At 37.8% G+C, this 72,089-nt stretch overlaps 1 protein-coding gene across 1 annotated transcript; it reads right to left on the bottom strand.

Annotated features, from left to right (window-relative positions):
- Positions 1 to 39,321: 39,321 nt before the first annotated feature.
- LOC149211471 (receptor kinase-like protein Xa21) lies at positions 39,322 to 40,527 on the bottom strand. The gene is made up of 2 exons (XM_089388398.1): positions 39,891 to 40,527; positions 39,322 to 39,782 (listed from the first exon to the last, which is right to left on the bottom strand). The coding sequence occupies exons 1-2, from the start codon at positions 40,525 to 40,527 to the stop codon at positions 39,322 to 39,324; spliced, it is 1,098 nt and encodes a 365-aa protein (XP_089244524.1).
- Positions 40,528 to 72,089: the final 31,562 nt, after the last annotated feature.

The following is a 72,089-nucleotide window of genomic DNA, read 5'->3' on the forward strand; positions in this document are numbered from 1 at the left end:
GATTGCTAGGTTTGCAGGAAAATAAATAAATTACATAGATATAAATACTAATAAAATTTTACGTCAACAAGTATAATCTAAATGGAAAATTCCATTGTATGAATAATTGCATGAATAACTATGGTAATGTAATTTTCATAAACTTAAATGTAGAAGAAATATGGGCATTTGATTCATGTGTATTACTCCTTATTCCATTTGTATTTCTAAGGAAATTAGATATGCTTTGTCTCAATCTCCTAGAAGTAACTACATATCCCCCCCAATTCATTTCTAAAGTTCTCTAATATTTTTACCACATCTTTGATAGTTGTTCATTCATTGGTTTAATGTTTTGAGAAAATCAAACTAACTCATAGCACATAAAGTAATTGTATACATTATTTTCTACAAATCCATCACCATCCACCTTTCTAAAAATACTTAAGAGAAATACTTCCTTCACTATGTTTGGAAACACTAGCTTCACTCACTTGTGCAAGTTTACATCTCCAAAAAAGCATGTCATCTTAAAAACAATTGGTTGCTTCCTAGTAAGCATTTCCACTAAAAAAAATATCATAACTATATATATCTACTTTGGTAAACACTATCTCAATTAATACGTACTCCATATTGAAGTCAACCATCATTATATTTTACTTGACCACTGTGTACAAAAATTGTTGATGAGGAAAAAAAGTAAAATTAATGTTCTAAAATGTCATACTCGAGACAATTTATCCCATGGATTCTTTCAACCAAATGTTGAAGTGAGTTGGTAGGGGTTGCATTTATTAATTTTTTGATATCAAATTCCACGATATGGACCATCATGTCTTCATCCAAAAACACATTATCGGATTTCAAATAAACAATTACCACTTGAACAAAAGAATCATGATGAAAGTACTCCATCGCATGTGCCACATCTATGGCAATATTCAATTGTGTTTTCAATGCCAATTCACATACATCTTCACCATTATTGTCATCCCTACAAATTCTTCTCCAAGCTTTTGTAAGACATATATTGGAACATTAATGCTTTAAAATGGAGGTTGGAACATGAAGTTATGATTCTCACCAGATTTCAATTTTGAACCTTTTGTAGAACACTACATTCTATTAGAACTCTTAAAAACCTTGTCTTTTGCAACTAGAAAACTTATGTAGCCACAACTGTGCCATCGCTAAAATTCCTTTATAAATTAGCCAAAACTCCTCATTACTAACAAGTTGGCTTTAGCAAATCTATTAATTGCTATGTGAAGCTCATCATATGAGATCCTTTTCTAATCTAACCTTTAGACAATATGTTGCAAGGAATCAACATTTTGCATACACTTATTTCCTTTCCAAATGAATCCCAAAAGTAGATAACATAATACAACAACAATAACTACATTCATTAGGAATAATACTCTTTCACAAATGCAAAATGATCTCTTGTTGTTTGAGAGATAGGTAATTGGAATGATTGTGGTTTGAAAAAGCTAGGGTTTCCAGTGAAGGACATGACAATTGTTTTTTTCTGGATTAAAAAAAAAAAACAAAACTAAACAAAACAAAAAAAAACCTCCTTTTGGAATTTCCCCAATGATATTGTTGAAAGATAATTTCAAATACTAAAACATTTTCAAATGCCAGAGTAATTGGAATTGTCCTTAATAGGGAGTTGGAAGAAATATCTAAGTTAATAAGACTATAAATTTCAAATTGAATTTGGAGTAGATCCTAATAAGGTATTCTAAGATAAATTCAATGAACATACCACTTGGAAAATTGTGAAATGAAATCTATGTGATTTAGTTTTGAAATAATAACATATTTATACCATATTAAATAAACCTTTATCCATTTGAAGCTAGAGAGGCCAACTTAGCATAAAACCTTAACTTTCATCACTCGCTACTTTATTAATAGGAGCATAGAATAAAACGTCTTCCATATCCCATTGTTTTGTCAATAAAATTAACTATCAAATTGAAGTATTTACTAGAATATAAGAAGCCCTATTACAAGAAGCCAAATATCTACATGGTCAACAAGAGTCCTTTGAAGAAAAGAAGGGTTGAAAGGGTAGGGAAATCTCTCAGACATGTCTCCAACAATGTATGGGGATATAAAATTTATATATGATATAATTATAATATAACTAAAAAAGGTTCTAAATTGTTAAAAATTATAATAAGTCATAGTTTTGTAACATAAAGTTTCATGTCTTTCAACATGATTTTTAGATCAAAATTGTATACTTAAATATTCATGCATTGTATACAGTTCACCATCAAGTTCCATTAATGGCTCACTAATCTCATTAATAAAAAAAATTTAAAAATCATATTTAAGATTAGAATTTAACTTTTGAATTTTTATTGATAATATAAACAAATTATATATAACTAAAATTTAAATGGATCAAATTATATATTTAAAAGAATAGAATTGTTATTGATGTTTCATCAATTTGATTTACATGAAAATTTAAAAAATCACATCTAAATGGGAATTCAACATTTAAATTATTGTTAATGACATAAACAAATTAGTTATCATTGAATTTAATATATTAATACATTAGTTTTCACTCTAAAGATAATACAATTAGTTTCATATCACCTTTTGTGAGAGAGGTTCTTATTTTGTTGATATGAATATTGACATCATGGATAATAGTAATAAATCACATTAAGATATAATTTTTTCATTTGGTTAATAAAGTGTTATTAAAGCATTTAATTTTCACATTAATAATAATCATAAATAGATTGTAAATATGAACAAAAGTTTGGTCAAATAATTAAAAATAATATCAAAAGTGTAATTAAAATCCAATATAATTCATAAAATCAATTCACTAATCTAAAAAATGTGTTTATAAGTTATAGATGATTGTTATTTTTTAATTATATCCTTTCATTTATAGACAAATAAATAATGGAAATAATTTGAGACAATTAAAAACATTATCATTATGAATGGCCAATAAAATAAACCAATGTATAATTGCAATGTCAAAAAAGCGTGTACTTTTTATTTTGATAATACTGACATATAAATATAAATACTAATAGAAGTTTACTTCAATTATTATAACTCTAAAAAAAACAAGTCCCATTGTATGCACAATGGAAATATTGAAATCTTCTGGTATTGCAATTTTCACAAACTAAAATGAGGAAGAAGTATGGGCATTTGATGCATGTGTATCACTCCTTGTTGCATTTGTATTGCTAAGCAAATTATATATGCTTTGACTTAATCCCCTAGAAGAAATTACAATTGCCCTCAAATCATTTCTAAGGTTCTCCAATACCATTACCACATCTCTCATAGTTGGCCGTTCATTGGGTGAATCTTTCGAACAAACCAAAACAACCTGTATAAGAGAAGATATGCAATTGAATACATTGTTTTCTTCAAATTCATCTCCTTCCACCTTCCTAAGAAGGTTGTTGTCAATTACCTCCTTAACGCTGCTTGGAAAGGCTAGAGTTACCTACTTGTGCAAGTTTAGGTCTCTAGAAAACATATCGTTAGTTGGTCGTTTCCTCGTAAGCATTTCCAATAAAAAAAATTCCATAATTGTAAATATCTCCTTTGGTAGACATTGGCTGACCAAATCCATACTCTGCATTTAAGATAACATTCATCAAATTTTACTCTATTGTTCCATACAAAAATGTTGGTGAGACATTTAGAAATGAAAAGCAAACATTTAACATTCTAAATGTCATACTTGGTGCAATATAGCCCATAGATCCTTTCAAAGAAAGTGTTGAAGTAAGTGACTCAATAGAGGTTTCATCAATTAATCTTGCAATACCAAAATCTGTTACATGCCCTGACATGTCTTCATCAATAAGCACATTATGTGGTTTTAAATCACAATGCACTACCTGCACAAATGAATCATGATGAAGATATTCAATGGCATGGGCCACATCTATTGCAATGTCCAATCTTCTTTTAGTCCCATTTCACATGCATCTACACCATTGTTGTCATTTGTATTAGGATACAAATGCTTCTCCAAGCTTCCATTAAACATAAATTTGAACACTAATCCTTTGAAATCAATGTTGCACCATGAGGTTATGATTTTCACGAGATTTCAATGTCAAACCTTTTGCAAGACGCTAAATTCTGCTTTAAAACTCTTTTCAACCTTGTCCTTTAGCAAATGGAAATCTTTTACAGCAATAAGTGTGCCATCAATCACAATTCCTTTATAAACTGAACCAAAATTCCCTGTTCCCAACAAGTTGACCTCGACAAATCCATTAGTTGCTATATGAATCTCTTGATATGAGATCCTTTTGTGCTCCAACCTTTGCAAAATGGCTTGTGAGGAATCAAAGTTTTGCACATTCATATTTCTATTCCAAAGGAATCCCAAAAGTAAACAACATAATATAAAAGCAACAACTCCACTCACTAGCAGTATCAGTCTTTTCACAAGTGAAAAATGATGTCTTGGTGTTTGACATGCAGGCAGTTGAAATACTTCTGGTCCACAAAGGCCAGGATTTCCAATTAAGGACATGACAATTGTTCTATTTGCAAAAAACCCTTCTTCTGGAATTTCCCCAGTGAAATTGTTGAAAGACAAATTCAAGCTTTTTGAACCATTTTCAAATTATTGAGTGTGACCTCTAGTATTATACCTGATACGTTGTTCAAAGAGAGGTCTAGACTTGCAAGGCTTTGTAAATTTCCACGTGACTTTGGAATAGACACTTGGAAGGAATTGTGAGATAAGTTCAACAATTGTAGCTCATTGCAACTTCCAAGTGCAAGGGGGATTGCCCCAGTCAATTGATTGAAAGAAAGGTCTATAGCTTGAGCCATTGCAATTTTACCAATCTCCATTGGCAAGGAGCCTTCTAATAAATTCCATGACAAATTCAAATAGAACTGTAGATTAGAAAATTTCCCAATTTCATGTGGTATTCTTCCGGAGAGCCTATTGTGAGATAGATCAAGCAATTCCAAAATTATACAATCTCCTAAGCTGGAAGGTATGGTCCTTGATATGTTATTGTGATGAAGATGGAGTCTTATTAGTTGTTTAAGGAGTGAAAGGGAATTTGGAATCATTACAGAGAGACTATTTCCACTAAGGTCCAAGAGACCAAGGTGTTGTAAGCCTTCAAAATCGTGAGGTATGTTTCTTTCTAAATTATTGTTACTTAAATACAATCTTTCTATTTTTATAAGTTTTCCTAATGGTGGAACATTACCATTTATAAGATTTTCACTTAAATTTAAGAAGGTTGGGCCGCTAAGATTACCTATATGTTGAGGGATGTTTCCTTATAATTTATTATTTTATAATAATAACATAGATAAATTAGTAGAAAGTCTACCTATAACAAGTGGCAAAACACCACTTAATTTGTTGTTGTGCAACCATAGGTAGTGTAAGTGAGAACAATTGGTAAGAGCGGTAAGAAAAAGCATGTTTATAGCATTGCCACTATCTAGTTAATTGTTATTCAGAAGTAATAATTTGAGAAAAGATAACTTAGCCAACTCTATTGGCACGGTCCCACTCAACTTGTTATAATTTAAACCGAGTAATACCAAGTTATAGAAACTTCCAATAAACTTTGGAATCTCTCCAATAAGTTGATTTTCCACTAAATCGAGATATTGAAAGTTTAACATATTTGAAAAAGACGTGGGAATGCAACTTGAAAAATCATTCAATTCTAAAGTCAAAAGAACCAACGATGAAAGGTTTCCCAAGGATGAGGGAATGGTACTTGTCAACTCGTTGACTCCCAAGTAAAGATTTTGTAAAAGTGGAAGGGAACCCAACTCCCTCGGGATATTTCTAGTCAGATGGTTGCCGACGAGAACCAGAATAGTCAAATTTTTGCAGCCGATGAGTTGACTTAGAATGGAACCGGTGAGACTGTTGGCTTCCAAGCCCAAATGAATCAGTGGTGAAAGCTTCCCAAGGAAGAGGGAATGGTACCTGTTAGCTTGTTCTCTCCCAAGTAAAGCTTTTGCAAAAGCGGAAGGGAACCCAACTCACTCGGTATATTTCGAGTCAGGTTGTTGAAGGAGAGCGCCAGAAGAGTCAAATTTCTGCAACTGCAGAGTTGAGTTGGGATATTTCCTTCCAAGCCATTGTATCATAACTACTTTGAAGGGACAATGGATCAGAGTGCGTGTAGGAATTAGAGTGAGATAATGAAGGTTGTGTAGACTAAGAGGGAGTCTAGCTTCAAAGGGACACTGCAAAGGATTGTCAACTGCCCTATAAAAGTTCGAATCATGAGGTTCAAGAAATTTTGAGACGTTTTCATCCCATGCAAGGACAATACTGAACCATGAGAGATCATTCATGGTGGTGTAAGGAAAGTCATAGATCCTACAAGGATAGGTAAGGATCATGTGTTATGCTCTTGACCTGCGAGAAGATACTAGAATACCAAATATGCGAAGAAATATACCTAGAACACAGAACAATAAGAAATAACAGCATGCATTTTATTATTCAGAAAGGAAAGCAATGTTCACTTGCCTCTTCGAGGGGGAAACCTCCAATAGAGATGGGCTCAATTACAAAATAAGACATGACACTCCTCGAGGGGAGTCTCTATCCTTTATATAGGATTCATACATGCAATACCATGGGTCAGTACCATGGTTCTTATTAATACCATCTATCTAATACCATGGCCCATTTGCAACTAACTATGGTCCCTTCTTTAAATTCTGGTCAACCACTTACAATTATTAATATGGCATTTATTGACACTTTACTTAACTATAACTATGACTCGACTCTATTACATAAATAAGGCGGTTAGGATTGGACCCTAACATGCCCTCCCCCATCAAAATAACTTTGTCCTCAAGGCTGAAGCTGCGGAAACTGCTGAAGGAAGGTGGTCGGTTCCCAGGTCGCATCTTCTAGAGAGGTGTCTTTCCACTTGACGAGGACTTCCTTGATCATGCGGCCGCGCAGGTGTCATTCTCGCTTGTCAAGAACTTGTTAAGGTTGGAGCCAGATTGAACCTTCTTCATCCAATTCTGGTAGACTGGTTTGAATTTGGCAATGGTTCCCAATCACTTTCTTGAGGCATGAGACATGGAATACTGGATGGATTTTTGCAGTGGGTGGCAAAGCTAGCTTGTAGGCTACTTCTCTGATGCACTAAAGTACTCGATACAGTCCGTAGAATTTTGGAGATAATTTCTAACAACCCTTGTATTTGAGGGATGTTTTCTTATATGGTTGTAGACTCAAGAATACTTTATCCCCTTCTTGAAATTTGTGTTCTGAACAATGTTGATTTGCCTGTTACTTCATGCGGTTTTGAGCTTGATGGAGATTCTCTCTAAGGTGGGACAACATGGTTGTGAAGTTCTGTAGGAGTTGATCCACTACTTGTACCTTCAAGCATCCCTGGATATAAGAAGTAGGTGAAGGAGGGAGTTGACCATAAACTACTTCATATGGTGTCATTTTGGTGGTGGCATGATAGTTAGTGTTATACCACCATTTAGCTAGAGGTAACCACTGGACCCATAGATGTTGCTTTTTTGAAGTAAAACACCTAAGGTAGGTCTCCAGACATTTGTTGACTACTTCAGTTTAACCATCATTTTGGGGATGATAGGAAGTACTGAGTTGTAGTAGGGTACCTTGTAGCCTGAAGAGTCCCTGCCAAAAGTTACTGGTGAAGGTCGAGTCACGATTAGACACAATGGAAGTGGGAATGCCATGCAATTTGAAGATCTGGTCCATGAAATATTGAGCCACCGAAGCTAGTTTAAAAGGGTAGGGTAGTGCGCAAAAGTGAGCATACTTAGAATGTTTTTCCATAACCACCATGATGATTGACTCGTTGCCTGACTTCGGAAGACCTATAATGAAGTCCATAGAAACCTTCGTCTAGATTGAGGCCGGAATGAGCAATGGCTGTAATGTGCCTGGGGATTTGACTGTTTCTCCTTTGTGGCGCTAACACACGTCACACTCAGCTACGAAAGTAAGAATGTCCTTTTTCATGCCTTTCCAAAAGAGTGAACATCAAGTGCGAGCATAAGTCTTTTGAAAAACTGAATGGCCTACAATGGGAGATGAGTGCAACTCCGCCAAAATGTGACTTTTGAGGGTGGATGTTGGTGATATCACTACTCTGTCCTTGTAGTGAAGAATCTCATCCTACCAAGAGTAGACCGCTATGGAATTTGTATCTTCCTGCAATTTATTAATGAGTTGGGAGAGCAAAGGATGTGAAAACCATTCCTTGCGAGTGATGAGCCCCAAAAATGGATAATTATTTGGGTTCATTCAACCTCCTAATTCGACTTAATCCACCATTCTCATTAGTTTATTGCATGTTTTTAATTATATTTATGCTAATAGAGTGAATTGGGTTAGTCATTATGCCAACAAGTCTAATGGGTGCTTTGTGTAGCCTTTTTGGTCAATTTGGAGACAAAATTGAAGGGTTTAATGAGAAATTGGCAGCCAAATTCGTGGGAGAACAAGGGAGAGGATTTGTAGGAAGGTGTCCCCTTCATTTATGGGCCCTTACCTCGAATTCTCCACCATCAGCTCAGAGTTCAAGGGCCACCAAATCAATTAACACAAGGGCAGCCAAGCAAGTCAAGTAGGACTGCTGTTAACTACAAGTTTTGGGCAGCCAAGTCCCTAAAGTTTAGGAGGACTATTGGGGTCCTCAATTTGTATAAATAAGAAGGCTTAGGGCCTCATTTTGATTAGCTAGTGGTTAGTCAATTTGTATCTAGTAGTTAGCCAGTAGTTAGTCATTTTGTAGTTCGATTTTTAGGCAATAGATTAGCTTTGCTTTCAGCTCATTTTCAAGTTTCCCTTGTGGACAGTTTTGATGTAACTCTTCATTTCTTGATCAATAAAGATGAATCCAGCTTTGCACCAGCTCTAAATCTCTCTTAGGAGGCTGTAGCTCTTGGGGTTGGGCCCATCTCAAGCGCCCAGTACCTCCTTTGTTTACCTTTATGTGTCTTTGCTGCATTCTTAGAATAAGATCTGCCATTTAGATCTAAATCTTGGTTTGTTATTTAGGTTGCTTTTGATGATTAAAGTAGATTTTCATATTCAGATTGATTTGATAGGTTAATAACATAAATGATCCTTGGAAAAAGGGCTCAAGCACCTCTGATCTTACCTCTCCCTCAGTGGGATCGTGAGTTGAGACAAAGGTGACCTTGCTGCCCAACAAAAACACTAGTTTGCTTGTCCATGCAATCTTTGGTGTAATGTTTTCATTTGTAGGAGTTAATCATGCATTCAGGCCTTTTGAAATGCTTCTTTGCTTAAGTGCTGTACATGGTTCTCTTTATGAATAAAGCTGTTGTTCATTTGTTTCATTGACAATTAGACTATATTAGCTAAGATTTCGATTGTGTGCAGGACTTAGTTGATTCAGTTAAGTGTACACCGTGCAGGGCATCTCCATCTCTCTCTCATTCACCCAAGCTTCGTCCAGGCCAGATGCTCCATCTCCTAGTTAGGTTCCTCGTCTCGCAACTGTCTTTCTGCCCACGTAACCCTACCTTATTGCTCCTCCATTGTCTTAGCCTTCTTTAAGTCAAGCCAGCTTTCCACACCCTCTCACCACTCCAACCATCAGCCCTTGGGTCATTTCAGGCCCCTACTCTACCTCCCTATCCATTCATGCACTTTACCTCACTCACCCATCCTCCAAAATCCAATTTTTAAACATCATGTAGGAAAATTACAGAACATCCTGTAGAAATCCTAAACATCCTGTAGAACCCCTGCAGACTTCCTGTAGAAGCTCACGAATGAGGTTTCTTGATAGCCAAACTTTTTGAAACTCTTTGGAAGGGTGTTAGGGACCCCTTAGACCCTCTCTGAACCTTCCCAACCTTTCCCAAGCATTTCTCCCCTTGATCTACCCCTGCACAGTAAAAATTCAGTTAGAAGCCCATGCATGATAATTCCAACAACTTGAACAAAAATACAAAAAGATGTTTTCTTCAGGTAGAGGTAGTCTAGACACATGTATTTTACCTTCATAGAAGTAATGGCATCTCTTTTAGTAGTTTGCATTCTAATCTTTGCATCAGTAGGACTAGCTGGTAGAATTAGGGTTTGCTAGGGTTTGTGTTTCTTTTTGGCTTTCAGTTTCTTTCCGCAAGTAGATTAGCTCCCTTTGAGTTAGCTTCCATCCATCAGTTAAAAAGCTTCTTCTAAGAGCTCATAGAAGTTGGCTTAAGCTCCTAGCGGACTTGTGCCAACTGACCAAGTGACAGCTGTGGCAAGAGCTAGTACTTGTGCATACAACACCGCCGCTTCCAAGTTTGTTACGAACTACCGGGTTGATAAAATTAAAGAAGGGAGTTCCAGGTGTTGGTTAGGTAAATCCCCTCTGCGGACAGAGGCGATCCCACTAGCCTAAAACAGAACTAGCCACAATCAAACCACGCTGCTACGCAAGTTCCTAGTTATGCATCAAAGGTGAATTAAGAAGACCAACCTGGAGTCCAACGCTATGATTGAAGCAGAGTTGATATTCCCGCTCCCTCGTTCCAGCAGATCATAAACGAACACCTGCACATGCAAAGGAAGAGACAGATACCAACATAACATCTACCAAGGCACAACTATATTTCAGTCAGAAAGGAAATAAATCAACACATCACCATAATAGACAATGAGATTGGAACTATAATAGCAGTTGCTCATTAATTAATAATAAACAGGAAAAGTTACAACCATGGTTCTGACGTTGAACCTCTCCTGGCTGGGCAAGTAACTATATGTGTCTTGCAATGCATCTCCTCTCCGGCAGCATAACCTCTCTAGCATTCACTAGAATTCCTCCAAGAACTCAAGAACTCAACATCTAGCACTCCATGACTAACGACTATCACTCACTTGTCCAATGCATAAGGACAAGCTTATATAGATGAAGAAGGGAGGAGGATAAGATGAACCGGGACACCTATTGTGGATTAACATTATCCCCAAAAGCCATTAAAGGTGGAGATAGGATAGAGCTCGACATAAGACTGATTTTTTATCCTCAAAAAGCTCCATGTAATGAAGGAAACAACAGTCAGGCGTGCGTTAAGGCAAAAAGCATGACCAAACTTGGTTGGCGCGACTATTGCTCTAAGACAGAGCACCAATGGTCACGCCCTCTTTTGAGGATCTCCATGATTGGCGCGGGTAAGATACTGTGGACTTGCGCCAATGGAAAAAGAGCACTTTTCAGGGATAATCTGTAGGAGGTGTCTTCAGGGAACATGAAGTACATACTCAGGGGAACATAATGCAAGTGTTTTTAGACTTTGTCACTTCTTATAACCCCCGGGATGAGTCCTCCAAGGTACGACAAGAGGAGTAACAGGGATGGTGACAAATTACTGTGTAACAGATGCCCCCTAAAGCATGAAGTCCGAGAGGTGGAGAGGGGTGAAATGCTTTACAAGAACACACAAGAACACATATAGTTACTACCGCCAAGGATCTGTATTAAGAGACATGACTGATAGTTAAATTACATGATGTACGTGGTATGGTCGCAGCCATCCATAAGAGAGTACATAAATAATCTAGATCCATAGTATGGACGCAGCCATCTGGTTAGGACCAATGAATTGACTCAGGTATGGTCGCATCCATCCAGTGAATGAGTCAAGTATCAAGAATCACGCCTGGATTTCAACAGACACAATCCAGGGTCTTGGGCTCCGTCTCGACCCGAACAAGAGTACAAGTTCAAGCATGTGAATATATGAGCTGAAGTCGAACATGCATGAACATCGTCTGATTACCAGTCAATAGTGGAAACTGTTAACAGACGCGAGAGGTACCACCAATAATGACAATGGTCCTCAAGGTACTACAGGTACAATCTACGGCGCGTGAATTAATGATCTGAATTCGAACACCCGTAGAATCATTCGATCGGAGGCCAATGATGAAAACCTCACGTCGAACACGAAGAACCTGCCATTGAGGCATGCAGGCTCCAAGGCACCGGAAAGGAGTCTCTAGATCAACTTCCTGGATAATGAGTTGAAGTCGACAGGAAGTGACCTTGATCGAAGGTGGGCCATAATGTTTCCCACATCATCGACACGAGACAGAGAGATAATGTTGTGAATCAAGATTGTGCGAACTATCAGAGGGAGGTTGTTTCTTTGCAGAGGTCAACTTCTCTTGAACATATCGGTGGCACATTAATGGAATTGGCAGTATTCGACATCAATGTATCAAAGGTCATGATGACGAGGCAATGAGTGGATGAGAGGTCAAATAGGGTACCCAAGTCCATGGAAGCAAATAAAAGATATGAGATGAGATATCCCTACCCTGGACACGAAAGCAGAAAAGTGCCATGTTCAAGAGCGACATACTGTCGTTACGGTAATAATTATGGTTCACAAATTTTCTTTTCCCCCCGCCATTTCTGGCGAGTACCCCAGTTATTTTTAACAAGCTTGATGGGGATAGCATATGCTTGTGTTGTGACAAAATCCGATGTCATTAAGTTTTAACGAGTCTGACAAAGAAATAACTCGGCGTCTTTTCATGTTTAGAGAGTTTGAAAAGACAGCAGAAAAGGAAACTCCAGGGTTGTCCTTTTTCGTAAAGTTGTGTCTCTCGGGACCGAAAAAGTATAAAATAATACCCAAAAGAACCACCCGATTATTATGATCGGGGAGTACTTTTCATAATTAGTGATTTCGACCTGAAAAAGTAAAAAAGCGGTCAAAACCACGTCGTTTCGTAACCATTAACGAGTTTGGAACGACAAAAACCCGGTAATCTTTTTATGTTTTAACAGTCGACAAAAAGAACTTAAAACGACCGCCCCTTATTACCATTTAACGAGTCAAGAGGAGTGACTCGGCAATCTTTTCCTCTTTAAATGGTCAGAAAAGAGCTGAAAGCAGACCTCCATTTTTATTTTCTTTAACAAGTCAAAAAGGAAAAATACTCGGCAATCTTTTCATGTTTTACGAGTCAGAAAAGAGCGTAAAGGTGACTCGTCCTGAAGGAACGAGTGGTATAAAGGGTAGCGACTGGTTCCGGTAATGGTGGAACTTGCTCGAAACATGTAAAGGTTAAGAGGCTGGCTAATAAAACCACTCATCGCTGCAGTTCCTCAGGAAAGGAGAAACAACCAAGTGAAAGCATATGATCAGCCAAAGAGATGGTGGCGATGGAATGAAACAACCAAGGCTCATCTAGCAGAATTTAGCAGATAAAAGGCAATCACGGGATGTAAATCAGGTATGGGTTCATTTTTACACAAGCTTGAACCATGGAGAACTTTGCTTGTTAAATTTTTTTTTGTTGCATGCCCCCAGCATGATAATGCAAAATCGAGGTACATGCCCCCCAAGCTTCATGGCATTCACGGAGTGGATGGAATGAAGGTTTACTTGGAAAGACTCGATTTTGAAGGAGGATGCATGCCCCCCTGGGCCAGCTGCCGTCATCAGAATGACGGAGTGGATGTTGGGGCATTTCCTATGGAAATAAGACCATTTAGGAATGGTAGATGACTATATGTGAAGTGTGAACCGGGGAATGAAAGTTGGTCTACGACTTTGATCGTCCTTCCTTCATGCGGAAAACACATCACTCTGAAGAGTGAGGACATAATAGCACGTATGCGATAAATATAGTCTCGTCCAAGGAGTAAATTGTAATCTAACGGACCTTGGACTACCATGACACCCATTTGAATAGTCTTCCCTTCTAACGTGATAGGTACATTGGGAAGAATTCCTAAAGGTCGAGTGATTTCTCGATGGAAACCTGTAAGGTTTCTCATCTCAGGTAGAAGCAGTGGGGAACTAAGTGCTTCCCAAGCTGTTGAAGAAAGGATACTCACAGGAGATCCCTCATCAATAATTGTACCGGCCATAACCATGCGGTAGACTTGGACTATAATTCGAAATGGTATGGAGGCCGGTAACCGAGGATTGACTAGTTGATCCCAATTGAAGGAAACAACTAGGTTGCTTGGAGGTGGGACTGGATAGACAGCCGGATATGATTCTGATGGACTTTCTTCCTGGTGCGAAGAAATGAGAGGGATGCCCACTTGATCATTAGAGTCTATGTTGATGAATAGAATTTGGACGGTGGGATCTTCATTCTTTGCAGTGATAACATCATCTGAGGAGGTAACTTCTGAAGGCAAAACCGGGTCACTTGTAAGCCGGACCTTTTGACTTTTGTCTGGTTTGGATTCAGATGTAAGATCATCTAAGGCTGGAACTTCTGAAGGCAAAACCAGGTCACTTGTAATCTGGACCTTTTGACTTTTGTCTGGTTTAGATTCAGGTGTAAGATCATCTAAGGATGGAACTTCTGTAGGCAAAACCGGGTCACTTGTAATCTGGACCTTTTGAAAGACCGGGTCAACTGTAATCTGGAACTGTGGACTTTCGTTTGGTTTGGACTCAGGTGGTTCATCTTTGATGATAGAGTGGTGCGTAGATGATGAATATAAATCAACACTCGTTCCGACCAGGGACTGGTCTGGAGCAGGCGGAGCACAGGTAGGTTCAGGAAGAGAGGGCTGGACCAAAGAGGAATCATGTTTGATCACTTGGTTAGTGGAAAGATGATCTGCAGTTGCAAAAAGACGCTGATATCCAGCGGGTAGACGGGGTAAGGGAGCTGACAGACTTTCCAAAAGACGGGAGGCTTCATCCATAAGTGGACAAAGGCGAAGGAGATGATTACCTTCACAAAGTCGACAAGGGAAACGAACCTTCCATTTTCTCTTACCAACTAATAAGGTATCGTCGATCTGCGACGACAAGGGGCGAGTCAGGTCATGGGACCATATATCTAGGATCTTGGGAATACCAGGACAATCAGAAAGAAAATGGTCCTCCTTGCATAATCGACAAGGAGACTTAGCCTTCCGCGGAGGAGCAGAAGGTGGTTCCACTTCAGATATTTTTGTGGTAGATGTGACCTTTCCCTTAGGAGACTTCTTCTTTTTGGTCCTCTTCTTCTTCTTCTTAGCCACCTGGTTACTTAAATCCAAGGTTTCACCAGGCGAAGTAGAAGATGAGGACGCAGCAATGGGCGAAGAAGGGAAGGGGTCCACCTTAGAATCAACATGGTGTTGTTCGGGTGGAGGAGGTGGTGGCAGAACAGGAGTCATCACACTTGAGACCACCGAGTTTGAAAACAACCATACGGGTAAACCAATGGTTAACCCAGGCAAAGACAATGTTGCGATATACTGAACACCGACATTTCCAACAGAAGGAAATGGACAAGGGTTCCCATCAGGAGGAACACCTTGGCCGGTGGGCACCGGGAAGGCTACCATTGAACGAGAAATAATCCTACTCAAGCTAACGCAAACAAAATCTAATTGGGTAGATGTTATCGTGGCCAATAAATTTTAAGACATTGAACTTAACCTTTTCATTTTTTAAGAGTCGAGAAAAGGATAAAAGATGACTCTAGTCTCCTTCGAATATTTAATGAGCACGAAGTGACAAGACGCTCACAAGCACCTTTTCGTTTAAGGAGTCCGAAAAGGATCAAAAGTGACTGCTCTGGAATTATAGGTAGAGGGTGTGCCAAACTTTTTGCAAAACCACAGAATACTTTTTAGGGTACGGGTGGTCAATCTTCGTGAATGCTGTGTTCACTGCATTGCGAATCGTAGGGCGGCTGACACGGCTTCCTATGGATAAAGGCTTTATTCCTATAGGGGTCTCCCAATATATACGCGACGGTACGTGGGAGCACAGTCCGTATTGGCACCTATCGTTTCACCGTGGAGGAATCACCCAACCACTCGACGATAAACTACCAGGTTTAAAGACGCTGGAGCACGTCTCTAACCTAGACCTCTAGAGTATTTGCGTTATGTTCCAATGCGTTGTTATTTTCATTGAGTTTATTTTAAAGTTTATCTTCGATTATGTTTCAGTTTTTGGTCCTACCATATGTGATATCTCAAAAACTTCTTAAATGCAAACTATATGCCAAAATTATATCATTTTGATTCGATGAATTCTATCTACAGGAGTGTTGAGATCTTTTCACAAACGAAATGATCACTCAACAAACAACAAAGATCCTAATGCAGCTAATAACAAGAAATGAATTTTTTCTTTTTCTTTTTAATAGCAACAAATAACAACAAATGCTAACTAATATGATGCAAAAGATTTTTTTGTTTTTCTTCCCTTTAAGATGGCATGATGCATTTAAACAAATTTTAAGAGATATGCACAATCCAAGTTCACTCAATGAAATAGAACCAATTCTGAAACACCAAAATGAACCATGCAAGCAAGGAAAAAACACAAAGACTTTCACTGAACCATGTAATCTAAGTTCGAATGAAGTCAAGTGAAATCCAAAGAGGCTAGAAGTGAAGCACTCAGAGTATAGAAGATCAAGCTTTAACAAATCACTGGATAGGTGCAGAACACAACCAACAAGCTGACTGGATAATCAAGAGACCGAAACTTCCCACAGAAGGCTAGACATGCAAAGTCACTAGATGTTCTAGGGCTGAGATGAAAATCAATAGAAATAAGCAAACAGCTGAAGGATAAAGGCTAAGACCAGTCAAGCAGAGGTTCAACACACTTCCAGAGGCTGTAAGGGATATAAAAAGAGGCTGAAAGAGCTTTCCACCCACACACAGGCAAAACTTACAGGGCTGGCGCGACTGTCAGCCTGCAACTTGCGCTACCACAGGATTGGCGCGAGTTGCTTTTGAGCAACATGCGCCAACTGGCGCGACTGTCAGAGTAATAACCGCGCCAGTTAAGCTTACCGGCTAGAAAAATAAATAATACGACCTCAGGTCGGGTTGACAGTGCTCAGATGGGTCAAACAGTAAAGAATAAACTCAAAACTGACCCAGGAAGCTCATTCACTCAAGCAAGCAGAAGAAAATTAACATGCAAGACAAAGTCCAAATAGCTTCTCCCCAGTGGAGTCGCCAAATTGTTGGTTAGGTAAATCCCCTCTGCGGACAGAGGCGATCCCACTAGCCTAAAACAGAACTAGCCACAATCAAACCACGCTGCTACGCAAGTTCCTAGTTATGCATCAAAGGTGAATTAAGAAGACCAACCTGGAGTCCAACGCTATGATTGAAGCAGAGTTGATATTCCCGCTCCCTCGTTCCAGCAGATCATAAACGAACACCTGCACATGCAAAGGAAGAGACAGATACCAACATAACATCTACCAAGGCACAACTATATTTCAGTCAGAAAGGAAATAAATCAACACATCACCATAATAGACAATGAGATTGGAACTATAATAGCAGTCACTCATTAATTAATAATAAACAGGAAAAGTTACAACCATGGTTCTGACGTTGAACCTCTCCTGGCTGGGCGAGTAACTATATGTGTCTTGAAATGCATCTCCTCTCCGGCAGCATAACCTCTCTAACATTCACTAGCATTCCTCCAAGAACTGAAGAACTCAACATCTAGCACTCCATGACTAACGACTATCACTCACTTGTCCAATGCATAAGGACAAGCTTATATAGATGAAGAAGGGAGGAGGATACGATGAACCGGGACACCTATTGTGGATTAACATTATCCCCAAAATCCATTAAAGATGGAGATAGGATAGAGCTCGACATAAGACTAATTTTTTATCCTCAAAAAGCTCCATGTAATGAAGGAAACAACAGTCGGGCATGCGTTAAGGCAAAAAGCATGACCAAACTTGGTTGGCGCGACTATTGCTCTAAGACAGAGCGCCAATGGTCGCGCCCTCTTTTGAGGATCTCCATGATTGGCGCGGGTAAGATACTGTGGACTTGCGCCAATGGAAAAAGAGCACTTTTCAGGGATAATCTGTAGGAGGTGTCTTCAGGGAACATGAAGTACATACTCAGGGGAACATAATGCAAGTGTTTTTAGACTTTGTCACTTCTTATAACTCCCGGGATGAGTCCTCCAAGGTACGAAAAGAGGAGTAACAGGGATGGTGACAAATTACTGTGTAACACCAGGAGTTGTAGCACTATTGCTACAATACTGGAGCCCACCATCCTTTTTGGCGCCGTTGCCGGGGAAGCGTCAGAGTATTGTTGATTGCCGCTTTTCTTCTATTTTCCACTACAATCTTCTGCTACGTAGTTTATTTCATTTCCATTATGCAATTTCATTTCTGCAAAAGTAGATTAGAATTTCCCGCTTTCATAGATTAGCATTTCAATTCCGCAATTTCATTTCTGCAAGCGTAGATTAGCATTTCAATTCCGCAAGCGTAGACTAGCATTTCATTCCTGCAATTTCATTTGAGCAAAATAGATTAGTCCTTTCCTGCTTTCATTTCAATTCTGCATTTTTATTTTAGCAAGATAGTTAGTTGTATTTCAATATATTTCAGTTTTGCAGGTAGAAGTAGAAAAAAGCAAAAATCAACCAAAAAGATTTCATTTCATGCCTTGTAGGAGTAGAGATAAGTTAGAAAAATGATTGCACAACACCCCCACTGCTTCACACAGCCAACATTCTCTCTTCTTCGATGGCTGTGATTAAAGAACCCTTAGGTGGACAACAAGACATATTTGAAGAACCTCAAGGGAAGAAGAAGAAGAAACCATTCCTCTAGAGCAAATGGCTACAAGCAGAAATGTTGGGAGCAACACCTTGTCCAAAGACGAATTTGAAAATCAGATCGAAGATTTCAAGAGTGATATGAGGCAGTTTCTTGCCATGCAACTGGATACCTTGCGGATCCAAAAGAAGCAAGAAGAAGCCAAGAGGGCTTTGGCCATTTTTTGTCCTAGGTGCACTAGAAAGCATCCTAGGAACGAATTTCCATTGTACTCCATAGAAGTGTGTTTTGTATGTGAAGAATACCATCCTACAGATCAGTGCCCTTCCTTACCCAGAATCAAAGCTGCATATCAGAGAGCCAAAGGAGCCACTAAATCACTCTATTATATGAACCAAAGGAGGCCACATGAACCTAGATCTTATAAGCAGGAACTGCAAGGGACATCCGAGACCTATTATGACCCCTATCAAGCCACTTTCATGCCTTCTTGGGGTCCCCCTGCTCATCCTTCCTGGTTCACACCTCCTCCTTGTTCCTTCATAGATCCATATTATGCCCAACCAGCTGCTCATTCGTTTCACTCTTATGCTCAGCCACAGCCTCAGTGGAATGCACCTCATCAGGGGTGGAGGCCCCAGTACAACACTCCTCCCACTTCTTTTCCTCCACCACCTGCTCAACCGCAACCATCACCTCCTCCTCCACCAAGGCAACCGCAAATGCCTACCCAACCACAACCCCATCCACATCCATCTCAAATACACACCTCCACTCAACTACCCGTACCACCATTTCCAAAACCATACCATGGAGCATCTCAACCCAATTACAAAGCTAAGGCACAACAAGTCGAAACAACTGCTCTTGAGCTCAATGATCTTCACCATAGCTCAGGAAGAGTATTGCAAAAAAGAGACTATATTGAAAGCATTGAAGGACCACATCAGGCAAAAGAAAATTCAGAAGAGGAAATCAAAGAGCCATGGGCTTTACTTGATGAAGAGAAGACATAAGAAGCAGAGATAAAGAAATATCCCTCATGGTTACCATCAAATATTCCATGTATTCAAGAGAAAGATCAGCAAAAAGAGGAAGATGAGAAAGTCTTTTAGAAGGTGACATGAAACATGATCCAGATCAGCAAAAGAACCAAGGATATCAGAGCTATATTGAGATATGGTTTCAGACGGTCACTAAGTTGCAGCAGTACTCTCTTCTTCAGCTATGTTTGATCCCTTCAAAGTCAAATCATTTGGTCTCTGAGATCCGGATAGCTGTCAAAGCATGCATTTCAAGCCTCCACATCAGTTTATCTCTAATCTCGATGTGCACATGGCTCCATTGGAAGTATTCTTATACTTGAGAACGATTTTGTTTTTCAAGTAGGGTAGGGTAGAAAAAAGAAAAAAGAAAAAAAAAAGAGAAAAAAGAAAAAGAAAAAAATGAAAAAAGAGGAAAATAGAAATCTATGGTGAAAACCTCCTCGGAGGTGCCTTAGATTGGCTCATTGATTGAAAACCTCCACGAGGCGGTCAATGGGTTGGGAAAAAAGAGAACAGAGAATAAGATCTCTGGGTGAAAACCTCCCTTGGAGGCGCCCAGGGCAGGCAATTAGGGTGAAAACCTCCATGAGGCGCCCTAGTTGTTTTTCAAAAAAAAAAAGAGAAAAAGAAAAAGAAAAATAAATCTAATTTCCATTGAATAATTTCAGGTTGTAGCAATGACATTGCAGGTCAGGGGAATCACTCAAAACAAAGACAAAGGAGTTTTTGTGCCTTCTAGAGGAAGTTCTATATTTCTACAGGAAACATCCTGTAGAACCTTCAAGCGAGCCAGATTTGATTTTGGAAGGGGATCTAAAGCTTGGAATCCGTTGGTTATGCTTGCAAGCATCCATGTTCCCATTCCTCACCCTTTTCCATCATCTTTTCCACCTCATTGTGCTTCTACAGGAAGTTCCTGTAGAAATTGTAGGAAGCTAGAAATGGATTTCAAAAAGGTGGTTTGGAGAAAATGGTAGCTTCCTCAAGGGTTCAGAAGTCCTCCTACACTTTTCAAACTCCTCCTCCATCATCTCCATGCCTGCATCACAACCCAAGCTCAGTTTTTCTTACCATGCAACAAAACTGCAAAATGCCTTGAAGCAAAAATACCTAGAACAGAATTTGTTTCTTCCATAACTTGAAAACCATGCATCCATTTGAGAAACCATTTTATGGGGAATTGTACAGGGGTGATGGAAACATGTCTGAGTAGTTTTAGCCAATTCTGGTGCACGGTTTCCATGAAATCATCCTCCATCACCATCAGCCATTTTTGCATTTTCTCCATATCCATGCATCCATTTTAAAACCTGTTTCACGGGGATATGTACATGGGTGATAGTAGCCTACCCAAGCAGTTGCAGCCAATTCCGATGCACGGTTTCCGATAAATTGATCTCTAAAATATTCATCCATTTTCCATTTTTCTCGAAATATGTGCATCCATTGATTTCAATTTTGCTATGGGAGATGCATAATGATGATAGGAACGTGCTCAGCAAGTTTCAGATCGATCTGGTTTACCGTTTGGGAGAAATGGCGAAAACAAGTTTCTGTCTGGTGAAACTTCAGCAGCAGCAGCTTGAAGGTGCAGATCTGAGCGTGGAAATGAACTCCTGCAGCATGCATCTAGCCAGAGCCACACCTGCACAAGGAAGACAACCAAAAATCATCAGCCAAGCCCTCATGCAACCAAATAAACCAGTGCATGCAACAATGACTAGCCACAGCACCTCACAGCAGCCATTTGACTTCAGGTACGTGACTAAAACTTGTTACTCTATTGCATGAATCTAATTGAAGAAATGCATGAACGAATGGAAGGGTGGGATTAAGCCACGAATATAGCAAGCTTAAGTTGACATCCAGTTCTCTAGCACTCAAGGAAAAATCACGCAGCATACGTGTATGGTCATTCATGAGAAATTTGAAAAACACAGTTAGTGGTAGATCTGTTGAACTCCAGTGCACAGGACGTCAAATAATTAACAGATAGAGGAGAACATACAGTTTATAACATCACTGTAGTTCAAATGAAGACAACACATGTTGTTTCCACCTCACCACAAATCACGCAGTAATTAAAGGAATGCTCGGCTGAAGACTCACATTAACTGTTGTTCATTTACACTTGCAAACCTCTTTGGCTGAATCCTCTGCCTCTAAATTCTGTTAAACTGACGTCCTTCGCCAATTTTTTCGGCTTGTTCAAAATTCTCCCGCATACCAAGATCGTTCAGAGGTGTTGGGGCACTCTACAGGCGTTTCTACAGGAAGCTGCGCCACAGGAGACCCAACATAAAATGAAGCTTGGACTGTTCACATCGAGGGTGGCAATTCTCAGTGAGGTAGGCCTGAACAGAACTTTCCCACGCAAAAAATTAAAAAGGTGGTGAATTCGATGTGTTGAGGGGGTAGGAAAAATGTGAATGCAAGTCTGTCTATGAATTCAAAAGCCGTTTTCTTATTGCTACCTGGAATTGTCTTCAATGAAAAATAGCCCATGCTTTGGAGAAGACCAAATATTTAGATTCAGACATATACTGAAAAATATGAAGAAAAATACCATTTCTCTTGCCAGTTTACTGCAGATCTAATTGCAATGAATCATACAGATTTTATTATCACTAGCACATATCAAGAGATTGTTGGGAGCAAGGATACTGTTGGCCAGTATGACAGGAACTGCTTTCACCCTTGCTGGTCTTTATCGTGTGGTTCATGGAATTGATGTTTTTGATCCCAAGTTCAACATTGTTTCTCCTGGAGCAGACATGCAGAGTTATTTCCCTTATACAGGGAAGCAACATCGTCTTACTGCTTTACATGGTTCAATTGAAAAACTCTTGTTCAATCCCGAACAGACAGCTGAACACATGTGTATTTTGAATGACCATAAAAATCCCATTATCTTTTCTATGGCAAGACTCAATAGAGTGAAAAACATGACAGTACTGGTTGAATGGTTTGCAAAGAAAAAACACTTGAGGGATACTGTCCTCCACATTCTGGGGAGGAAACCATATATAGAATTCCCATTCTGATCAGTGCACAAGCCAAAACAGAGCGTGAGGAAGCAAGATATTGAGGCAGAGAAGAAAACTAAGGGTAAGGAAGCTAAGGGAAAGAAAACCTAGGGTAAACCATCACAGTGAAACCATCACAAGGAAAGCAAGAGGAAAAGCAAGAAAGAAAAAGAAGGAAGAAACAGAGAGGAAAAGGAGAAATGGGCCAAATTGCTAAGCCTAAAATTGTGGGAGGAACAATGGCACAAACACCTCGGAAAAAAGATTGCAGAAGAGAGCAGAGAAGATTGAAAAAGGTCAAACAAGTAGGGACACACCCAAGGTAACCACAACACAAGTCAAGGAGAAGGCACCCCCAGCAAAGCAAGCCAAATCAGAGAAAACTGGTTCTACAGGAAGTTAGCAGACTGTTTCTTCAGGAAGCCAGAAAACGGCCACTACAGGACTTTCTACAGGAAGTTTGGGGAGAGGGCAGCAGAAGGAGAAATTGGCCGAGATTTTAGCTAGGGAGGCAGCACTTGTGCTAGCCACCCTAAGCACATCCATCCCCTCCATGAACACTCATTTTTTTCAAGGTTCGGATACAATTTAGTCATGGTTCAACCTTCTACAAGAAGCTACAGAACTTTCTACAGGAAGTTCTATATTTTTACCAGAAATATCATGTAGAAGCCTTTGGGCAGGCCAGAATCAATTATGGAGAGGGATTTGAAGCTAGAAGTCCGTTGAGGAGGCATGCAACCACTCTTTTCTTCCATCCTCCACTGGTTTCATCTCCTTTCACCACCATTGCCACCATCAGATTGAATATACTTGCACAATCATACCAAAGCTGAAACTTCTCTAGGAAAAGGAGCACAGGCAGTGGGAAGAAGCAAAGAAGCATGGTTTCATGACAGAGAAGAGGACATCACTTCAGAAGCTTGACATGACAGGGAGGTCACCAGGGCCATCAAAGATGAGGAGATAGATTGGTTGCTCAGAGGATGAGCAACACTTTCAGTAGGGGGGTGATGATGAGCCCCAAAAATGGATACTTTTTTGGGCTCATTCAACCTCCTAATTCGACTTAATCCACCATTCTCATTAGTTTATTGCATGTTTTTAATTATATTTATGCTAATAGAGTGAATTGGGTTAGTCATTATGCCAACAAGTCTAGTGGGTGCTTTGTGTAGCCTTTTTGGTCAATTTGGAGACAAAATTGAAGGGTTTAATGAGCAATTGGCAGCCAAATTCGTGGAAGAACAAGGGAGAGGATTTGTAGGAAGGTGTCCCCTTCATTTATGGGCCCTTACCTCGAATTATCCACCATCAGCTCGGAGTTCAAGGGCCACCAAATCAATTAACACAAGGGCAGCCAAGCAAGTCAAGTAGGACTGCTGTTAACTACAAGTTTTGGGCAGCCGAGTCCCTAAAGTTTAGGAGGACTGTTGGGGTCCTCAATTTGTATAAATAAGAAGGCTTAGGGCCTCATTTTGGTTAGCTAGTGGTTAGTCAATTTGTAGCTAGTAGTTAGCCAGTAGTTAGTCATTTTGTAGTTCGATTTTTAGGCAATAGATTAGCTTTGCTTTCAGCTCATTTTCAAGTTTCCCTTGTGGACAGTTTTGATGTAACTCTTCATTTCTTGATCAATAAAGATGAATCCAGCTTTGCACCAGCTCTAAATCTCTCTTAGGAGGCTGTATCTCTTGGGGTTGGGCCCATCTCAAGCGCCCAGTACCTCCTTTGTTTACCTTTATGTGTCTTTGCTGCATTCTTAGAATAAGATCTACCATTTAGATCTAAATCTTGGTTTGTTATTTAGGTTGATTTTGATGATTAAAGTAGATTTTCATATTCAGATTGATTTGATAGGTTAATAACATAAAGGATCCTTGGAAAAAGGGCTCAAGCACCTCTGATCTTACCTCTCCCTCAGTGGGATCGTGAGTTGAGACAAAGGTGACCTTGCTGCCCAACAAAAACACTAGTCTGCTTGTCCATGCAATCTGTGGTGTAATGTTTTCATTTGTAGGAGTTAATCATGCGTTCAGGCCTTTTGAAATGCTTCTTTGCTTAAGTGTTGTACATGGTTCTCTTTATGAATAAAGCTGTTGTTCATTTGTTTCATTGACAGTTAGACTAGATTAGCTAAGATTTCGATCGTGTGCAGGACTTAGTTGATTCAGTTAAGTGTACACCGTGCAAGGCATCTCCATCTCTCTCTCATTCACCCAAGCTTCGTTTAGGCCAGCTGCTCCATCTCCTAGTTAGGTTCCTCGTCTCATAACTGTCTTTCTGCCCATGTAACCCTACCTTATTGCTCCTCCATTGTATTAGCCTTCTTTAAGTCAAGCCAGCTTTCCACACCCTCTCACCACTCCAACCATCAGCCCTTGGGTCATTTCAGGCCCCTACTCTACCTCCCTATCCATTCATGCACCTTACCTCACTCACCCATCCTCCAAAATCCAATTTTTAAACATCCTGTAGAAAAATTATAGAACATCCTGTAGAAATCCTAAACATCCTGTAGAACCCCTGCAGACTTCCTGTAGAAGCTCACGAATGAGGTTTCCTGATAGCAAAACTTTGTGAAACTCTTTGGAAGGGTGTTAGGGACCCCTTAGACCCTCTCTGAACCTTCCCAACCTTTCCCAAGCATTTCTCCCCTTGATCTACCCCTGCACAGTAAAAAGCCAGTTAGAAGCCCATGCATGATAATTCCAAGAACTTGAACAAAAATACAAAAAGATGTTTTCTTCACGTAGAGGTAGTCTAGACACATGTATTTTACCTTCATAGAAGTAATGGCATCTCTTTTAGTAGTTTGCATTCTCATCTTTGCATCAGTAGGACTAGCTGGTAGAATTAGGGTTTGCTAAGGTTTGCGTTTCTTTTTGGCTTTCAGTTTCTTTCCGCAAGTAGATTAGCTCCCTTTGAGTTAGCTTCCATCCATTAGTTAAAAAGCTTCTTCTAAGAGCTCATAGAAGTTGGCTTAAGCTCCTAGCGGACTTGTGCCAGCTGACCAAGTGACAGTTGCGGCAAGAGCTAGTACTTGTGCATACAGCGCCGTCGCTTCCAAGTTTGTTACGAATTAACGGGTTGATAAAATTAAAGAAGGGAGTTCCAGGAGTTGTAGCACTATTGCTACAATACTGGAGCCCACCAGCGAGCCTCTTCAATCCATTATGGAATGGGAAGCGAAATTGCGAGCAGGATGCTTTCCTCCTCAAATTAGCATGAAAAATCATCTGCTACGACATTTTCACACCCTTTCTTGTAAATTATCTCATAATCATATCCCAACATTTTGGTGAACCATTTATTTTGTTGTTGCGAGGATAGGCGTTGTTAAAAAAAAATTTAAGGCTTTGATGGTCTGTGCAGTTTTGGAAATTCCACCCCAATAAGTATGGTCACCAGGTATCCACTGCATTTAAGATGGCCATCATCTCCTTCTCATAGGTAGATTGTCCCATATTTGTCCCACTTAGTTGTTGGCTAGTGAAAGCCGAGTGTCAACCTTCCTGCATTAAGACCGCCCCAATACCCATACCAAAAGCATCACATTCAATCACAAAATATTTGGTGAAGTCGGGTAGTGCTAATGTGGGAGTGGAACACATGGTATGTTTGAGAGCTATAAATGCCTATTGTGCTTCATCATTCCAAAGAAATGAATTTTTCTTAAGAAGGTGAGTGAGGGGTCTAGCAATGTGACCATAATTGTGGACAAATTTGCTCTTCAAGGTCTTTGGTTGAGGCCACTCCTGCATTGCTTGGATCCTTTTGGGGACCATCCTGACACCTTCACGCCCCAAAATGTGGCCCAAATACTCAACTTCTTCCATGCCAAAAGAGCACTTGGACATCTTGACAAATAATTTATGCTTTCGAAGTAATTGCAAGAGCAAATCTACATGCTGAAGATGTGTTGCCCAGGTGCGACTGTAGATGAGGATATCATAAAAGAAAACAAGGACAAATTTTCTAAGATATGGTTTGAGCAGGTGGTTCATGAGGCTCTAAAAAGTGGATGGGGCATTACAAATACCAAATGTCATGACCAGGAATTCATAATGTCCTTAATGAGTTCGGAAAGCAATCTTTGGAATGTCTACTTCTTTCATGTGAATTTGGTGATAGCCCGAGGGAAGGTCGAGCTTAGTAAGGAATTGAGCCCCATTTATCTCATCCAGCAAATCATCGACAACCGGGATGGGAAATTTATCTTTGATCATCAGCTTGTTGAGGGCCCTGAAGTTTGGACACATACGCCAGTCCCCATCTTTCGTGAGCGCCATGACCACAGGCGATGAATAAGGACTAATGCTAGGGCGAATGACGTCTGCTTCTAGGAGTTCCTTGATGATTTTTTCAATTTCATTCTTTTGGGAAAACGGATATCTATATGGGTGCACATTTGGTGGTTGTGCCCCTGGGACCAAAGTAATGCTATGATCATGTTCCCCTTTCGAGGGTGGAAGCTCATGAGGCTTGTCAAAGACCGGCAGATGGTTGTTTAAGATCTGTTGCATCTCAGGATGAATATGACGAGAAGTGGGTTCGAAGGCCTAGATGGCATTAAACTGGGCTATAACTCCATGGTGGCCCTTTTTTAACATTTTTTCCATCCTATGTGAGCTGATGATAGAGGGAGCACCCACTTGGAGTCCCCGGAGGGTATGTGTGTGGTTATTCTGCTTAAAGCTCATATATAACTTCTGGAAATCCATTGTGATTGGGCCAAGTGTGCGGAACCATTCAACACCCAAGACAATGTCACACCCACCCATATGTATGGAAAACATGTGGGTCTTTAGTTGATAATCCCCCATTTGAAGTTTGACATTTTCACAGTGGCCTTCACATTTCATTGTCCCCCCATTAGCAATTTGGACCTGGAAATTAGAGACTACTCTGACAAAACAATGCACTACTTCAGCGACTCTTTGATGGATAAATTTATGCGTACTGCCACTATCAATCAAGACTACTACAGGGAAATTCTTAATAAAACCTCTGATTTTGAGAGTTTGGGGAGAATAAATCCGTGCCAAATCATGAAGCAAGATAATTGGTTCATCAAGTGCATTGTCTGACTAGTTGTCCTCATCTTCCTCCTCTGGTTCCTCAAATGGTGAGGCTTCCTCCGATGAACTGTGATCAGTAGCGTCAATTTGAAAGAATTTGGGTTCCTTACATTTATGCCCCAGGGAGTATTTCTCACCACAGTAGTAACACAATCCTTGCTTTATTCTTTCTGCCAATTCTGTTGGTGACACCTTTTGTACCTTAAGTGTTTGGGTAGTGCTTTGAACCTGGGTGGGGCGACCCTTGGCTATGAAATTTGGACGAGTGGACTAGACCGCTAACATGCGTTCTACTTCACGAGCTATCTTGCAAGCATCCAGCCATGAGATTGGGTGTTGCTATTAGAAATGGGCTTGTATGGCTTCTCTGATACCACTGACAAAACATTCCAAGTAGAACTCATCTTGTAGTCCTCCTGTGTGGAAAGCTAAGGCTTCAAAGGATGTAATATATTCTTGCACTATTCTTGTCTTTCGGAGCTTAGTAAGACAACCCAAAAAATTAGGTTCATGGTCAAAGCGATCCGAAAGGGCTTTTGCGAATGTCTGCCAAGTCACGGGCCTTCCATAACAACGTTGATGCCACTGCCACCATTGCCATCTTTCGTGGTCCAAGTACATGTTTCCCACACTTAGCAGAATCACCTCATCTCTGATGTGATTCAATGTGAAATATTTCTCCATTTGTGCTAGCCATGTGGTTGGATGAGAGCAATCAAATTTATACATGTCCAGCTTGGGTGGTCGTGGCTGAGACTGTTGGTGGTTTCCATAGAAGTGAAGAGAAATGCTAGACTTGCCCTCAATGTGTTCATGAAAATCATATGCCTCTGATTGTTCCCCCGGCTTGCCCTTTGTGAGAGTTGCCTGTAAGTTCCGGATCTGTTCCATTAACTCCTCCAACCTATGTTCAAGGGCATCTGTCTTCTCATTGGCCATAGCTTGAGCTCTGGTTTGTACCATGCATAGATCTTGTGCACTTATCATTACCATGAGAAAAAATTTGGGACCACTCGATTGTTTTTACGTTGACAAGTGAATGGTACCACCTTGTTCAGCTTGTCGACCTGATTCTTATGGGCTAAGTCTCCTATAAGCATCCTGGGAGTTTTTTTTTTTTTTTTTTTTTTTTTTTTACTCCGAGAGGAGTTTTACTCCGTGCTTAGGAATACTACAATCGTCGATTCCCTAAAAAGTTGCTTCTACCCAATGTCCTATGAGAATCCTGCCTAGGTATAGGAGCCACACAAATAGTTAGATCAGTCGACGAAGCCCTCAACTATAGAGAGTGGAAGTGATCGAACCCCTGCTGGTAGATATGAATGGCGAATCTGATAGATCTAATTGGTAGATCTGATAGATCAGAACTGATTGTTGTTGTAGCAACCGAACCCAACTTGCTAGATCTGATCAAGCAAAGATGATGCATGATTGAGAGAGAGACAAGGGAACTAGGGTCTCAAGGAGTGTAAGATGCTACAGATCGCAATATACATAAGGGTTCGATAGTAGTACTCGGCCCAATCTTTTAGGGCACTAACCAAGGAGTATCAACCGTACCCTTATCCGTACAACCCGACTACCCTATCGTACATGCGAGTAATCACCCCGAGTGTTGTTCTCAGTGTACTGTAGCAACAAGACGGCAAACGGTTTATCTATGGTGAGGTTTCAAGTGAGCCTAGGGGGCTTCCGATATACCCAAAGGGTACTTGGAAGACATTCCGTGCACGATTCTGTCTAATGCGCTACTACTTGAAGGGGTACCCACATGGGTTACAAGGGAGTCCAACAAGTGTGACCACCTCTTGTATTTCTTGCGTGCATGCCTCCCCAAATCCGCAGGTTTATGCACTCAACGACAGATCTCATGGTTTGAAGACTTCAGCACACATCTGTAGCCAAATTTTTTCTTGCCAAAAATGCAGATCCCACCAGCCCTGGAAAGCACTCTGATACCACTTGTTATGCTCTTTACCTACGAGAAGATACTAGAATACCAAATATGAAATATACCCAAAACATAGAACAATAAGAAATAACAGCATGTATTTTATTATTTAGAAAGGAAAGCAATGTTCACTTGCCTCTTCGAGGGGGCAACCTCCAATAGAGCTAGGCTCAATTACAAAATAAGACACAATGCTCCTTGAGGGGAGTCTCTATCCTTTATATAGGATTCATACATGCAATACCATGGGTCAGTACCATGGTTCTTATTAATACCAACTATCTAATACCATGGCCCATTTGCAACTAATTGTGGTCCCTTCTTTAAATGTGGGTCAACCACTTACAATTATTAATATGGGCTTTATTAACTCTTTACTTAACTATAACTATGAATCGACCCTATTACATAAATAAGGGGGTTAGGGTTGGACCCTAACATCATGCTAGAAAATTCATGTTGCATCTAGGAATATTCATGCACCATGAAAGTCAAAGCTATGCCTAATAGAAAGAAGTCATGGCACATATGTGGATGGATATGGCTACGCAAGGAAATTCATGAATCATACGAGGAGGTGATAGATATGCAAGGAAATTCATGGAGCTAAAAACATGAAGGGAATAACTTCCTCACTAAAAGGGAGTGTTATATTTTGGGCAGCTCAGAAGGTATTTCCAATAGAGGACAACCCACAATAAGTTTCTTGTTGGGCGAGTTACCCAAAATGGGGCTTTAGACCTAAGATGAGGTTTAGGACCAAAATAAATAAATAATAATTTATTCTAAGGGTCAAATAAGTGAAAACCTTCGATCTAGAAGGCTTCCTAAATGACCCAAGGAAAATTATTTAAAGATCCTAAGGTGAGGTTCATGAGACAATTAAGTGCAAGAGATATGTAGCTCTCTTATTCCAAGAAATTCCTAGGAGGGACTATTTCTACTGACAGGGTCCTAGAGAGTCTTTTTCTATGAAAATCGTCAAGGGTGCAATACTGTCAGGGGTTTGAAGGCTTTATCTAAGGTCAATGTTGAAGTTGTCCCATGTTCTTTGTTCGCTGTTGTGAATATAAATCTTATAAAAGATCAAGGGCAGAGCTAAAACACTAACGATCTCATCCCAGGAGTCAAGTTTGATAAGCTAAGGGAGATCCATAGGTCAGGAAGAAGCCATAACCCTAGAGAATCAAGTTAATGGTCTAATTTTTTATGCTAAGGAAGGTTGAGCTTGTGCTCAGATAAGGGTTGAGTTTTTGTGGATATTTTTTTTCCCTAGTAGGGCTTGGCTTTGGTCATGTTAAAGAGGTGAAGGCATCGAGTTCTATGTGTGCATAATTCCCTAGAAGATGTATGAACTAGAAATTTTTACCACCAAAAATTTATGCACGTAGGATCTATTCTCTTTCATGAAGAATGGAGGGATTCAAGCCCTAAAATGAGGTTGGTATAGCCTTAATATAGGTTGCGAAGAGGGCCCACGAGCACTGTGGTACCATGTTGGAGCCTTGGTCTGATCCAAACCATAATGGAGGCCAAAATATGCCTCAAGCTATCTAAGAATGTGGGAGCACCCACATCACAACGCAGTTAGAGGAGGTTACCAAATTGGTACATTGGCTACATGGCCCTAATGAGCGAGAGTGTAGAGACTGATCCATTCACATTTGAGGAAGCAATGTCGAAACCAATATGGGTTGATGCCATGGTTGAGGAGTATGACTCCATTATTAGAAATAGTGTTTGGGAAGTGGTCCCAAGACAAACAAACAAGTCGGTGGTGAGTTTCAAATGGATTTACAAGGTAAAGAAAGTATCATATGGGAGTGTACAGAAACACAAGGAAATATTTTTGGCCAGAGGTTTCTCTCATGTGGAGGGAATTGATTACGAGGAGACCTTTGCTCTAGTATCAAGGTACTCTTCAATCATATATATTCTAGCACTTTCAATGAAGATGGGATGGAAGATACATCATATGGATGTGAAAACAACATTCCTCAATGGTGTGATTGAGGAAGAGGTGTACATTGAGCAGTTGAAAGGATTTGATACCTTCAAAAGAGAGTCACATGCGTGTAAACTCAAATAAGCATTGTATGGGTTGAAACAAGAACCTTGTGCTTGGTACACCAGGATCGAAAGTTATTTCACCAGGTTGGGCTTCACCAAAAGTGAAGTCGATGCGAGCCTTTACCATATTTTGGTTGAAGGTAAATTGTTGATTATATTATTATATTTCGATGATTTAATTCTAACAAGGGATGATAAGCTAGTAAAATATTGCAAATAGGATATTTCAAGAGAATTCGAGATGAAGGACATGGGGCTCATGCATTATTTCCTTGGTATGGAAGTATGGCAGGGAGATGAGGAATTGTTTGTCTCTCAGGGAAAGTATGCCAACGAGATACTAAAGAAGTTCCACATGGAGAGTAGCAAACCCATGGAGACTCCTCTAGCAGGAAATTGGAGGGAGGAAGATGCTACTTCAGGTGAAATAGTGGAGGCTACTATTTATAGGCACCTTGTGGGTTCACTTATGTATTTGGTGAACACACGATCAAACATATGGTTTGCAGTCAACCATATTAGTCAAGAAATGGTTAAGCCAACCAAACTCTCATGGAAGGCATCTAAACATGTGTTAAGATACCTCAGAGGCACCACTTAGATTGGTCTTTGGTACAAATGGACAGAGGGAGTGAAGCTTCAAGGCTTCATAGGTGCATATTGGGCAGGGAGTCCATCCGAAAGGAAGAGCACATTAGGAGAAATCAACCGTAGTTTCTTGGTACAATAGAAAGCATAGATCAGTTGCACTCAGTTCAGCAAAAGCATAGTGCATGGCTACTGTTCAAGCAACTTGTGAAGCTATCTGGACGAGGAAGATCCTTGTTAGGTTATTTAGTCAACAAATGGATCCTACAGTGATTTACTTTGATAATAATAGTTGTTTCAAACTCTATGAGAATCCAATTTTCCATGATTGGTCCAATCATATCGACATCCGTTATCACCATCTACAAAATTGTGTGCATAGGAGAATCATGTTTTTGGAGTACACTCCTACAAAGGAACAAGATGCAGATATTTTGAAAAAGACTTTGTTAATATGCAAATTCGAGTTTCATAAAGGCAGGGTCGGGGTAGTAGATAATCCCTTTCTTGTTGAGAGGGAGTGTTGAAAAAGCAATAAGAAAATCCTAATTTAATTTTGTCCTTGAATTAAATTAGGAATAAAATTGTAGTTCCACATCTCATGACAACTTATATTAGTTAACTAATTTAATTTGACTTAGTTGGCTCAATTAATTCGAGTTGAGGGTCTAAATTGAGTCATTTAGAGTGTCTCCTACATTATAGGAGCCCTGGTTGGGTTTATCTTGAGTTGTAATTAATTAATTTAGTTTATCTGAGTTAAAGTCAGTTAAACTAGTTCCAACTGTTGGTGGAACTAGTGGGAGATCTAGTAGTGTGGTGTTTCCTACAGTCATCAACAAGTAAATTGATGTATCACTCATAAATAACTCATGCATGTCAGATTTGAGAGTTACCTAGTTGATCTTAGAGTTCAGGGACAATGTACTATTAGTTGTATAATAATTTGAATTATACATGTGGTGCATGTAGTCAAAGGAAGACCTATGAGTATTGTGCAATTCCAATTGAGGAATTTACCGAATTAATAGGGGGATAATTCCGAAGAAAACAACACAAGGAAATAGGGACTTGGCCAAGCAGAAAAATGGTTAAGTATTGGCCAAGGCTTGTCTAGAAAGCAGTGAGACAGATAGAGATAGTGCAGAGGATGCTCAGGCTTGAGCAAAGCATTGTAATATTCTCATATTTTTTGACTAATGCAATATACATATAGTAGGGATTTTTAGTTATGGCTTCCCCCAGGAAATCATTGTGTAATGTGTTGAATTAATTATTTCTCTTGTATGCTTCATGATTTAGAGATTATTTAATTATTTCTGATGATAAGTAGAGTATATTCAAGTCTAATGTTTTAGCAAATTAATTTAGCAATTTGAATCTACAAGGAATTTCTACATAACCTTGAGCTACTCTAACCAGCTTCTTTTGTCTACAACGAAGATCTTCGAACCACTTTAGCCTCCTCCTTGGGAAGAAGCTTGACCCTCCTTGCTAATTACGACCCTCCTCATCTAGGGTTGTATAGTTTGCTCCTTTAACTCCCTTCCTTGTTCAAGTGAAGTCCATCTCACTTATACAGAATCTGTGAGGCCTCATCTTAGGTCTCCTCTATTTATCCTTTTCCTCAGGTCACTTAAGAAACCTCTAGGCTTAGGGCTTAGCCTCTTGACCCCTAAAAGTAAATAATTAGTTTTCTTTTGGTCCTCAACCCACACTTTGGGTCTAAAACCCCACTTTTGGGTAAATTTCCCAACCAATAAATTTTGGTGGGTATTCTTATCAAAAATACCTTCTAAGCTACCCAAAATTCTAAAATTCACTATGTTTGGAAACACTTGCTTCACTCACTTGCGCAAGTTTAGTTCTCCAAAATATGTTTCACTAGTTGGTTGCTTCCTAATATGCATCTCCAATAGAAAAATTTCATAGCTACAAATATCTACTTTGGTAGACATTGCCTCAGTTAAGCCATTCTTTGCATTGAAGTCAACTTCCGTTAAATGTTACTTAACCAATGTGCACAAATTCTTTTATTCAAAATAACAAGTAAAATTAATGTTCTAAAATGTCATAGTTGGGACAATTTATCACATGGATCCCTTCAAAGCAAGTGTTAAAGTGAGTTAATAGGGGTTGCATCAATTAATATTGCAATGCCAAAATCCATTGTATTTCCCATCATGTCTTCATCCAAAAACATGTTATTTGGTTTTAATAACAATTAACTACTTGAACAAAATAATCATACTGAAAGTATTCTGTGGAATGGGCCAGATCTATGGCAATTTCTAGTTTTGTTTTCAATTCCAATTCGGATGCATCTTCACCATTGTTATCACTTTTACTAGGATACAATTTTTTCTCCAAGCTTGTGTTATACATAAATTCTAAAACTAATCCTTTAAAATGGAGATGGGAACATGAAGTTATGATTTTCACTAGATTTCAATGTTGAAACTTTAATAGAACATTACATTCTACTCCAAAGATCTTTTCAACCTTCTCTTTTGCAATTTTAAAACTTTCATAGCAATAAGTGTGTCATCAATCAAAGTGCCCGTATAAATTACAAAAAAAATAATTCCGAACAAGTTGGCTTTGGTAAATCCATTTGTTGCTATGTGAATCTCTAGATATGGGATCCTTTTCTACTCTAACCTTTGGATAATTTGTTGCAAGAATCAACACTTTGTATACACTTATTTCCTTTTCAAATGAATATCAAAAGTAGACAACATAGTACAAAAGAAATAGCTCCACTCATTAGAAATAATATTCTTTCCTGGATGAAAAATGACCTCTTGTTGTTTGAGACATAGATAATTGGAATGTTTGTGGTCTGAAAAGCCCAGGATTTCCAATGAAGGACATGGAAACTATTCTATTTGGGAAAAACCCTCCACTTTTGGAATTTCCTCCATGAGATTATTGAAAGAAAATTTCAAATATTGAATCATTTCCAAATTCTTGAGAGTAATTGGAATTGTCCTTAATAGAGAGTTAGAAGAGAGATCTAAGTTCATAAGACATTAAATTTCCAATTGAATTTGGAATAGATCCTAGTAATGTATTTTTATATAAATTCAATGAGCATATCGGTGAACATGCTACTTAGAAATTTGAGAAATGAAATATATGTGATTTTCCATTTTGAAATAATAACATATATATACAATATTCAACAAACCTCTATCCACTTGAAGCTAGAGAGACAAATTCTACATAAAAACTTAGATTTCATTACTCACTACTTTATGAATAAGGCATAGAAAAAAACCTCAATTTCCATATCTCATTGTTTTATCAATAAGATTAACTACCAAATTGAAGTGTTGACTAGGATATAAGAATCATACTACAAGAAGCCTACTATCTGCATGGTCAACAAGACTTCATTGAAAACGGTAAGGAAATCTTTTTAACTTATGTGCAACAATATATGTAGATAGAAAATTTATAGATGCTATAGTTATAATATAACTAAAAAGGATAAAAATACTAAAAATTATAATAAGTCATAGTTTCATAATATTAATTTTCATCCATTTAGCTTGATTTATAAATAAAAAATGTGTGCTTAAAAAATACATTGTATATAGTACAACATCAAGTTCAATTAATGATTCACTAATCTTATTTATTAAAAAAAAAACAAAACAAAAATCATATTTAAAATTAAAATTCAACTTTTAAAATTTTGTTGATAATTTAAACAAATTATATATAACTTACATTTAAATTTATCAAATTATATATTTAAAAGAATAGAGTTGTTGTTGATGTCTCATTAATTTAATTCATATGAAATTTAAAAAAATCTCATTAAAATGGGATTTCAACATTTAAACTATTGTTAAAAAAAAATTATAATTAAAATAATAATCCATTCAATTATGCTTTAAATATAATACAATTAGTTTCATATGATTTTTTGGGAGGGGATCTTACTTCATGGACATGAATATTGACATCACAGATAATAATAATAAATCATATCAAGATGTAAATTTTCATCTAGTTAATAAAATGTCACTAAAGAATTTAATTTTCATAGTAATATTAATTATAAATAGATAATAAACACTAATAAAAGTTTAGTTGAATAATTTAAAATAATATTTAAAAAGTACCACCCTGCTCAGCGGTGGCGAAAGTAAGGCGTTATGGCATGAGAAGAAGAGACAGGGGTCTTGGCAGCGGTATGGATTCGGGAAGTAAAAGGGTTCGGGGACAGAGCAGGAAGGCACATGAGGAAGGCGAGAACTCCATGCAGGAAGCGGGACCAACCAAAAAAATGAGGAGGATGGTGAATCAGAGAATTCGTCGGGCAGAGAGGGCTTATAGCAGAACACAAACCCAGAAGTTAGAAGAATTATGCAGCACCTGGAGGAGGAGTCTCTCCAAGACCAATCTGATGAAGAAATGGAGGACTGGGAATTTCTGTTGCATGATCCAGGCCACACCAGAGGTAGAATGTCTCTGTTTAAACAATCTCTACATATTTACTGGGTAATGAAAAGGCTGCTGGCAAAAGCTTTAGAGCAATTTGCTACGGAGATGGTGGAGATTGCGCAGGGCGGCCCTGATATGCGCTGGGAATTGAGTTTCATCCGCATTGCTCTGGAGAGGCAAGAGGAGAAACTAGATGAAATACAACAGCTACTGAAGGGAGTTCACCAAGGTGCAGATGGAGGAGCAAACCAGCAACCTGCAATGGACGATGTTTGAAAAAAGATATGTTCAGGAAAGCTCATAGTCTTATCAACTATAGTTTTTTGCATGTTTTAGATAGGGAAGTATATTTTATGCAGACCAGTGGAATTAGAAGATCTCAAGACTGTCTTGTTTATCTTGCTAGGATTATCAGACTTTGGGCTTTTTATTTTTGGTCGGCCATTAAAAACTATAGATGGCTTAAATACTCGGTTTCCCCATGAGGGCGAGTTTATAATGTTTTTGATACTATGTAATGTTTTATTTTCTATCCAGTAATAGAAAGAGTACCACCTCAGCTTACAAAAAAAAAAAATATTTAAAAAGTAATTAAACTCCAACATAATTGATATAATCAATTCATTAAGCTAAAATATGTGTTTATAAGTTAATTTCATAGCAAAAAGTGTGTCATCAATCAAAGTTCCCTTATCAATCACAAAATTCCTTGTTGCAAACAAGTTGGCCTTGGTAAATCCATTAGTTTCTATGCGAATCCCTTGATATGGGATCCTTTTCTACTCTAACCTTCGAACAATACATTATAAGAATCAACATTTTGTATACATTTATTTACTTTCCAAATGAATCTCAAAAGTAGACAACACAATATAAAAGCAGTAGTCCACTCATTAGCAATAATACTCCTTCATAGATACAAAATGACCTCTTGTTGTCTGAGAGATAGGTAATTGGAAATCTTGTGGTCTAAAATGGCTAGGATTTCCAACGAAGGACATGAGAGTTTTTCTATTTGGATAAAAAAAAAAAAAAAAAAACTCTTCTGGAATTCCCCCCATGATATTATTGAAAGAAAATTGCAAACAGTGAAGCATTTCCAAATTCTTGAGAGTACTTTGAATTGTCCTTAATAGGGAGTTGACAGAGAGATCTAAGCTCATAAGATTATAAGTTCTAATTAAATTTGGAATAGAGCCTAACAATGCATTTTAAGATAAATTCAATGACATATCGATGAACATGTTACTTAGAAATTTGAGAAATGAAGTCTATGTGATTTTCCATTTTGAAATTATAACATATTTATACGATATTTAACAAACCTCTATCCACTTGAAGCTAGTGAGTCCAACTTAAAAATAAAACCTTAGATTTCATCACTCTCTACTTTATGAATAGGAGCATAGAAAAAAACCTCAATCTTCGTATCTCATTGTTTTATCAATAAGATTAACTATCAAATTGAAGTGTTGAATAGGATATAAGAACTTTACTACAAGAAGCCAAATATCTACATGGTCAACAAGAGTCCTTTGAAAACAACCAGGGTTGAAAGGGTAAGGACGTCTCTTAAACATGTGTGCAAAAATATATGAAGATAGAAAATTTATAGATCATATAGTTATAATATAACTAAAAAAGATCAAAATTACTAAAATCTATAATAAGTCATAATTTCATAATATTAATTTTCATGTCTTTTAGCATGATTTGTAAATGAAAATTGTATGCTTAAGGAATACATTGTATATAGTACAACATCAAGTTATTATATTGACCAAATTATATATTTAAAAGAAAATACTTCTTATTGATGTATCATTAATTTGATTTATATGAAAATAAATAAATAATCACATTTAAATGAATTTTCAATATATAAACTATTGTTAATAACATAAACAAATTACTTATAATTAAATTTAAAATAATAATAATCCATTCACTTATGCTACAAGGATAATACAATTAATTTCCTATGATTTTTTTCCTATTTTCTTTTCTAGGCGATCTTACTTTGTGGATATGAATATTGACATCATTGCTAATAATAATAAATCGCATCAAGATGTAAATTTTTCATCTAGTTAATAAAGTGTTACTAAAGCATTTAATTTTCACATTAATATTAATTATAAATAGATCGTAAACATTAACAAAAATTTAGTTGAACAATTAAAGATAATATTAAAAAAAGAATCAAACTCCAACATAATTCATAAAATCAATTCATTAGCTAAAATATGTGTTTAAAAGTCATAGACGTTTTTTTAAAATAATCATAGCCTTTTAATTATAGAAAAACAAAGAGTGGAATGATTTTTTAAACAACTAAAAATATTGACGTTATGAATGGATAATAAAATAAACGAGTTGCAATTTATATAATATCCTGTTTCAAAAGCATGCACTTTTTCTTTTAAAAATAATGGCATATAAATATAAATACTAATAGAGATTTACTTAAATAATTATAAGTTAAAAAACCAAGTGTCATTGTATGAATAATAGCAATATTGAAATCTTCTGGTATTGCAATTTTCACAAACTAAAATGAAGAAGAACTATCGGCATTTGATGCATGTGCATCACTCCTTGTTGCATTTGTATTGCTAAGCAAATTAGATATGCTTTGTCTTAATCTCATAGAAGCAACTTCATTTGCCCCCAAATCATTTCTGAGCCTCTTCAATACCAATACTACATCTCTCATAGTTGGTCGTTCATTGGGTGAATCTTTTGAACAAAGCAAAGCAACCCGTGTCAAAGACAAAATGCAATTGAATACATTATTTTCTTCAAATTCATCACCATCCACCTCCCTAAGAAGGTTGTGATCAATTACCTCCTTTAATCTACTTGGAAAGGCCAGATTTACCCACTTGTGCAAGTTCAGGTCTCCAAAAAACATATCATTAGTTGGTCGTTTCCTGGTAAGCATTTCCAATAAAAGAATGCCATAGCTGTAAATATCTCCTTTGGTAGACACTGGCTCACCGAATCCATACTCTGCATTCATGATAACATTCATCAAATTTTACTCTATTGGCCCATACAAAAATGTTGATGAGACATTTAGAAACGAAAAGTAAACATTTAACATTCTAAATGTCATACCTGGTGCAATATAGCCCACAGATCCTCTCAAAGAAAGTGATGAAGTAAGTGACTCATTGGAGTTTTCATCAACTAATCTTGCAATACCAAAATCAGTTACATGCCCCAACATGTCTTCATTAATAAGCACATTATTGGGTTTTAAATCACAATGAACTACCTGCACAAAAGAATCATGATGGAGATATTCAATGGCATGGGCCACATCTATTGCAATGTCCAATCGTGTCTTTAGTCCCATTTCACAAGCATCTTCACCATTGTTGTCATTTGTACTAGGATACAAATGCTTCTCCAGGCTTCCATTAGACATAAATTCGAACACTAAACCTTTGAAATCAATGTTGCAACATGAGGTTATGATTTTCACCAAATTTCGATGTCGAACCTTTTGCAAGATGCTACATTCTGCTTTAAAACTCTTTTCAGCCTTGTCCTTTAGCAACTGGAAAACTTTTACAGCAACAAGTGTGCCATCACTCAAAATTCCTTTATAAACTAAACCAAAATTCCCTGTTCCCAACAAGTTGGTCTCGGCAAATCCATTAGTTGCTATATGAAGCTCTTGATATGAGATCCTTTTGTGCTCCAACCTTTGCAAAATGGCTTGTGAGGAATCAAAGTTTTGCATATGCATATTTCTTTTCCAAAAGAATCCCTTTCTTTTCCATAGGAATCCCAAAAGTAAACAACATAATATAAAAGCAGCAACTCCACTCTCTAGCAATGTTAGTGTTTTCACAAGTGCAAAATGATGTCTTGGTGTTTGACATGCAGGCAGTTGAAATAGTTGCGGTCCACAAAGGCCAAGATTTCCAATTAGGGACATGCTAATTATTCTATTTGCAAAAAACCCTCCTTCTGGAATTTCACCTGTGAAATTGTTGAAAGACAAATTCAAGCTTTGAAGCATTTTCAAATTCTTGATTGTGACCACTGGTATTACACCTGATAAGTACTTTAAATGAAAACCATTAGTAAGAACAGTAAGAAAAAACATGTTTATAACATTGCCACTATCTAGTTGATTGTTATTCAAAAATAATAATTCTAGAAAAGATAACTTAGCCAACCCTATAGGCAGGGTCCCACTCAGCGTGTTATAACTTAAACTCAGTGATACTAAGAGAAATTTCCAATAAATTTTGGAATCTCTCCACTAAGTTGATTTCCGGCTAAACCGAGATATTGCAAGTTTAACATATTTGAGAAAGATGTGGGAATGCGACCTGACAAATCATTTGAGAAAAGAAAAAAAATCTCGTAAACGGGTGAGGCGACCCAAGGAAGAGGGAATGGTACCTGTTAGCTCGTTCTCTCCCAAGTTAAGGACTTGCAATTGCGGGATGGAACCCAACTCCCTCGGGATATTTCCGGTCAGATGGTTGCGTTCCAAACGTAATTCAATCAGCGATGAAAGGTTTCCCAAGGAAGAGGGAATGGAACCTGTCAGCTTGTTCTCTCCCAAGTAAAGCACTTGCAAAAGCGGAAGGGAACCCAACTCGCGCGGGATATTTCCGGTCAGGTTGTTGAAGGAGAGCCCCAGAAGAGCCAAATTTCTGCAACTGCAGAGTTGAGTTGGGATATCTCCGTCCAAGCCATTGTTGTCCAACTGGAGCTGCGTCAATCGAAAGAGGCGTCCCAATTGAGGCGGGATATGACCAGTGAGCTCATTGCCTCTGAGAATGAGCGTAAGGAGAAACGACAAATTGCCCAGCGATGGAGAAATGGGACCGCGCAAACCCATGCCAGTGAGGTCGAGGGAGGCCACTCTGTATGGATGGCGGCGGTTGCAGGTGACGCCGGTCCAGTTGCAGAAGGGATTGGCGGGAGTCCAATCTGCGAGGGAATGATGTGGATCGCTGGCAATGAGGTTCCTGAACGTCACCAGGGATTGGTGATCATTGTGGAAAGAGTGGGATCCTTTCCCAGGGGTGAAGGAATAGATGAGGAGGAGAAAGAGTAGATGAAAAGCAAATGAAAGAGAGGGCATGGTGGCAAAATGGAACAGAGGAGGAGAGGGGAGGGCAGGGCAGGGCAGGGCAGGCTAGAAATGCAGTGGGTATATGTGTATGGGTGGAGAAGTGAGTGAGTATTTATTTATGAAGGGCAAAAAGGAGAGAAGAAGACGTCGTCCCGTGACAAACGTGAGGTATTAAAAATATTATTTAATCTCACAACGGTCACTAGTCAAAGAAATCTTTCAAAAACGTGAGGGATTAAAAATATTATTTAATCTCACAACGGTCACTGGTCAAAGAAAGGCTAACAAAACAAAGATTTCGCAATTTTTAAACTTTCGTAAACTTTATATCGCAGCCTCTGTCAAAACTGCACAGAGGAGGGGAGGGGAGGGGAGAAATGCAATGGGTATATGTGTATGTGTGGAGAAGTGAGTGTGTGAAACCGCGTGCTTCGGCGTCGTGAAGAAGACGCAGTACCGTGTATAGTGTGAACATAGAGAGGGGAAAAACGTGAAGGAGAAGTCATCAGTCATGAGGCGGCTCCTCCTCTGCCAAACAAAGTCTCACAACGCTCACTAGTCAAAAAGTCATCCACTGCTGAGAAAAGTCATCCACGAACTCCGTGTCTAAATTTTCGTCGTTTATATATAGTTTAAATATTGTGAATTAAACGTGAAGGACAAGGCATCAATCATCCCAAAAAAAATTTATTTAATCTCACATCGATCATTCGTCAAAGAGTCTTCCACTATTGAGAAAAGTAGTTTCCGATGTTCTGGTTAAAACTTATATAATTATAAAGTTTGGTGTGAATGGTTTCCCATTCAACTTGATCGTATAAAATGGAAGAAAAACCTAAAATCTTTGGGTAATTTGAAAACGGGTTAAACCTAAAAACTTTGGGTAATTTGAAAACGGGTTAATGTTAGTCCAAAACTAAAATCGATTACCAATAGAAGCACGAACTCCTTGTCTAAGCGATATGTAAACCCTTAAATATCCCATCAATAAATATAAGTTGCTTTAATTTACTACTGATTTGATAAAACAATTTTAAATTTATTATTTAAGAAAGATGAGGCTAACAAAGATTTCGCAATTTTTAAACTTTCGTAAACTTTATTACGTTAATTTCCGTATTGTAGAGTAGAGTTGAGTTGTTTTTAGAGTCAGATGATTTAAAAGCTGCGTTATTAAAAGTTTAAGTTTTGTTTTTTGAAATGGTATTATTTTGTTTTCATTAAAAAAAAATCAGTTTAAAAATTTGTTTAGGAACTTTTTACTTTGGTAAATATAATTTGTTGAAAATTTAAAACGTTAATGGTGTCATTTCTAGTTTATTCAGCGATCTATTAATAATTTTTTATCGTTTTTACTTTAATTTGGCAATATTTAAAGTTAAAAAAATGGTGGTATCATTTCTAATTTATCTAGTGATCCATTAATATTTTTTTATTGTTTTTACTTTAATTTGGCAATATTTAAAGTAAGTGGTAGGCACTAAAAATGTCACTTTGCATAATACAGATTGTGGTTATGTGTCTAGCCAAGTTGGTGGCAAAGTCCAATTTGGCTCATTCACATCAATTGAGCTAGTGTCCATCTCATTTCAATGCATAAATGTCACCATGAAAAAACTCCTAATTGAAGAACCTTTTAGTTGTATCATTTTTGCATCCAAATATGATGCACCATAAAAATAGTAATGGTTGCATTTTATCTAGAAGTGAGATTCAATTTCACTCACTAACATCAAATGAGCTAGCAACCACTTCTCGTTGAAGAACCTTTCTGATACTTTCTAACTTATGCATGTTTACATTTTCTTGTAGAGAATATCCTTTGGATAATACATTAGCTTTCACGCACCAAGATAGCAGTTACTTTGCACCCAACAAGTGATTGTATAAATAACATGTGTAATTAATTGTTCTTAGATGTAGTATTAAGTTATTTTCTCATGCAAACAAGCATGATTATCTTATTGAGTATTGAAGCATTTTATGTTTTTCACTTGAACATATCGAACAATTTGATATTTCTTTCTTGAGAGTGTTGATATTAATAAAATAACTCCCATATGCATTGAGGATTCAAGCATCAAGATAGCAGTTACTTTGCACCCAATAAGCGATTGTATAAGTAACATGAATAATTAATTGTTCTTGGACGTAGTGTTATGTTATTTTGTTATGAAAACAAGCATGATTATCTTATTGAGTATTGAAGCATTTTATTTTTTTGGCTTGAACATATTGAACAATTTTATATTTCTTTCTTAAGTGTTGATATTAGTAAAAGAGATCTCATATGCATTGAGGATTCAACATTGAATTATATTATTTAAGTGCAGAAATTTTGGTGATAGAAATACAACTACTCAAGAAATTAAATCTAAATCAAGAGACACAATTCTACTCTACAAAAATTAATTCATAATTTAGAACAACATGCACAAACATGCATCATCAAATACACAGGTACACGAATGTTTCTAGGGGAAACCAATTTTTAAAAACCCCTTAAGCCCATTTTGCATTAATCAAGTGAATTGAGTAACAATTATAATTCCAATCTCTTGCTCTGAGGACAAACTGCAAGAGTAAACTTATTCTCACTCCGCCTACACTCAGGGTTCCCACACTTGTGTTGCCTATACTCACGCTGCCCACACCCTCTCTACCTGCAATTTCACTGCCCGCACTGAGTCATATTTCCTTGCGCAATTCTTGAAGATTAAACACTTGACCAATACTCTAAATTTTACTCTCAATCTAGTATATGTAATTGTACACTGCCTTGGAATCTACACCACAGTTTAGCAATTTGAATTCCTTACACGCATGAGATATTTTTTGGTTGATTGATCAGTTAACTGGATGATCTCTGAGTTAGATTGTTGTCACACTACACAATTGATCTCCAACTAGCTCTAGTAACTATTAGAACTAGCTTAACTGAGTACAACTTAAAATAAGTGCACTAGTTTGTTATAATTTAGCCATCAACACATGCAAACTGGACTCCAAGCCCACTAACTCAAATTTAGTGTTCTAACTGAGTGACAAGAGCCATGTCACCTCAGTTAACTTCCTCCAAGTTGTCTTATGATGTGGAAATGCAAATTTTCTCAATTTGACTAAGGCTAAATTCAAATTGAGGCTCTCTTGCTACACTTATCAATGCTCCCTCTTAGTAAGAAAGGGATTTTCCACCACCCCTTTCTATCACCTGTGGAATGTATTGTAGCATTACCTCTCACTGTTGATGCTACTATTGCAACAACTACAACTAAGAATCATCCAGAAAAAAAATACACTAATTCAACTGTGTCTCTACAATTGTCTATTAGGAGAATTGTGTTGTTGTTGACTCTACTACTGAGCCTACAGCTCTGTTGTCAACACTTCTCTGCACTCCTCAATATATAAATGAAATTGATCCTCCTGCTACTGAATATTGTAGGCCATTATAGCAAGTTAATGATCCATGAGGAGAACACCTCAATGGACCCTACCCAAATTTTTGCAACTCTGGGACTAAGGATCTACATCACCATACCTCACTCCTGGAGGTATAGTCGCATAAATGGTCAAATATGATCTACTCATATTGTTGTTGCTACTGATTTGTTAATGCTTTTGCACTTCTGCTGCAACTACTGCAATAATGTGTATGATATCCCCATATCTTGAAGTACTATCTTCCATAGGGATGCTCCCTCTGAAACTAGACTCCATCTGAGTCTCTATCTCCCTGTGGGAAATATATCTACTCCTCAATATACCAATATCAGTGATCATAGGTACTTTTTGTGTCACTAAACATTGGCTCATTGATTTGCCAACTAGCAACCTTCTAGCTCCATTAAGAAGTATGCACATAGGGTCTTCTGGATCTGCCCTAAACTAGGGCTCCATAGCTTTTCCTCCTAACGACTCATTAATTCTTCAATGATCACTATGCATGAGGAATTCAAGCACTGGTTCTAATGTGATTTCAGGGCTCTAATACCATGTAGAAATTTTGGTGATAGAAATACAACTACTCAAGAAATTAAATCTAAATCAAGAGACAAAATTCTACTCCACTGTTCTTGGGAAAGTAATTCACAATTTAGAACAACACGCACATACATGCATCATCAAATACATAGGTACACAAATGTTTCTAAGGGAAATAAATTGCTAAAAACCCCTTAAGCTCATTTTTCATTAATCAAGTGAATTGAGAAACAATTAAATTATGATCTCTTGCTCTTAGGATAAACTGCAAGAGTAAACTTGTTCTCACTCTGCTTGCACTCGTTCTACCAGAATTCGATGAAATATTTATGTCTTTATTATTTTTTACTTTAATTTTTTATATTTAAATTAAGCATAGGTACCAACTAAAATGTAGCTTCGCTTAAGCACATTTTTATTAAAATATTTAATTTACTAACATCAAGCAAGCATAAAAGAACAGAGATAATAAATAATTAATGCATCAAAGACTATTACATTCTTTTTCCTAATGTAATAATCTCGTTGTTACAAGATTAGGTATATACAATTTTAGTTCTTTATTTTTTTACTTTAATTTAGCTCTATTTAAACGAAGCAGTAGGTACTAGCTACTATATAGCACTTGTTTACATTCCAATCAGTTTACTTTCCAAGGATTCTTATTAAAATCTAAATAATATAGAGTTATTTCAACTTTGAGTCTATTAAATATTGACAAAAATTAGATATAATTTTAGAAATTAAATTTATCTTTGTATTTCATAAATTGTAAATTAAAAAAATATGTTAATTTATTTTTTATTTATGTTTTTATCATATATCTTTTTTGTAAGCTTAGTAGGGCCTTTTATTCATTCATTTTCAAAGTAGGCTACAACCAGAAAAGACATTTTGTTGCCTCAACTTGCCCATTGGGAAACCATGTATGTTGGCCATTGGAATGTATTACAAGCCATCCAAAATCTAAGGTTATTAAGTCTGTCAAAATTAGCCTTATAGGCCTGAATGTCTAAAAACCAGTTCACCCTTAACATGTTAACATAAGTACTGCTACTCGACATATACATATTCAAAATGTAACAAAACGAAATAACTAAAACTATTCATCAGAGGACTCCATAGGAGTTGGGTTCTTTGCACTGGAACTTGGTAATTCATATTGAATAAGGCACAAAATGTGCTTCTCAATATGACCCAGACAAACATTCTGTTGTTGATTTTGGAATTTAACAAGTTGGAATTCTTTCTGAATTTCCTAGAATACAGGATCAACTTTGATAGAACCTGTTTCATTCATGATAGCTCTGGCTACTATGCTCTTTATCATCCAAAAGAGGTAAATTGTCTACCTGTACTGGGTGAGACGACCACAGGTATGGCTAGGATTAGGTACTGGTAGGCGACAATCTTCCACCTTGATTTCATGCTTAGCTCGTTGGTTAAGGCCTGCCTCCCAACCTGTTATCATCTGTCTTACATGCTTAGGAGTACCTATTGTATATGTATGGGCCACATCAATGATGTGTTGGGCATCTAATTTTCTTCCACTTCTCATCGGCGGCCTCACGAGGATACTCCTCGACCTCCCCGAGACTCTTTTCCGATTGGATCTGCAACCCCCATTTCCAGACTAGCAGGTGCCCACGGATGGTCTTGCCATCTCTGTCAACCTTTTTTGAGATATACTATAATCAACTATCGAGACCACTGAATGAGCGAATACGTTCGACTCGTCGACTAGGTGATCACTCCAATTATATACCCCAATAAGAATTACAAATAACATGAGCAAGAAACAAGAAACATTAAACCCAAGAAAAGTGAAAGAAGAACAAGATGTGTCGACCATCCTCCAGTAGTTTTTTCTTCTCATTACCGAAATTCTTTGCTCAATCCTCTCATAGAGTAAATTAAATCCAGAGAGGGTATCTCTCTACCATATGACATAACCACCCACCAATGCCTCAACCCCCTTCTCATGTATGCAAACACCTATACATTTTAAAACCAACACCGAGGAAAAGTAGAGAGTAATCAAAAACTAATTCAACCAAACATGGAAACAACCATTCCACCCAGGCAGTATATTCTTTCCACATAGAGAAGCCCAAATTAAACCATACATTCTCGTACATAGCAATAAGATACCATAGGAAATGGATATCGACTTGGAAACAAAAAATTCAAAATAGAATTGAGCCACACATATACACTCTTTAGACAAACAAACATTGCCAAGACCCACATTCTCCCATTCACATGGAGGGGCGAAAATCTGACAGGAATTTAGAGAACCAGTATGTCACGAGCAAGGATGGGTGGAGAGAAATGATACATAACCTATTACCCTCGCCATCAAGCCGACTTAAGTTATCTCCCGCAACTGTTTCCTCCCTGCCCAGCTTTCTACCGAACGAGAACCAGAGTGCTTCCTGATATCTCTCGGAACCTCTCTGTACCACAACACAAATGCATGTAATGCGATACCCACTACCACCACGTGGGATGCTATAACACATCAACATTTAATTCCTATCGCACTACCTCCCACACCTCCCATCACCTCCACTCGATCACACCTGCCATAGTCGCTCCTCCTCCATGCCTTCCATCTAATCACCATTACATGAGTCCCGAGTAGGACAATGACCTGGCACGCACCCCGATCGAGGGATGTTTTTATCATGTATTAATAATAATGATGCAAATTATTATTATTTATTTATATCAATTTTGAATATTAAGAAAAAAAATTAATGATTGATTTTCTTTAACATTTTGTAGTTATCTCTTTAGTCTACAAAAATCAATAATTTATGAAAATAAATATTATAAGAAATATTGAAATATTGAGACTTAGTGTGAGTGTAAGCAAAGCATTCTAAGATAAATCATTTTTCATTAGCATAGATGATTTTCATGAACACCATTACCTTCTTGTTCAAGATGATTCTTTAGGATGCCAAGGATCTCACCACAAGTGGTTAAATAGTCGTTTTACATTAGGAAATTTGAGATTGACAACAACATATTTTTTTATTGACAATGTTGGGTATTGATATAAAGTGTTAAAATGAGTCATTTTTGTTCAAGTGTGATAGGTAGTGTTGTGTCACCATTATGTAAGGTGTAACCATTTGTACCATTGCAATTCATAATCATTGGAAAAGTTATTCAAGTACCCTTCAAGTCATTTGTTTACCACTTTATCCATTTGTCATTGGATGGTATGAGATACTTATGGTTAATTGGGTTCCTACTTAGTAAAAAGTTGCTACTGAATTTTGAGTCCATAATTTAACTGGATTTATATTTTTCATGATACTCAAATGGAGTGAGTATATTTTGTCAATCAATTTATGACTATAAATATGATATGTGTTGTCCCTTTTTGGACCACCACTCTTCTTGGAAAGATGTGTCAAGGAACTTATCGAGAAAAACCTCTAACTCAACTCAAGAGAGTAAACACCTTCTAACCTTATCCATCAAAGAAGGAAACATATATAATCAATGAATTCTTGGTTGTAGTAGATTCTTGATTCAAGCTTAAATTTTCCAAAAAGTTAAACCAAATTAAGCTAAAAAAATAAAAGACATTGTAACAAATAGCTTTACTATTGTTGGAAATATGTTGTCATTGACGACAATGGGAAATATTGTTGGAAAATGAAGAGCATGGAAACTGTAAATGCATTTGATGATGGTGTTATCATTAATTACATCAGATGGAAACATATGGTGAAGGTGTCAAGATTAGGTTTCAGGCACAAGAAGAAGGGTGAAGATCAACATGGATGAAGAAGGTGCACAGAATTTGGGTTTATTTCTTATTTAGTAGATCATGTCAGATGTAGATGGATCCCACCTAGATGTAAGAGCTCTGAAATAGATTTCCATTGGTATGCAGAAGTCTAGAAATGGCCTTCTGGTTTGAAATATAGATCCAATCAAAGTCAGGTAATTCGAAGGTCAAACTATGCAGATGTAAAGTTAGTTGGAGGTGATTTGGATCACATGGTTAGTTTGAAACACAAGCAAATGTAGCGGATTCCATAGCATCACCGCAAAAGAAAAAGGATTGAACAGATGTGGTAATCCAAGTGTAGCAACGAGATTGTTTTTTAATGGACGATGGCAAATCCCACCCAACAGATTTAACCTGGAGATAATTCCCTAGAGAAAGAAAAGGGCACATAAAGTTAAAGTGGAATTATACAACAAGCGGGAAAATGTTGGAGCAACAACACAATGGAGAGAATTTCTATTGGTGCAGGCGGAACCCATATGACAGATAAGCCTACAACAGTTACCTCAAGAGGTGCATCCTAGAAATTAGAAAAGATAACCTTAAGAGTTAAGTGGGAAGACGTAGAAGTGTGGAGGTGGCCTAAAAAAAATAGCGGCAAGCTTAACCATTGGCAGAAGACTTAAGAGAGAGGCCCCCACATTGACATCAGAGCCCATTGAAGCTAGCCCGAAAAGAATACAAGGCAATGGCTAGAGGAGTGCTGACCGAGAGAGGGTTTGTACAGGAATAAGCCAAGAGTCATTAAATTTTTATAAAGGAAATATGGTGAAAAACAAGGTTGCAGGACCCTTCTCTCTCCTCTCTGAAAATGGGACACATGGTAGTGTATTATTAGCCCAGATGACGAAGGATTATGATGTTAGAACTAGTGAAATGGAGCATGACATGTGGCAGTCATATTCAGGGTTTTTCAGTACCTAAATGGCCCATTTTTGGGTGACACATGTCACGAATCATGGGCTGACACATAGCACAAGTGATGTCACATGACGTCATCCCACTGATAAGACCTTGAAAGGTCTCGGAGTGGTGCAAAGGAAGATCAGCGACATGATTGGGCATTGGGGATGACCTGGGCATGTCAATGATAACTTATCCTAGAGATATTTTCTATTGGCTCTTGCTATAGCAGGAGGACACCATCAGGATAACTCATCCTGTAAGGAAGACCTTGGTGGATTATAAAGGGGCATAGGCTTATTGCACTTGGTAAAGAGCACCACGAAGGTGGTTCCATGTTCAGCAAAAGAATACCAAGGGTGTAGAGGTTTTGCAAAGGAAAATAAGCCCTCGCATGCTTAGAAAGACTATAACGCCTGAAGGTTTGAGTAGCAGTCAAAACACTGAGTCCTATGGTGGACAAGAGGTTAAGCACAAGCACGAGAGGAGATATAATTAAAAATGGTCGCAGAGTTATTTTGGAAAGTGTAAGCACTTGGGTCCAAGACTTATATGGCACCAATGTTTAGTAGTGATGGTGTATTAAAAGGCTTCGGTCCTATGTTTAAATTATTATGGGATGAATACTCGACAACTATATGTGTGGAAATTCTTTGGAATAAAGCATTTGGGCCATAACCAAAGGCCTTGGATGAAAGATTCAACATCTTGATTTGGCAGTGTGGCAATATCTTGCATGGTCGGTTGAGTTGGCAGCTATTTCGATAGCATGTTATGATTAATAGATCCTTTGGGCTAACAAATGAATGAGTCAGAAACATGTGATAGTTTAGTGGCACTATTTGGTAGCTAAGCCAAACATAAGATCACAATGATAAACACATGAATGAGTTGGAAGTAGTTAATAGGAAGAGTTAGTAGTTATGGTAAAACTGGAAGTTTTCTAGAAATAGAAAGTCCCAACTAAATTCTGTAAAATGCCCGAATGAGAAAAAATAGAAGAATATCTCACAGATTGAGCCCAGAATTGCAGATCAAAGATTAAGAAGTTAATAGAACATAGAGAATACTAGAATGAATAGGAAAAATGAAAAAATAAAAATTCATGGAAGTATACAAGAAAAGAATTGAAGCCAAAAATATAAGTCCATAATTATTTAAAAGCATAATTAGAAAGTCCAAATCAGAAAGTGGATAAATCCCACATGTAACAGAGAAATCATACCTATCATGGAGACCATATTTCATATAGATAATTGGGCAAGTAATGAAATTTTAGTTATAGCATTATAAATAGGATGAGGAGACGAGGTACCCGATATCGGCAACAAAGAGCCAGAAGCCCTATCGATTACTTGTGGGTCGCATCCGACCAGATCCTCCTGATCTGCACGTCCATCATCCCTTGAGTCATACGTTCCTACCCTTGTGCCATATTTCTGGTAGTCCCCATCTTCTCCATGCTCTTCTCCATGAGCTTATGCATAGGTTACAGAAGGGTACAGGTGATCAAGATGTGGATTATCATCTCATAGCAAATGGATTAGTCGATTTAGGGACATGATGTATGTGCCAAACAATAATGAGCTCAAGAAGCTTATCTTGAGGGAATTTCTGGCTAAGTCATATTCAGGTTTCCAAGATATCAAAAGACATTGATAGCAGTGAAGAAGTTCTACTATTGACTGAATTTGAAGAAGGAAGTGGTAGAGTTTGTGGCTAATGCTTGGATTGTCAATAGGTAAAAGAGTCTACTGTATGCATACAGGTGGATTACTACAGTCAATTATGATTCCAAAGTGGAAATGGGAGGTCATTTCCATGGATTTCATTACAGGTTTGTTGAGGACATCCAAACAACATTTTTCTATTATGGTTGTGGTTGACAAAGGTAGCACCTTTAATTCTAATAAAGTCTACCTACTCTAATAATGATGTAGCACATGTATTCATCAGAGATGCGGTGATATTGCATGGTGTTCCAAAGAAGATTATGTCAAAAAGGGTTGCTAAGTTTACCTCTAGATTCTGGAAAGAGTTATTTGCAAGTTTGGGTACATAGTTGGCCTTCAGAACAGCTTATCATCCGTGGACAAATGGCCAAACAAAGAGGGTCAACAGAATACTGAAGGACATATTAAATATGTATGTGATTCATTAGTAGTGAAAGCGGGAAGAATATCTTCCACTGGCTGAGTTCGCTTACAACAATAGGTATTAGGAGTCTCTGAGGATGAGTATGTTTGAGGCATTTTATGGGCGGAGTTGTAAAACTCCCATTAGTTGGACTGATCCAGTGCATAGGGTATTGATAGGACCAGACATATTGGTAGAGATGGAACAAGAAATGCAAATTATCAAGAAAGATTTAGAGGTAGCACAGGATATACACAAGAGTTATGTAGATTAGAACATGATGTTTAAGGAGTTTCAAGTTGGGGAATATGTGTACTGGAGTAGTAAGCCCAAGAAGAGATCCTTAAGGATTGGATCATGTGCCATGATGACACCTCAGTTTTGTGGGCCTTTTGAGATTCTTGAGAGGATTGGACCAGTAGCCTATCGACTTGCACTACCTTCGACAGTGAAATCCCATGATGTTTTCCATGTGTCATTTCTTAAGAAGTATGTTAAATATGTTGATCATGTGATTGAATCATATGTATTGCAGGTGGCGCCAGAAGACGAATTTCAGCCGGAAGCACTTTGGGCTTGATGAAGCTACATGGGAGATGATTAGATGTGTGTTATCTATCCTTCTCTATTCACTAGTTGAGTGGATGTCTTTTGGTGTATTTTTTGGTGTGGGGTTTTGGTATGTGTATATATGTATATAGATGTAAATACCACCACGAGATGTGATATAAAGCTCCAATAAGTGGTATGGGTTTCATGTGGTTATGGTTGTTATGATTTTCGTGTTGGTTTGCTTTTTCGCAGGTTGATCATTGTAAATACTACGTCGAGCTAAGTTATAAATCTCCATGGGTAGTAAGATTTGCTTCTCAATGGTTTTACTAGTTATAGGTGTCATTGAACACCAACGACAATGTTCCCCTCAATGGGGAGGATTCTGTGACAACCTTGGTAAAAAAATCCATGTAATAAAGTTAATAAAGGCAAAATAATAACTAAGGTCATGGGACACATATTCCAAGATCAATGTTGGGAAAAATATCCTAGTGTGGGCGTTCATTTGGTTTATTATGGCTAAGGAAATTGGAAAAGTCTTTGGAAAGGAAAGAGGCATTAGTTGACATTTTATTTATGAAATAATGGAAAATAAGAGAAAAGGAAGGTGAAAGGTCACAGGTTTCCTGTGAGGAGGAAAATGAAGGAAAACTAATGGAAATTGAAGAAAATAGAGGCCTCATTAATAAAAAGGATTTTGAGGATCAATTCACAACATTTTTGTCAATTCAGTTTTGGAGCTCTCTCTTTATTCTCTCATTCTCTCATACCCTTAGAGTATTCTTGGAGAACTCTAGCATTGGAGGAAGGAAGGAAAATGAAGAACAAGAAAGCATAGGGAAGCAAAGATCAAGCAAGGAAGAGCAGGATCAAGTGGCTATAGTGGGATTACTTTCAAGTATCTAGTTGCATGTATGATTTTATTGCTAGTTCTAACATGCATGGTACATGTATGTGTGTTCGTGGTTCTATTGTTGTCATGGGAATGGGTTTTTCTAGGTGTGACAATGGTTTTCAGCATTGCCTTTCATTTCAAGATAGTCATGGTATGATGGGGTTTTTCTTACTTGGTTGAGCTAGATTACAAAATGGTTTCGAAATTGAGTGGGGTGGTCTTAAGAAAACACAAGGCATAGGAATCCCTTGAACGATATTGGTGGGATACATGATAAATCCTTATTATGAATTCTTTCGTTGGGCCTAGGAATCCATTGACCAGGAGTGGTGGGATAGATGGTAAAGCCTAGAGGGTAGAGATGGCATACTCCTCACAATTTAGGCAGAGAGATTCAGAGGCACCATGCTTATTTAGGCTTAGTGATCCCATGACCGGTATATGGTGGGATTACAGTAAAGCCTGTAATATATGTTTATTGTTTGGACCAAGGAATCCCTTGGCAGGATACACGTAAATCCTGAGGAAGCCTTGGTGGGTTTTGTTGTTAGTCCCACATTCATGCTTAGAATCTGGGACAGGGGTGATTGGATGAAAGAAAGATTTGGTTCATCCTAATCTATGGTCAGGTGGTATGTAGAATTCCCTGACTTGGTTGGATTTGCATATGATAATAAGAGCTCTTTTCCTCTTGTGTTTTATGTGTAAAAGTAATTTTTATTATGTGGCTTAAATGGTTGTTCTATTTTTATTATTCTCTTGGCTATAAGCATGGTTTATGAAAGTTCTTAGTAGTCATGGCTCTCATCATGTTTTGATTATTAAATGAATGAATGATTAATGTATGACCTAATAGATGATATTGCAACTATTATGAGGGGGCATCAGTCCTTCTTAATGATTCTTAGATAATTATGAGACCCCTATTTTCGTATGTGTTATTATGACCTGTAGATTACATATTCATGATGTGTTTGAAGGAAGGCTTGTCAAGGTTGTTAAGGGTCAAGTGAAGTCAGGCTTATTCAAGTTTTTACAATTGTAGCCTTGTTTCATTGTTATTTATCATTTTTGGAAGTTTCGTGGAGTTCTAAATAGAGGTCTAATCCTTAGCCCTAAAAAAGTGACTCAAAATCTTGGGTCGCTGGATCAAAAATTCCTTAAAAATAATGTTGTCGCATGGATGTCTTGTCATGAGAGAAAATGGATGCTTTTAGTCACTTGGAGGGCCTGTCATGGGAGCGGCTGGGGGTCTAGTTCAGTAAAAATATAATCTGACTCAGGGGTTGATCACATGGAGTGGTTGGTTGGATCTTGGGGATCCTGTAGCACCTGAGGAAGGTCTATAAAGTGGTTTTCTATCATTTCCACTTCCTTAAGGTAATCTAGGAGGTTGAATCATATCATATTAACTCTTTGTGACATGTTTACCCTAGTAGGCTGGCAACTTGGGTAAATGTGGGAGGAGGGTGTTACATCTTCCTTCAATTCTCCATGAAGAGAATTTGTCTTCACATCTAATTGTTCACTTTCTAAGTCCAAAGCAACATCAAAACCAAGGATAACTCTTATGGATGAAATTTTAACAACAGCTGATTTTTTTCTATAAAGTTAATACCTTCCTTTTGTGCAAATCCCTTCACCACCAACCTTGATTTGCATCTTTCATTTTTCTCCTCGCCCTCATGTTTAATCCTGTATACCCATTTGTTTTGTAGCACGAGGTCTTCACTCGATGAACCTTTGACATATCATGGGCATTCATGGCATACTAAACAATACCCCTAATTTGACTACATATTGGAAATTACCTCTCAAAATCACATTATTTAACCCCCTATAAATATGAACCCAATACACCTTCCCAATTTAAAAGACCCCTACTTTCACTAGATATTGTAGGTATCGATTTTTTCATTAACATTTTTTATACCCCTTTATATCTTTTCGTTAACTTTGAGCTCCATTTTTTATACCTACCAATATAAAAACCATTTACCCCCTATATATCCCCCAGTATATTATGTCATTTTTCCTCAGTATATATCCCCTAATATGAACCCACGTGGTATGGTATTTCTCCCCCAGTGAAGCCCCATGTTTTGTAGGGAATTTCTTCCTTTTGGAAGCTTCACTAACTCCCAAGTTTTATTTTTCAACAAAGAATCCATTTCTTCCTCCATTGCTTTATTCCACTTTTCACTACTTTCCAATTCACAATATTCCTTAAACAATTAGGTTCTCCTTCATTAGTTAGAAAAATGTAATTTGAGGGTGGATACCTTTGTGAGGGCTTTAAGGTCTAGTAGACTTGTGAACCAACTTTGGTGGTTTGTTTTCTAATTGAATCTCTTGTAATGGTTGTGGCAAGTTTTCTTCTTCTCGTTTTCCATCACATTTTTGAGTTTTTTGGCTGGATTCTTCCAATGGTGGGATATTTTCTTATTGCTTATAACATTGTCAATGATTTTCTTGACCTTTGTTTCACCCGCAATCCTTTTATGCATCTCAAATTCATTAAATATTACATCCCTTCTTCTAACAATTTTGTGTTTAACTGGATCCCATAGATGATAACCAAACTCACCATCCACATATCCTAGAAAAACACACTTCTTTGATTTCTCTGATTTGCTACTATGCTCTTTGGGAATATGCATAAATGCTTCCCATAAAAAAATAGGTGAGAATAATCTACCTTTTTACCCATCCAAACTTCTTCACAAATACCATCATCTAGGACTGTAGAAGATAAGTGATTGATGAGGTAACAAGTTGTCCTTATTTCTTCTACCCAAAAATGCTTTTCCAATTTGGAATTTGACAACATACTCCTCACCTTCTCCAGAATAGTTTGATTCATCCTTTATGTAGTACCATTTTGTTGTAGAGTACCAGGCACAATCTTCTCATGTTTAATGCCAAACTTATTACAATAATTCTTGAATACATTATAGCAATACTCCCCACCATTATATTTTCTCAAACACTTGAGAAATTTATTAGTCTCCCTTTTAACAACAACATGAAATTTCTATAAATATCTCAAATACAGCACCTTTAATTTTCATAGGGTAGGCCCAAACCTTCTTGGATTCATTATCTATGAATGTAACAAAATATGAGGCTCCTCCTAAAGACTTAATATTCAGCAGCCTAAACACATAAGAGTGTACTAATTCTAACAAATTTCTTTTCCTTTCATGACTACCTCTCATAAAAGAAACCCTTCTTTTCCTACCACAAACACAATGCTCACAAAGATCAAGTTCATAGGATTTCAAACCTAGAAGTATATTTTTACCAACAAGAAATTTTAGGCCCTTTTCACTCATGTGGCCCAAGTGCTTATGCCATAACTCCACCGAGTTTTCTTCTTTTGCAAAAACAATTGCATCTGGTATCTGTATTGTTTCCCTCATTGCATACAAGGTTCATGTCTTGGATCCTTTACCCAACACCAATGACCCTTTAGTAATTTTCTAGCCACCTTTCCCAAAGGTTGTGGAGTATCTTTCATCATCCAATCATCACATAGAGAAAACTCATACACATCTCTGAGGACATGCCTAACCTATTTTAGCAAGATACATTGTCCATCATTTGTCTTGATTCAGACATCTCCCACTAGAACAATATTACAAAAATTATTATTTCCTAAATGTACTATACCATGATCAACTTCTTCATATATAACAAAATTATTTTTACAAGGGGTCACATGGTTAGATGCTCCAAATTCAAGTACTCAATCAATGCTACTACTAGAAATATATAAACAAACTTCTTCTACTAAAACAATAAACTTCTTCTTCTTCTTCTTCTCACCTTCCTTTGTATTGCTTGATTTTTTTATTTGTGTTGATTGATTTATGTTCCTTATGCTCCTTTTGTTCCTTATTCCAAAACCAACAATCCTTTTTCTTGTGCCCCACTCTTCCACAGTGAAAAAAAGTGAATCTTCTCGTTCTTGATTTCGATCTACCTCTCGATTTTGAATGTTCATCTACTACTTCAATTTTCCTTCCACGATCAACTAATACTAAAGCTTCTTCTCCCTGGTTTTTTACAATTGATTTGTGACACAACTCCTCATTCATTAAACTACTATTGATGTCATCAAAGTTCAGGGCATAGAGCACAATAATAAGATGGCTCTAATCTTGTCATCCAAAATAATTTTGAGAAAGGCAACCTAACTTGTGATTATATTAAACTTATTCAAATGCTGCCCCACGGAAGTGCCTTCCTTCATCTTGAGATTGTACAACTTCTTCATTAAGAAGAAAAAAACTTTGTTCGATGTCGTGTTCTTCTCATATAGATCATGCAATTTTTTCCATAATCCTTTTGTTGTCTTCTCTCTAGCGATGTAATATACGTTCTTTGGCAAATATTGATGGATTGTGTTGATGGATTTTCTATCGAACTTATTCCATTATCCGTCCATCATGGATGAGGACTACTCCCTCAACATAAAAGTTTTTATCCTTTAAAATCAATATTTCCTCCATAATTGAACAATAAAATAGTCACCACAGAGGAAACAAGATTTAATATAAAAAAATTACTCAGATACAATGGGGTTTACTTGGAAAACCCCATTTTGGGAAAAAACCATCGGGAAAGGGTTGAGTAAATTTTTATTATAACCATGAAAATCTTCATACATTTCACTCGCTTAATTTTTTTCTCACCCCGATTCCTTTCTACTCACACCCCCATATATACAAATATTTCATTACAATACCATAGGTACTAACAACTTTGAATTGATTTGATTCCTTTCTACTCACACCCCCATATATACAAATATTTCATTATAATACCATAGGTACTAACAACTTTGAATTGATTTGGTCTCCCACTAACATATAACAATATTTATAATAACATTGATTTGCATAAATTATTAATTTTTGAAAACTAAAGAAAAAATCACCAAAATCTCTCCACACTTATTAATCATAAACACAAAATGTTAAAATAACTTTCTTATTAAATTTTTTTTTTTCTTGAAATTCAATTATGCAAAATTAATATAAATAGATAATAATTATTTACATCATGGTCATTATTATATATAATAATAACATGGATAAAATTTATATTAACATTAATATATTATTATAATGAGTTGTCTTTAGTGAGATTTTTTGGAAGTTTTTTTGGTGGGTTTTTTCCAATCTAATTTCTCTAAAATCCGGTAGGAATTTATTGAAATCACAAGCTTGATGGGTAATCCCTACATAATCGAAGTGCCCTAAGGGTTTTTCAAGGTGTTGAATCCATATATACAGTAAAAAAATCAATTTAAATAACACAAATCAAAATTTCACTTCAAATTTCTCTACCAAATTCCAACACCGAAAAATCCAAAAAATCACACTAAAAACAACCCCTTATCATAATCTTTTAATATTTAATATATTCAAATCTTTTTATTTATATTTTAATAAAAATCTTTACAAAATAAATGAAGTAAAATATAGACTACATAACTTGACTTTTAATCCATCAAACTATAAAACAACTCAACTCCACATTACCAAAAATAGCTTAATACCACACTACCGAAATTAACGCAAGAAAGCCTACAAAAGTTTTAAAAGTCGCGAAATCTTTGCTAAGTTCACCTTTATTCTTAAAGAATAAATCTTTTATCATGCAACGATATGGAATGAAAATGTTTTCAAAATAAAAAAACGTTTTATAAAATCATTATTATATTAATTTAATAATCGAATTTGATTAAATTAAAGCAACTTCAATTATTAAATAGAGTACAGTAATGAGTGATGGGAGATTACATTATAGCTTTTGGTTTGCATATTGGTGAGACATCAATTTCATGCTTATTTTTAATGTCAAAAAATTATAATTTGTGTTGAATGGTAAACTATTCGTACAAACCTTTATACTTATAAATATTTCAACGAAAACATCAGAAACAAATGAACGCATGAAAGTTTACAAAATACCAAAAGTCGGGAAATCTTAAATAATAAATCTTGTATCATGCAATGATATGGAATGAAAATGATTTCAAAATAAAAAACTTTTTATCAAATCATTATTATATTAATTTACTAATCGAATTTGTTTAAATTAAAGCAACGTCAATTATTAAATACAGTACAGTAATGAGTGATGGGAGATTACATTATAGTTTTTGGTACTTATTTTTAATATCAAAAAACTATTATAATTCGTTTTGAATGGTAAAACATTCGTACAAAACTTTATAATTATAAATATTTCAACTAAAACTATGGAAACAAATTTTCTCGGGAAGGCTGGTTGACTTTTTGACTAACGGACGTGAAATTAAAATGTTTATATTTATTATTAAATAATATTTTCAATATTTGAATGAAAACATCGGAAACAAATTTTCTTAGTAAGGTTAGAAAACTTTTTGACTAATTAAAGTTGTGAGATTGAAATGCCCATATTTATTATTAAATAATATTTTCAATATTTGAACGAAAACATCGGAAACAAATTTTCTCAGCAAGGCTAGAAGACTTTTTGACTAATGAAAGTTGTAAACAATCTGACCTGAAATATCCCGACGGTGTTGGGTTCCCTCCCACAATTGCAAGGCCTTTACTTGGGAGAGAACGAGCTGACAGGTACCATTCCCTTGTTGATTCAATTGGGTTTGGAATTCAACAGTCTCATAGGTACTAGATAGAAGTTTGACTATCTTGCAGCTCGTCGGCAACCATCTGACCGGAAAAATCCTGAGAGAGTGGAATTATGTCCCACATTTGCAACAACTTTAGTTGTTTGACAATGACCTCACACATACTATTCCTTCTTCCATAGGAATTCCACAAGAATTGGGTCACCTCACCCATTTGCCAGGACTTGCTCTTTCCGAAAATGATTTGTCAAGGTGCATTCCCACATCTTTTTCAAATATGTTTAACTTGGAACTTTTCAATTTAGGGGCAAATCAACTTATTGGAGGGATCCCAAAGTTTATTGGAAATCATTCTAATTTAATAGAACTTTGGTTAAGTGTTAACGAGTGGAGTGGAAGTATTCCTATAGAGTTGGGTAAGTTATCTAATCTCAAAGATTTATTATTAAATAGCAATCAACTTGATAGTGGCCATGCAACAAACATGCCTTTTTCTTATAGCTCTTACTAATTGTTCTCACTTAAATAGACCCAACACATTCTGGTGTAATCATCAATAAATGTCATGATATATTTATTTCCATTTGTAGAAGGAACATGCATTGGACCACATAAATCTGAATGAATGAGTTCAAGCTTCCTATGTGCTCTTGAATGTGAATCATGAAAAGACTGTTTGCTATGCTTTCCTAGAATGCAAGCATCACATTGCTTATGTTTTCTAGGAATTGTAGGCAAACCAGAAACACCATTTTTCTTTAATAAGCGGAGACTGTCATAGTTTAAATGTCCAAATCTAGCATGCCATAATAAACTTGATGGAAGTGTACCTTCTTCATGATGAGAAATATATGAGAAATGTTGTGCATGAGCAGAAGTTCCTTGCAGTTTAAGAAGTCTTTCTTCTTCTATACCCCTCATGACAAGGAGTGGTCAGATGCCTTTCTTACCTCAAGCTTGCCATCAAACATATGAATGGAGTGACCTTGCTGGCGGATGTGGACCAGGGACAGCAAGTTTCTCTTGAGCTGTGGGAGATATAGAACATGATCCAGAAGAAAGTCTGGAAGACCAGGCAGTTTAAGCCTGATTGTGCCAAGCCCTGATGGCTTGATTTTTGACTGATCTGCAAAGTATACTGCTCCATCAACATTGTCAGTGAAATCTTCAAAAAAATCTTTCCTATGAGTCATATGACAGGTTGCTCCTGAATCAAGCAGCCAATCATTTTTCGAAGAAGCAAGTGAAGCATTAAACAAATCTTCATTTACTCCAATGTTACATTGTGCCTCAATATAGTGAGCAAATTCAGGTGCTTTACCTTTGTCTGTGTCATCAGTTTTACCTTTTTGCTGGTTTCTTCTCTGCTCAATTTTGTCCCATGGTAGCTTGCATGTAGAAGCATCATGTGATCCATTTCGTTTGCAGCGAATGCAATGCAGATCTGCCTTTTCTCCTTGAGAATGTCTGCCCCCCTGCCTCTGAAGTATCTTCCTCTTCCTCTTCGTCCACCTCTTCCTCTTGTAGAATCTTGAGCAGGATGCTTTTCTTTATGAGCAAGGCAAACAGTCTCTTCAGAAGATTCAGGGACTGTTTTCTTTCCAAAGGCTTTCTCTCTTTCAGCAAACTTTTTCACAAGAGACTCAAAGGTTATGTCTTTAAGATTTCCATTTGCTTGTAAAGACTCAAGATAATTGGAGTAGGTAGGATAGAGTGCTTTGAGAAAGGCAATAAGAGAGATATCCAGCTCAACCTTAGTGGATTTAATATCATGCATTATAGACTTTATTTCAGATGCAAGAGCAAGGGGATCATTATTTTTCAGTTCAAGAGTGAAGAGTTTAATCATGAGCTGAACAAATTCAAGTGCAGAATGTGAATCATAGAGTTCTTTCAGATTTTGTAAAGCTTCAAAGGCAATGGAATAGGATGAAATATGATGACTTACTTCTTCATTTACAGATGTTGCGATCAATGCATAGGCTTTGTTGTTCATGTTTTCCCAAATGACAAGTTCTTTATCTGATGTAGGCTGCACAGGGTCTTTGTCTTCTTCTCCGACACACACTCCTTTCCACAACTCATTGTAGATGAGGGTGTGTTTTACCATCCGAGACCATTCAGAATAGTTCTCCTTGCCAGTGAGAACTATTCCGACCATAGAGATGATTGAATGCATTCTGTAAAAAAATATCTCTGCTGATAATAAAAAAACTTTCCTTACGTTACAACCTTCAAATCCCTCTAATGTTTGCTAGAAGCATCAACATTGAAATGATAACTTTTCAATGCAGCATTATCATTCAAAAGAAAACTGTGTAATAAATTGCGTAATATCAAACACTTTGATTGATATATATAAATACTTTGAAGAACAACGCAATACTCAGAATGATAAATAAACCCTTTGAAAACTGCACAATACTTTGACTGCTTTGAAAGACTGCTTACATAAACTACGCAATACTTGACGCCATTCGGACATTCACACTCATATCCTTGCGGTCGTGAGTGATGACAAACAGAATCCGAACTGCTCTCAAATAATAAATGATGACAAAATTGTTCTCAATTAAATTACAGTGCTCTCATGTCGCCATATTTTTAAATTGGCTATCTAATAAGACATTTACTACTGAGCCTTTCGAAAACCATCTACGAATGCTACTTATATTCATTTGACAAGTCTTGCAATATGAATCTGGTGCAAAAGTTTCTGAGTATATGAAACATTATTTATAACAAGATGCAACGTGGACTAAATAAGCTATGCTAAAATGTTATGAAACTTATAAATGCTTTCCATGTCCAGTCCATGTGAGCTATTTTGCATCAACCATCTATGATTATATGAAATTCTCTAGAGCCGAAACCTTCCGCCACACAAATTTCTAAAATGTGGAGCCTCTGAAACCAAAGTAAAACTTGAGATTGTGCATCATAAAACTTGATATAAAAGCGTGACTTGTCCACTGATATACCAGCGTGACTTGTCCACTGATAGTTTGGACTCCAAAATGTCTGCAATCGCTGTACTCAACTTCCCATTCACGCCTCGGTCCACAGCGTAATTCTGGGCTCCACCGATGTGACCATCTCCAACTCTCTGCTTTCCAATACGAATTTCAACACGCTCTTGGGTGGTTCGGACATGGATACAGTCGATCACAAGCTCAGGGTTACAGTTTATCGAAACTGGTTCTTGAGTGCTTCATGGACGCGGAGACTCTGTGCTATTCAAAACCTACGAGTGTGAAGACCAGTACCGAGGCGCAGAGCGGATTGGTAGAAGGTGTCTTGCGAAAAGATGATCAGATGGAAATACAAGGTGTGTAATCGTTCGGAGGAGATCAAGGGATCGTCCTGCAATACGTTTTTCACAAAGATATCCGCCCAATGTTTCAGCTAAACAATTGAGGCGATTGTATGTGTAACGTTTGAATAGCTCAGTGCTTATGGACGCTAAAACGGTAAGATACGTTCATAAAAACAATGCGCAGTCTCTGGCGTTCATGTTAGTCAGAGAGCGCAGAGAATCATCATTGAGATGCAGGACAGAGGCGCAGACAATCAATGATGCGCAGAGAATCAATGACACTCAGGGCAGAGCAGCGCTCAGGAGAGAGCAGCGCTCAGGACTGAGCAGCGCTCAGGACAGAGGCAGGAGTTACAACTATTTTTAGAACCTGGGACCTGTGCTCTGATACCATGTCAGGCCAGGGTAACTCCAGAATAAGTAGAAGAAAAACTGATATATTATTTCATTAGAGAACTATTGTTTATATACAAAAAAGGAGACGGAACAGTTCATCTTCTTGATGACTGTTCACGTTCCAGTTCACCCATCCGTTGAGGATTAGGTGTCAACATTACCTAATGGGCAAAGAAACAATTATACATACTGATCATCAACCACTTCAATATTTACACTCACAAACTAAATTGCAGCAATCAAGACACTATGGGTGGATGGGTTTTCTACAACAATTTCATCTTGTCATCAGATATAAGACAGGCATACACAATAAGGTTGCAGATATGTTATCCAGACCAATCATAAATGAATCTACTATACTTAAACATAACTTAGTATTGCATGAAAGCTATTGTTGTGGAGGTAAATCCCCTTTGCGAACAGAGGCGATCCCTACTAGTCCAAATAGGTTCTAGCAACAATCAAGCAACGCTAACATGCAGGTTCCTAATTGCAAATTAAAAACCAACTATGAAGGCCTACCTGGATTCCAACGCTAGTACTTGTAGAAGAGTCGTCGCTCTCGTTCCTTTGCTCCGGCTGGTCACAATCCCCATGATCCTCGTGAACAGACACCTGCACATGCAAAGAAAGATACAAACAAAAGCATAAAATCAAATAGATGCAACTATATATCAGTCAGAAAGGATATAACTCAATCACCATTATAAAGACAATAAGAGTGGAACCATAATGATAGTCGTCTATTATTGATAAACAAAGAAGAATACAACCATAGTTCTGATGTCAAATCCTTCTCAAGAGGGTCCAGCCAGCAAGTTCCTCAAGCATTCACCCTTGAAGGTAGATCTCCCAAGACAAAACTCTCTCACTCACAAGTTTACACAAGATCAAAACACTTCACAACCTTCCTTAAGCTCTCTAACAATCCCACACTTGTCACACCAGCTACCTATCAAGCTCACAACACTATCAGCAACACTCCAAACACTATGAATTCCAAACTAGCAGCTCATAGCAATGGTGGAGGCTTAAATAGGAGAAGGAGTCTCCATGAATGGTGGGAAGATGAGCTTATCTCCAAGGAAGGTGGCTCAAATGATGAAACAGACATGCCATAGAAGGGAGGGCGACATATTGTCTAGTCAATTTAACGTCTTAAATTGCTCTACATAAATTATCAATCCGGGTATCGTAAACTGATGAAGTGTGGTGCACTATATGTGCTTAGTTAACCTCTTTCTTACTTCGTTGTTTTATAAAGTTATAATGTTCAACTCTTCCTAACCTTCTGCTTTCAACATATAGTACTATGTTAAGCACGATTAAGAATAAGTCCAAAAAGTAATCAAGCTCTAAGGTGACAAGTAAGAAAAACCACTTTAAAGACCAGTTATAATGTTCAACTCTTCCTAACTCCCTGCTTCAACATATAGTACTATGTTAAACACGATTAAGAAGTAGTTAGAAATAAGTCTAGAAAGTAATCAAACTTTAAACTTGCAAAGAAAGAGCTTGAAAGAAATAACTTGAAATGACACTGAAAGCAAAGAACTTGAAATGACTTGAAAGTAAATGATCACATTCTAATGGCATTAGTCACTACTCATATTGCTGCAAATAAAAGAAATAAGAAAATCACTTCAAGGACTGATGATAATGGTTATCTCTTCCTAACTCCCTGCTTCTATCACATAGTACTGTGTAAAACACGATTAGGAAGTAGCTAAAGACAAATCCAAGAAATGATAAAAACTCTAAATGACAAATTATAACACTACTATGCCTTTTCCATCATATTGCTTCCTACATACATGATTATGTGTAACAAGTGGAAAAAGAATTAGTGCTACAAGCCAAGACTACTTCAAAACAAGCTGCAATTCATTAGTATTTGGTTATCTTAAAGATAAATAATTCATGATAAAGAGACCATAAATTAGTTAGCATACAACTTGTAAAACTAAACTAAAAGCTAATCTAGAAAACAGAGTAAAAAGGGCAGCACTATGAATAAGACAACTGCAACTACCATTAGATATTAAAGCAAATACAACACACACAATCCCGGGAAAAAAATAAAATGCAGTAATTCAAACTGTACAAGGCAGGGGCCCCCTTCTACCTATGAAATCAAAGCAAAATTAAACACACTTGCATAAATTAAAATTGCATGAATGAAAATCTAATCTACCTTACATTCTACAAAGCAATATTTACAAAATGAAATCTAATCTACTTACATCCTAATATGCTCCATGACATCTACTTCACATCTCCTTCCATGTTGAGAACATCAAAGCTTTATTCAATTTCTTCAAAAGTGAAAAGTACAAAAGCTTTCAAAAGCCATGAGACTAACAAGCTAAAAGGACTAAGAAAAGACTAAAGAGAGACTAACTAATGAAGGAGAGAGACCTCCTATTTATACAAAAAGATGAGAGCCATCTCATTAATGATAATCCATGAATCTCTCCCTCTACCTCTAGAGTCCTAATCAAAATAGGAACTAATAAGACACATGTCTTTTAGAGTTACAATACAATTAGGAGATGTGACACATATCCTCATGATCCCATGATTCTTTCCAACCAAATTCGAATTTGGCCTTAGAGTGCCACATAAGGGTCTTCTAGAAGTCTCCTTTCAACCTACACATGTCAACAAACTCAACCCATTTGTTAAGTATAAGCATATGCACATTATTTTCTAATGTTTAACCACAAATTCACTTAAAAGGCTTAGAAATAATAAATATTGGAAAAACATAAAGGTAGCCCAATGATAATGAAAGTGGGATGAATGTGGTGACATAGCAGTGAAATGTAGGTGAAATGGAGGTGATATAATGGACATAATAGTGAAAGTGTAATGGAAATGAATGACATTTTCAAGACTCAACACATATACAAGGCCAACAACCAGGTCTGGAGTCATCTGGAAGGCCGGCTGTTAGAACAAACTCGCCCAGACCGGATCATCATGGGTACATAACTGTACTGAAGTGCTGACATCTCCACTGCATAATGGAAAACGTTATGTCATCACGAGCAAATATAAGCAACAGTCGCGTTGTCTCATAAAATCCAACCATCACGGTAATCACGTGTACTTCCACGATGGCAGCGCATTAGGTCTATTTTGGAGCGCTCATCAGTGCGTTTATTTTGACAACAGTCGCGATGATGCAAAAAACTTTGGCAAAGTGGGTCATTTGGCAACATCAGAGAGCATGAGCATGAATGATTTGGACTCATGACACAATTGGAAGACTGGTATGAAGGCAGTGAAAAATTACTGTGTAACAGATGCCCCCTAAAGTATGAAGCCTGAGAGAGTGGGAAGGGTGAAATGCTTTACGAAACTGACTGAACTGGAACACAACCGGGAAAAACCTATACACAAGTACAACTGATATCTCGGATAATGAATTACTTGTAGTCTAGGCATGGGCGCAGCCATCCAAAAGACATATGGAATAGGTCTGTGGTATGGACGCAGCCACCCAGCTAATGAGACCAGGATGATAACAAAGGTATGGTCGCAGCCATCCATGAAGACTCAGGTATGGTCGCAGCCATCCATCAATGGGTCATGTAATGATCATAATAATCCACAAAATCGCAACCTGTATCCCAACAGACAAAATCCAGGGTCTTGCGCTCCATCTCGACCTGAACAAAGTACAAGTTCAAGCATGCGAATATGGGAGTCGAAGTCGAACATGCATGAACATCGTCTGATTACCAGTCAATGATGAAAGTTGTTAACAGATGCGAGAGGTACCACCAATAATGGCAATGGTCCTCAAGGTACTATAGCTACAATCTACAGCGTGCAAATCAGTGAGCTGGCATCGAACACCCGCAGAATCATTCGATTGGAGGCCAATGATGAAAACTTCGCGTCGAACACGAAGAACCTGCCATTGAGGAATGCAGGCTCCAAGGCACCTGAAGGGAGTCTCTAGGTCAACTTCCTGGATAATGAGCTGAAGTCGACAGGAAGTGACCTTGATCGAAGGTGGGCCATAATGCTTCCCACATCATCGACACGAGACAGAGAAGGATAAGATGTTTTGTGTGAGGTATCAGAGGGAGTTTGAGTATTCTGCAAAGGTCAACTTCTCTTGAACATATCGGCAGCACGACAGTGGACTTGGCAGTATTTGACATTAAAGGATCAGGGGTCATGATGACAAGGCAATGAGCAGATGAGAGGTCAAACAAGATAACCCAAACCCATGGAAGCAAGTGTAAAAACAAGATGAGATGTCCCCACCCAGACACGAATGCAGAAAAGTGCCATGTTCAAGAGCGACATACTGTTGACACGACAATGATTGTGGTTCCATTTTCCCCACCATTGTTGGCGAGCACCCCGATTATTTTTTGATGACAAGCTTGACAGGGATAGCATATGCTTGAAAGGTGTCATTTCGACAGAATCCGACGTCATTAAGATTTAACGAGTCTAACAAAGGAAGAACTCGGCGTCTTTTCATGTTTAGAGAGTTTGAAAAGACAACAGAAAAGGAAACTCCAGGGGGGCCCTTTTTCGTAAAGTTGTGTCTCTCGAGCCCAAAAAAGTATAAAACAATGCTCGAAAGAACTGCCCGACCAGTATGATCGAGGAGTACTTTTCGTAAGTAGTAACTTCGACCCGAAAAAGTAAAAAAGTGGTCAGAAGCACGTCGTTTCGTAGCCAATAACGAGTTTGAAATGACAAAAACCCGACGATCTTTTTAAGTTTAAATGGTCGAAAAAAAAGCTTAAAGGCGACCGTCTCTCGCTTCTTTTAACGAGTTGATAGGGAGACTTGACTATCTTTTCTTGTTTCACATCGGAAAAGAGCTTAAAGACGACTTCTCGGGACCAAGTGCGTATAAAACTGTCGTAATTCTACCACCTGAGATCCTGCACAAGGAACACTGCACACGTAAACCCGTTCAAGATAATATAAACAATGCGCATAAAAACATAGTGAAAAACCATATTTGGACCAAGCATATAGTAAAAACCATGATAAAAACCCATATTTATGGAAAATAATATTTAGTTTTACAAAATTACCATAAATAGGGGGGGGGTAAACCATATTTTTTACCATTTTTACCATTGAGGCTTTGTGGAGCGACTTGGAGCATTGAGGTTGGTGAGCAAAATTCGACCCTGTACGTGCATCATCCGTCCTGAAATCAGTTCTAGGTAGATACACTTTGCCTTACGCTCTGTTTTGATGTCTTTTTCCTGCATTTTGACGGTGGAATGTGGTTGTTTGAGCGGATTTTTTGAATTGCATTCCGCTCTCGGTCATTGTGGATTTCGCTATCAGGTCTGCAATGATCGATAAAAACTTCCACAGGTCGCACTCGAATCAGCGCGGAAAAGTGATGTACTTCTGCGCTGACCCGGGAAAAATAACAAAGGCACTCATTATGAGCGCGACTGTTTTAAAAACAGTCGCGCTGACGTCACGCAACAAGTTTTTTAATAAAATTTACGTATGAATCTTTGCAAGCAGGGTGCTAATGAGATTTCTGCTCATGCAGGGTTATAATTGCATTCGTTTGGCAGGAACGCGCTCACGATAACGATGATATAGTAGCTTTTGCTGATGCCGGGTGCCGAAACGCACTGCGGGGGTGTGGGTTGCTTAAATTTTTCTTAATTCCACGCTTGCGGGCACAGCTTGACCTTCTGGAACTCCTGATCAGGGCCTGGAATCCCACGGATGGGAAATTTGTTATCTGAGGCCAGGACATTGAGTTTGATTATACAAACATCTATTTTTTGACCAGGTTGTCTCGTCGAGGTGAGAGGCCTATTCTGGAGGGGTAGCGACCTGGAGATGATACTTTAGATATGCTGATGGCTTAGGTGTGCCCATGGGCATGCAAGTCGCGGAGCGGAAAGGTGGAAATTCCTACAGTGGAGGACATAATCCTTTGAGCTATGCTCTTCATGGTGACATGGGTAGCGGGCTCCCAGGCCCAACACGATGCCTCGAAGACCCATCTCCGACTGGCCCTCGAATGCTTGAATCCCACCATGTTTAACTGGGTAGAGGCAGTAGCGGCAAACATGAAGAGGCAACTGACCAACTGTCATCGCGGAGAGACAAAACCGTTTGTCTATGGATTGATTTTACTCCAGCTCATGCTCGAGTGGGTGCCAGCACTGCAACTGCAGGATATGGTTTTGGACCCACCCAGGCCACGCGAGACGAGGGCCACACGATGGGCCCATGTCATGCCACGAGGAGGTGGCGGCCGACCAGTGGCATGGGGGGCATATTTCCGAGAGTGGTTGGAGCGACAGACGATCTTCGTGGAGGACTGGCCGTATGCTAGCCTGGACTTCCGCGGAGATCCTGATATGTAGCTGCCCGCTGGAGAGCAGTGGGATGACGGTGGTAAGACACTTGATCTCATTTTTTGATTTTTTTTATTTTTATGATGTTTTTGATTTTTTCATGCACATGTCCTAATGACGAACGCTATGGTATGCAGATGTAGGACCGATGAGACCCCTTGGCCTGGCTCCAGAGGTGCGGAGGGACGCGCAGGGCATTGGATCTCTAGCCCTCGCTCCTCCGGGAGATGACATGATGGAGACAGTTATTCAGAACCTTGAGGGCTTGCAGACCGGGATTCCAGATTACATGGGGATAGAGGAGGTCCCCATAGCGTCCCAGATTCATACAGTAGGAGTAGAACCTAGGATGCACCGCCTGTTGAGGCAGGTGGCACGAATGACTATGCAGTATAGGGAGCACAACCCGCCACAGTAGATATCTAGGTCTTTATTTCCTACTGGTGATTTTTTGAGAGACATGTGTCTCAGACGTACAAAGAACACAGGCCCTATTTAGACATGTACACTTATTTTTGAGTGCCTTGGTGCACCACACGATATATATATCTATCTATATCTATCTATCTATATATATATATATATATACATATTCCTATGGTATATTATTGTGCTTTTATGTGCTTGCTTGTATGATGTTTTGATTATATGTTACGCAAATGTCTGTCCAATACAAGATTAGCTAATGCATCAGATAATGTGTTTAATCGTCGTGGAATATGCTGATATGTAATGAAATCAAAATTCCTCTCTAACAACCTTAAAATGCGATATGTAATGTAAATACAACCTTAAAATGCGATGGTCTCTGACGGAATATCGCCCATTGAGCTGATGGACGACAAGTTTAGAGTCGAGGTTGACAACCAATGTACGAATATTGAGATTAATTGCCTCGGCCAGTAATTCAATCACAGCACTATATTTAGCGACATTGTTTGTGGTACAGCCTAAACACACACCTTAAAGATCTATCAACACACCGTGAGGATCGTAGATCACCCACGCCGCAGAAGATAAATTGCGAGTGCTGCGGTAGGCACCATCAGTGAAACCAATGTAAGGTGCAGCAGACATCTGGACAAGAAGCAAAAGACACAATAAGCGGCAATCACTCCTTCACACCAAGACGAAAACATGAAAACACACACGCACAACACACCTGCTAAAACACACGCATGTACAAACCGAAG

Source organism: Pinus tabuliformis, chromosome 1_1 (genome assembly GCF_031772625.1).
Source record: "Pinus tabuliformis cultivar Carrire ecotype Pingquan chromosome 1_1, CPIR1, whole genome shotgun sequence".
NCBI classification, from domain to species: domain Eukaryota; kingdom Viridiplantae; phylum Streptophyta; class Pinopsida; order Pinales; family Pinaceae; genus Pinus; species Pinus tabuliformis.

Bases quoted from the DNA above. Each gene is read 5' to 3' on its own strand.
- LOC149211471 (XM_089388398.1), bottom strand. From the start codon at position 40,527: ATGCATATGCAAAACTTTGATTCCTCACAAGCCATTTTGCAAAGGTTG. The intron at 39,783-39,890 runs GTATGACATTTA...TCATGAATGCAG, and splicing joins TGTGGGCTATATTGCACCAG to AGTATGGATTCGGTGAGCCA.